This window comes from Vigna unguiculata, chromosome 4, assembly GCF_037176805.1.
Source record: "Vigna unguiculata cultivar grain cowpea cultivar isolate G323 ecotype 2 chromosome 4, ASM3717680v1, whole genome shotgun sequence".
NCBI lineage: Eukaryota > Viridiplantae > Streptophyta > Magnoliopsida > Fabales > Fabaceae > Vigna > Vigna unguiculata.
The window spans coordinates 40,150,272-40,222,360 of NC_140795.1; the positions used below are offsets into that span (position 1 = coordinate 40,150,272).

A 72,089-nucleotide genomic window follows, 5' to 3' on the forward strand; every position below is an offset into this window, starting at 1 on the left:
CGAATGATCATCATTTTCACATAATGTTTAAAATGGTCTTCATTTTTACCTAATGTTTAAAATGGTTCTCATTTTTACCTAATGTTTAAAATGGTTCTCATTTACGCAATTCATGTTTTATTTGGTCCTTTTAACGTCGTTTAAATCATTAACGGAGCATTGTACAGGTGGAAGACCTAAGCTTGGGAAAAATTAAATTGATCTAAGTCTGGAAGAAGTTAAATCCATAACATTAATTCATCCTCATCAGAATGCACTACATTAATGTTTGACAAAAGTGAAATTGAACGAAGTTTAAGGTAAATCAAAATCCAGTACATCAATAATGAATTCTACAACAGAAATTCCAATAAATAACTAAGACGTTTGTAGCTGCTATCATGGTCTCCTCTTAATCTATAATTTCATCCCAAAGTGCTGAGATGGTTCTTCTGGTGTTGGTAGTGGTGTTGCTTGACTCTCCACTTCATTCTGAGCTCAAGAAAGACGAAGATGAAGAATTAACGTTAATTAACCACTTGTACATTATACGTAACACACCTTATTACAAACTGTACCAACTGTACAATGCTTCGTTAATGATTTAAACGGCGTTATAGAAAAGGACCAAATAAAACACGAATTGCGAAAATGATGACCATTTTAAACATTCCGTCAAAATGAGGACCATTTTAAACATTCTGTCAAAATGAGGATCATCCACAACAAACACTACGAAAATGAGGACCAAAAAGGTATTTAAGCCTTTTAATAATTATTATATACCTCCTAAAAATAATTAAGATTAATATGCAATTAATTTTGAAAAAACTATTTTTTTTCTTGATAAATTTTAAAATCCTTAGTGATTTTTTCAAGATTTTTTTACATACTAAAATTAATTTTTTTCTTTAATAAACATATATAACAAATACTTAAGACGAAACATATATTTAAATATTTAACTATTAACGAATTCAAACAAAATTAATGAAATAATTTTTTTTTGTAATATTATAATTTTTTTATTATACCAATGAAATATTTCAATACTTAGTATATGAGTTGATTATTTAGTTTATGTAAGACCTACTAATTCCCTTTCTTAATTTTCTGCCCTAAATGCAAGAGGTTGTCCCATATTTGGTGGGCCTGAGGCACACCCATAAGGAGTCTAAGTCCCTAAACCAGCTTAACACTCTCAATCCCGTCTCATTTTTCAGAAAACATCCGTTCTCACGCTCTCCTTGCTTCCCAACAGAAAGCTCTGTTAGGGTTTGGTCCCCTCTTGGTCAAACTTGGAGTTACTGTGTTCGTGGGCTTAAGGGTCGAAATCTGATATTAGTCCCTTTCCAGGTAAGGGAAGTTAGGGTTTTGTCTGTTCATTGATTTTATGCTTGTTTTGGTATGGTTTTATGCTATGATGGTTTATTGGATGTGGTCAGTGCTTGAAAAAATGCTAAAACTCTGTGTGGTTGTAAATCCTTGGTAATGCGCGCAAGAACAGTGGAGAACTCTGGTATTTTCGTCTAAGCGAGTTGCGAGATCCTTAAGAGTTTCTCCCTGGAGCTTGCGCGAGCTATCGCTCAGGCGACGAGCTCCTGTTTTGAGCGAGAGAACGCGAATGCTCCTTGTTCCTCTTTTCGAGCTCTCGCCTAGGCGAAGGGAGCTCGTCTGGACGAGGGAAACTTCTCGCCTGAACGAGACCCTTCCACTTAAGCGAGGAGTTGGGCGAGAAGTGCGTTAGTTCTGGAATTTCTTGGTTTTTGGATGTTGGTGATATGTTTGGACTGATTATATATTTTTAAAGCATGAGTTGTGGTGAAAAAGCAAATAAAACGCCATTAGTGTAAGGAGGTTGTGGTTGGAGAAGGTTGATTAGGGTTGGTAAAAATTGTCGGTGATATGTCTTGGCATTATTTATGTAAGAAAAATCATCCTATCCAGAATTTTCAACCACCATAACTATTTATTAAAAATTTATATTAAAGTTCATTCATACTAATCGTGTAATTAAGGATCTTTCACACAATTCTCATAGTTTAAGAGATCTTTCACACAATATTTCTCAAATCAGACTTGCACATATGTTCTTATCACATAGAAAGTATGAACTCTCTTTAAAAATCACATTTTCATACTTAAAAATATTAACTCCTATAATTTAAAGCAAAATATATATTAAGCAACACAATTTAATATGTATTATGCATACCAATTTAATATATATTAAGCATAAAAATTTAATATATTTTAAGCATAACAATAGTTTGCATTAAAAGTAGAAATAGTTCACATTAACAAGGACAAGAAAAAGTCACACCAACAACAAGAAATTCACATTAACAATAATGATAAAATACAAACGAATTATTCAAATAAAATAAAAATAAAATTTTATACACTTTTATTTTCTTTCGAAAAATTACTAACAAAATAAAAAATATCATAAAATTAATCTAAAAGCAACAAAATTAATTTCCTTATTCAAAATTCAAAACAACAAAATTTTCATAACAGAGCATACTATTATAACTTCTTTATGGCAATAAAGAACATTTATAATAAAACGAACTACCGTTTGTAAAGCCATGAATAGGTGAAAACGATATAATCAATGTTTAATTAAATTGATGAAAACGAATATGTGATTGAAGAAGAGCATGTAAGTGAAATATAATTAATGCAAAGACTTTTACCCTTTGTTCATTTCCCAATATTTACTAGCAGATGGATAAACCCAGTGATGTGGTTGTAATCATTTCAACCGACTTGAAGGAAAACCAACTCAAGAAGGATTTTACACAAACGCATTTTTACATCTTCTGAATTTGTGAAGAGGAAATCGGTTCTGGAACCATGGAACCAATTCTAACAGCTAGATAATCTAATATGTTCGGGAAGCAAAATGGAACAAGACACATAGGTAAAGTAGAGTTACGTGAAAGGGTTAGTTGACTAAGGGTCGAGAATAGTTTAAGTGTGCGTTAAAATTTTACATTGAATAGAAAAGACAAAGTTTAACACTATATAAAAATAAAAATCCATAACACTATTGTCTTCAAGTTTTGGTATAAAACGATTGCCAAATGCTTTATAAATATAAAACTAATGTTATATATATATATATATATATATATATATATATATATATATATATATATATATGGCAAATAAACTCGTTTCTGTGGGTATTGTCCGAACCCGTCTCCATTTTGACGGAGAATCCCCGCATTGACTGGGTATGGGTATGGGGAATCCCCAACTTTTTCAATTGGGGATGGGTATGGGGATGTACATATTCCCGTCATATTACTCGTCCCCGTTTAAATTATTAAAATATTCCTAATTAATTAAATAACCATATATATATATATATTATTTTTTATTTATTCTAATTATTTGGTTTGTCATGAAACTCATTCACATTTCAATTATATTTTTCATCTTATCATAATTTTTATGTAATTTTGTTAAAAATATGTATGTTAATTAAAATTTTTTATGTCTCACATTTGAATATTTCTATTATTTTTTAATATTTTTATTTAATGTATATTTTTCTTTCACATGAAAATGTTTAATACTCTCAATTTAAGTATTTAATAGCACAAACATTTTGTTTACTAGGTAATATAAAAAAAATCATTTACTTATTATTCTTATTATTAGTTTTTGTTTCATTTGAATAACTTTTTTATTTCACTAAAACATTTTTTGTTATTTCTCAACTACTGACAATGAAAACAAATGTAGATATATGATTTTAACAATCTATGACTGCATTGTATGGTAACATACCTGTGTGCCTATATTTTGTGAAAAAATCTTGTCAGAGACTACTTATGAAGATATCAATCGTTCATTGTGCTGCATTCATATGCTGCCTTGGTGTCCTGTTTTGAGCTTTTGTTTGAATGCATTGTAGGAAAAGATGGAGATCCAAGTAAATTGGTTCCTTCTGTCATCATATACGTTGGTTTATCATATGTTGAATTTACCATTTTTATTGCTTGAAGACATGCTTATTTTGTCATATGCATTAAAATTCTAATCTACCATACACAAAAAGACATAACAACATTTAATAAATGCATAGATTTAACAAACTAATGTTATTACTTATTATTCACACCAACATAATTATTTGGCACACCTACCACAATCAGGTCAAAATGGTGCCCATGTACGTTTGTATAATAATTAGTTATAAAAATAAGTATTTCTCAAACCTATATTCAGCCTAATTGATACTGAATATAGTTACTAAACACACCACCATAATTATGCCATGGACCTTTCACAACTATGACGTTATTAATTTTTTCAGGTAAACCAAGACTCTAAAACCTATAACTAGCCCAATTAATAATGAGAATTTACTAACCAAACCACCATCATTCTCTACCGCACCTCTCACATAGTTGACATTATTATTGTTATAAGCTCTACAAATCATGATCCATTTTCATATATCAAATAGGTATTGTAATTATGACTATCCTAACCTATATTAACTACATCAAATCATGACCTTTCGAATTACTTTTTCAATTCAGTTTTGTATAATAATTGTAACAAATATTATTATCTTTAACTTATTATAGTTTTTATAAATAATTAACATTATACTCAATCTTAATCGTAGACATTCAATTATTAATATTCAATGAACTTGGATGGATTTTGACGTAATAATAGTTATATAAATTTCCAATTTTATTTAGCAATTGCTATTAAGAATAGTTGATTAACTTTTAATTTTTCTTGCTCTATGTTTCATATAATGCAAAATATAGTAATATATTATTTTAATTTATTCAAAGTTATTTGATATTCAAATAATCTACTCGTTCACAATTTTAATTTGACAATATATATTTTTTATTTATTCAAATCTTTCTTTACTCTAATAATCTACTTAAAAATAATATAAAGTACTAAAATGAAATTATTTAACATAGACCAATAAGAAATACAACATATAATTACAACACATACTCCATTTAATATTATATATTATGGTCTTCATAAACAAAGATGCCAACATACCAAAAAAGATTAGTATTCAGATACAAAATATTAGACAAACATTAATGCCAACATACCAAAAATATTAATGTTGACATACAAAATATTAGACATGTTGAAATAAAGAAAACTAAATAGAAAGACATTGTTCATAGGTCCCATACATTCGTTTTACACACCAAAATAACAACAAACACTTATACTTGCTAAATCTTTAGAATTTGGATGATGTTGCTTTGGTCAGTCTGCACCATAAATTGAACACGATCTCCAACAACCAACCCATTCTCCTTACAGTATTTCTTCCAACCACATGTCAGATAACACTTAAATGAACTCCTGCCTGTCCATCGAATCTTGCAGTTCCAGTATTGTGAATGGCCATTTGTTAGAACATAGTTTTTTCTTCCTTTCACCAAGCCTTCTTTCACAAACTTCGCATCCAAATACTACATTGAAAGAAACTGTGTTAACAACATAAATATAAACCAAAGTTATAAAATAATAACTACAACTATCAGTCATACCAAAGAAGATGATCGAACATCATAAGGACTTAATATTTTCTCACAATCAACAGAAGCAACTTCAACTTTGTTGCTACCACCATTGTCGAAATCTCTCTTATAATCAATTTCAACTCCTTCCACCGAGAAGATCCTGTGAACAAAGACATTGTTTCCTACATAATTTAAATGTAGGAAACAAGGAGAAACGAACCCATAGTATGCAACATACTGACAAAAACCAAATAATACCATCCTTCCACCCTCATCTGTGTCCACAAATATTTCAATTTTTTTTGGTCAAAAGATCGTACAACTTGACCGGATGGTTAAATGAAATTTTTTCCTAACAGAACATTTGGAAGTACTCGGGCAAGATTATCAACAACTACCAAAACAATCAACAGAAACCCTATATTAGTAAAAATAACACCAAATGTACACTAAAAATTAAAAAATAAATGACTAAAGTTCCATACCGTGTTTGGAATGAACTACACTCTAAATGCTTGGAAAAATCTGACTGAGGACAAAAGGTCACATGCTAGACCATTGTTTCTTCTACCAGGATACACGACTTCATTCCAGTCCAGATCGAACAACCTTATGCGAAAGTATCGATCTCCACAATAAAGGCTACAGACGTAATACACATCGTTTAGCTCATAAAAACACATCAACTGCTCTACCGCACGGAACTGTCTCTGAGGAAGAAGAGTTTGTTCAAACTCTATGTTGATCACCTTTCCTTTCATATCACTGAAAAAATTTGTCCCCAGTAGTAGAGATTTCCCTATTGTTCATAAAATCCTTCTTCAAACTCCAAAAACTCCTGTAATACATAAAACCACAACGATCCTTAAAAATAAGAAGTGTATAAAACATAATGGACATGGTTGAAGCAAAGGATGACAAAAAAATTAAAACTTTCGTCCAAAAACTAACTGTATACATCAAACACACAAAAACATAAACAAAATCAAACATGCAAACTGACTAACCTCTAACGGTTCCATCACCATGACAAAGTTCTGGTAGAAATTGGTGAAGCTGTAATCCTTGGAGGTAGACATTGATCGTCGAATGGTTCTATAACTCATGAGGAAGACTGTTTTTCTTCTTTGTTTGTGAACAAAAGAATCTACAGTCTTCAAATCTCCTTTTAACTAAACTAAAGGAAATGTTTTGTTGCAACTCCAAACGTTCTGACCTTTAGAATAATAAGTTGCAGAATACCAGTTTGAACATGTTGATAAGACAAACCATAATTCCTTTTGCCGCCATCTCTTCGTATTCCCATCAATATCTTATTTGCAATTTAATGATATTATTAATTTAAACAAAAAAAATAACGTTTCTGATACAATTTCAAATATCTACTAATAGGTTCAATTATCAATTAAAATCCTAATGACCTTATATTTCAAATTTAATAGTAATGACTTCAAATTTAAATTTAGCAACAATTAATAAACTTTTAAATTAATAACATTACAAATATAACCAAAATTAAAAAATTTAAATATAGTACATCAAATTAATTAATTCTTCGTAGTTATAGTATATTATACTTACTTAATAATTGTAATAATTTCATATACTCAAATTAACACATCAATCATTTAAAATCATTTAAATAGAAATAAATCATTTATATACAATAACATTAAATAACAATATATATTACAACAAATCAAATTAAATATTACATATATACTTAAATCTACCTTACAACTAATTCATCATCAAATATATTAAAAAACATAACATAAAATTATAGTTCATTTTAGCTAACTATATGAATAATATATCCTTAAATCAATCTAATCGGTGCATATAATTAAATGAAGTATTGAACTATTCAAAATATTTTTTTTCTTAACCATTTATTATACATAAAAATATAAAAATCATTTTTTCAACATAACCAAATTTTAAAAGGAAAAAAACACGACCCGGGTCTCCTACTAGTTTGACATTATTTTCTCAAACTTTAAAGAAATTTAAGGAAACAAAATGTACAAATTTATCTGATTCAACCTAATGAGGTGAGAACATATAAATTGATTTGTTTTTAAAAAATATTTCTTTAGAATTGTTTTAATTTTGATTCTCAAAGTATTTAAGTTCTAAGCTGGGAATGATCTCTACTCAGTTTCAAAGGTATCTCAAAATATATATACACGGTATTTTCTTTTACCGGAGCGTTCTGATAGCACTTTAGGATATGAAATTGAAGCAGTGGTTGAATTATTTAAATAAGAAGTTAGAAAATGTTTTCTGATATCCATCCAATTTCAAATTCATGAAAGCATTCCTCTTATTGTATTATACTCTTTCAATCAAATTTATTCGACAAATATTCGTCTTTCACTTTTATTAAGTGAGTTCATTCATTATGACATTATATGACATTTTACTTTATTTTCGTATCATAATATAAATATTTGAAATGAAATTAGATGAACAAAAACTACATAATTAGAATCATGAAACTCGAAGGGTAAAATTGAAAAACTAAAGTGGCCGATCTAAATATTGACAATACTAATTAAGATACAAAAAATTGCCATTATAATGGGCAAAACAAAAATCTCTGTCCCATATTTAAGAATTCTAAATGGTGGAGTTATGGGAATAATGATTGGAGTAGAAAAATGGTAATTAGTTTTACATATTGATTGAAGAATCAAGGCATTCAAGTATTTATGTCATCTTTGTAGTGAGTGGCTTCCAAGTCAATGTAAATAATCCCATTGGCACTTTAAATCAAATAAAACTCTTTCCTAAGAAATTTTCTTTACCCACAATGAGATTAATTGTCATATACTACCAAATAAATAATATTATATATATATATATATATATATATATATATATATATATTATATGTATAAGTTTAAAGATAAATCCATTCTTATTGTGTGAAAGTGTTATAGACTAGTCGGAAAGGAAAGTTTCAAAAGACAATGAAACTCCGCGTTAGCCACACTAATCAAACATAAAAAGGAAAAAGTAAAGATAGAGGAGCAAAATTCTTCACCGTTATGACCAAAAAAGTTTTCCTAAATTGACCTCCAACACAAATTTATCCACTAAATCAGTAACCCCACTATGGTCACTAATTTACTTTAAACTCCTTTTTAATCTTATATTAATTTAATTAAAGTATATTGTATTTAAAGATTTGTTACTTTAAAAGTAACAAATCTCTATACTTGATAAGGATTAAACAAAATAAGAAAATATTAATGGTTCAATTATAATACAGAATCTAACATTACTGTTTTAACATCTAGAAATGATGATATTATGTATATTTAAGAGTTAATCCACTGAATGAGTTTCAAGTCAAAAGTTGTATGTAAGGACTTAAAATATTCATGTAGTGGGTTGTTGAAGTCTTGAAGGTGAAAGCTAGAGATGACAAATAAATCTGTTTTCGTGGGTATTAATCGAACCCATCTCTGTTTTGACGGGGAATCCCCGCATTGACTGGGTATGTGTATGGGTATGGGGAATCCCCGACTTTTTCAATTGGGTATGGGGATGGGTATGGGGATGTACATATCCCCGCCATAATACCCGTCCTGTTTTAAATTATTAAAATATTCTCAATTAATTAAATAACCATATATATATATATACATAATTTTTTATTTCTTCTAATTATTTGGTTTGTCATGAAACTCATTCGCATTTCAATTATATTTTTCATTTTATTATAACCTTTATGTAATTATATTAAAAAGATGTATGTCAATTAAAAAAATTTATGTCTCACATTTGAATATTTCTATTATTTGTTAATATTTTAATTTATAGTATATTTTTCTTTCACATGAGAATGTTTAATACTCTCAATTTAAGTATTTAATAGCACACAAATCTTTTGTTTACTAGGTAATATAAAAAAAAATCATTTACTTATTATTCTTATTATTAGTTTTTGTTTCATTTGAAGAACTCTTTTGTTTCACTAAAACAATTTTTGTTTTTTCTCAACCACCGAGTATATATGTTGATATTTGAAAAGTTTTCTTAGATCTCTAAGATATTTTTCAACTTATCATACCCTTAATTATACATTTGTTTTCCTTTGTGCGATTTCTTTCAATAGTTTCTTAAATTGTTTGTAAACATTTGTTAATTTTTTAATATTTTTATTTCTTGTTTATTTTCATTATGTAGAATACTATTTCGATATATTTTATCTAATTATTTTTTATTTTCTAACTCATCAATCATACTATAATTGTTTTCACTATAATTGTATAAATAAATTTTATTTACTACAATATAAAAATTTAATGTAATTGTCATGAATATTTTTTTATCACCATCCAACATAATTAAAGTTCAAAAGATACAAGATCTATGTTAAAATTTTATTATTATGATTATTATTTGTTCTTTGTATCATTTTGATCAAGTAATGCATTATAACTTTTATTAGTGTATAAAGAAGAGATTCATTAGAATTTAAAAGATTGAAGTAAACAAACATTTAAAATATATTTTAATTTGAATATTTGTTTTGCTTTTATATTTTTAAAAAAATACTTTTAAATTTTATCAACTATGTTTCATTAATGTATACAAATTTAATAAATGTGTTGGTTCTCATGAAATTTTATTTGGTATTATAATCTAAAATATAAACAATTATAATTTATTTCAAAATTTTATTATGATTATTATTTGTTCTTTGTATCATTTTGATCAAATGATGTATTATAACTTGTATTAGTGTATAAAAAAGAGATTCATTAGAATTTAAAAAATTGAAGTAAACAAATATTTAAAATATATTTTAATTTGAATATTTGTTTTCCTTTTATATTTTTAAAAAAATATTTTTAAATCTTATCAACTAGGTTTCATTAATGTTTGTAAATTTAATAAATGTGTTGGTTCTCATGAAATTTTATTTGGTATTATAATCTAAAATGTAAACAATTATAATTTATTTTAAACTTTTATTATGATTATTATTTGTTCTTTGTATCATTTTGATCAAATGATGTATTATAACTTTTATTAGTGTATAAAAAAGAGATTTATTAGAATTTAAAAGATTGAAGTAAACAAATATTTAAAATATCAATTATGTTCTTTGTATCATTTTTATCAAATGATGTATTATAACTTTTATTAGTGTATAAAAAAAATATTTATTAGAATTTAAAAGATTGAAGTAAACAAACATTTAAAATATATTTTAATTTGAATATTTGTTTTTCTTTTATATTTTTAAAAAAATATTTTTAAATATTATCAATTATGTTTCATTAATGTTTGCAAATTTAATAATTGTTTTAGTTCTCATTAAATTTTATTTGGTATTATAATATAAAATGTAAACAATTATAATTTATTTTAAAGTATTTGATATCGAAGAAACTATCATCATTGTAATATTGAATATTTGATAATATTATGTTTCCTTTATCATAATTTTTTTATTATTTTAGAAAAATTAATTAAAATTAATATTGAAGTAGTAAGAAAATGGGTATGTGTACGAGATTATATCCATTATCCGATGGAGATGAAGATGAGTCAAAAGTTTAATACCCGTTGAGTTTGGGTATGAGTATGTGGATGAATTATTTTTACAGGATAGGTATGGAATAACAAAACCCATGCCCGCCCCGTTACCATCCCTATATATACATACATACATATATATATATATATATATATATATATATATATATATAATATCTCAATAACTATGATCATATGAAACATAATCCAATGGAAAAGGAAAGATGGGTGGGTATGTGTACACAAATAAATAGGTAGAATCATATAGGTACGAGGAAGACCGGATTAATGAGTTTTAATAATAATAATCTATAATGTAACAATGTATAAAGAAATACATTATTTTTATATTCACATTTTTTTATTTTATTATATATATATATATATATATATATATATATATATATATATATATATATAAATATATAAAATATCTCAATAACTATGATCATATGAAACATAATCCAATGGAAAAGGAAAGATGGGTGGGTATGTGTACACAAATAAATAGGTAGAATCATATAGGTACGAGGAAGACCGGATTAATGAGTTTTAATAATAATAATCTATAATGTAACAATGCATAAAGAAATACATTATTTTTATATTCACATTTTTTTATTTTATTATTTTAGTTTAATCTTTAATTATTATTTTAAAAATTAATTATTTTATAAATAATTTATTTTTGAATGTTATTTTAATTTTTTTATTTTGTTTTTAACAGTTATTCTTTTGTCTATATATTTTATTTTTTTACTTTTATATTTAACAATTATTTTAAAAATTAATTATATTTTTTTATTTATTTTAATTTAAATTTTTATGAAAATTAAAAAATACAAAAACGTAATCGTAACGACGCTTATATTTAATAGTAATAATAATAATCATAAAATTGTATCTATAAAGATAAAATAGTAAGTTTATATTTTATCTATTAAAACATTTTTGTTATTCTATTACATTTATTAAATCTTTCTTAATTTTTTATAAATTTTATTTTCAAACCTTTCATTTGATCTCCAAATTCTTTAAAACAAGCGATACAAACTTTATCTTCCAATATCTTCGAATTCACTTAATCACTTCTTCTCAAATTCATTTTTGAACTTGAACAGGGCATAATGCTATAATTACTAAGGATAAAACGTTAAATAAGTCATTATTAGATTATATTCATGCCAAGTCAATATATACAAGTTTTTACAAAGACATCCTACATTTCAATATAGAAACCTAATTACAGATTTAATTAACTGAAATAAAAAAATAAATTCTATGAAATCAAAGAAAAAAGTTATTAGAATTATGTACCTGCTAATCTTTGAGCCACCTTTGGCACTTTGCTCTCTTTACTTCAACCATTAGAAGTAGATAGTCTATTAGTCTGTTCAAGAATCTCAGGTAAGCAATTCTCCATGGTTGCCAAAGTAGCAATGGAAATAATAAGCCCCAAAAGCCTGTGAAGAATCCTAGTCCCAAGCTCATGTATAATGCTCCATACAAAACTGAGTTATCATCTTCATCACCGACTTCAAGTCCTTTACTCTTTATCACCTTCTCATCTCCTGGACAACGTTCTTCAAGCGGTTTCCCACAAAGTTCAATATTTCCTTCGAAACAAGAGGCATCAAATGTATCCATGTGTCTTCCCAATGGGATTCTTCCCGAAAGAGAGTTGTCTGACAAGTCTAATTTTTGGAGAAAATCCATTTCAGAAAGAGAAGAAGGAATTCTCCCATGGAATTGATTTCTTGATAAGTCAAGGGATTCAAGTGAACTTAAATTTCTAATATTGGAAGGAATTTCTCCACTCAATTTGTTTCTTGATAAATTCAAAGATACTAGCCCGAACATATATGTAATCTCTTTGGGCATTTCACCTGTTAAATTGTTACATGACAGATCAATGCTCTGAAGAATCAATTCAGGACTTATGAAGCTTCGTTCCACACCTTTCCACATCCATGTTATATGAAGTATATAATAACTACCGGTGAAAAAGCTATAAATTTGAAAGTAAGTAGTGTTATACCAATGCACACGGCTTTCAACTTCAGTTTTGTTAATGCTCTTTTCAGACAATGCAGTGCAATTGTTTAAGCAAGTTGGGATTCCTTCTGATAACTTATTACTGGAAAGATCCAACAATTGAATACGCTTCAAATAACATATATGAAGGGGAATATTTCCAGAGAAGTCATTCCCTCGCATGATCAAGATTATCAATTGCTGCATGCTTTCTCCTACCCATGATGGTATTGCACCCGATAACATATTCTCACTCACATCCAACATAATTAAATTGTTGCAATTCTTCAAAGAGGAAGGCAATTCGCCCATTAAACTATTGTTTCGTAAAACCAAAGCTTACAATTTCACAAGGGTTCTCATGGACATAGGAATCTTCCCTGACAATTTATTGTTGCTTAAATCAAGAAACAATAATTGGTCTACAGATTTCCAACAATCTGGAAGTTGCCCGTTTATTAGATTATCTGATAAATCTAGAGTGGCCAAGTTTGAAGCTGTGACGTTTCCACATAAGAATGAAAATAAATCAGAAAACTTATTTGTAGAGAGTAGCAGCTCGAAAGCTTGTAGTAAAAATAATGGAACTTTTCCCCCAAATTTATGGATGGTCTCAAAGGAAGCTTCAAGTGCATGTTAGGAATTGAACCAATGAGATTATTGTGAGACGTATTCAGAAAGTACAAAATTTGCACCTTGTTCCAAAACCATTTTGGTACAAAATCATTTAACCCATTATCAGATATATCTAGGTCGGATAAGGAATTTTGAGTTTGTAGCCAACTAGGAAAATTCGGCCCTAGCTTGCAATTTTTCTTTTAATTTTTTAACTTTTAAGAACAAAACTGTAAAAAAATCTGAAGTTCCAAATAATCAATATCTGAAATGCAATCATTAATCCAAACTATATTATATCAACGAACTTGAAGTTTGAACAACAGTGTCTCAAATTATTATATGTTATTTTGTTTGTTCAATACTAACTATATGACTCTTCCTGTTTGCTACAATATCTAAATCACCGAATCTTGATTTTGTGAGAGTCACAAAAGTTTGCAGTGGGAATTATGAGGAAGCAGTTTGAGAGACTAACGTGTTGGTGGATTGTGTTCTATCCACACACTTTACATACACAATCAATCATGTTTCGTAATCCCTTCACAAAATATGCTTTTTTATGTATCCACCACCTTTAACTCCTCCTTGCAATTAAGAGACAATCATGTATATGTGTGCATTTTTTAGGTCACAAAGGCAAGAAAACGTGGACCAAAAAAAAAGTAGTGAAAAGTTTTAGAGAAATTTAAACCTGAGCGTACAACACATGGAAAAGTTTTGGTATGAAGAAGGAAACACATGGAAATGTGGACCAGAAAAAAGCAGTTATAATGTTATACTGAAATTTAAAGCTCAGCATACAACACATGAAGAAAGGTTGGTATGTGTTAGTATTTCAAGGTTGTGAAAGGGATAATTGAAGGGATAGAGAAAATGTGTAGATAGTAGAGTATGAAAGTAGTAGTTGGAGAAGTGTATTTTGTAGTTGAGAGTAGTTGTATTGGACGTTGTATTAATTGTTCTTCATTGTTACAAATGGTAGGATACATGAGTATTTATAGACCCATAGATTATTCTAGAAACTTCTAGCTAGAACTTGTCTAAATACTTCTAGAGTTTTCTACATAGTACAATGTTCTTGAATTTTCTTTCTATCCTAAGCTTTTCTCCAATACTCTAGAAGTTTCATTACATTTCAATAACTCTATCTTAGATTTTTCTAGATTGTTCTAGAATTTGCATTATACTTTAATACTCCTCCTTGATGCAAATTCGGTAACTCCAAGCATAGTGCGTAGTAGTTCAAATCTTGGTCTTGGTAAGACCTTTGTGAAGGTATCTGCAATTTGATCTTCTGTCGGGCAGTACTCAAGTCGTATCTCCATATTTGTTTCCGCTTCTCTGATGAAGTGGTATTTAATTGCTATATGTTTTGTTCTGCTGTGATGCACATGATTCTTTGTCATTGTAATGGTTGATTTATTGTCACAATTAATTGTAGTAGGGCCACTTTGTTTTTCTCCCATATCTTTGAGTATTCTTCGAAGCCATATAGCCTGACTTGTTGCTTCAGTGGCTGCCACATATTCTGCTTCAGCGGTTGATTGGGCAACTGTGGCTTGCTTCTTTGATGCCAAAGAGAATATTCCCGATCCAAGTGAGAAAGCATAGCCTAAGGTACTCTTCATGTCGTCCACTGACCCTGCCCAATCACTATTAGTATAACCAAGCAATGTTGGATTGCTTGTGGATTTGTACCATATACTGTACTCTTTGGTTCCTTGTAGATATCTTAAAATTCTTTTGCGTATGCCAAGATGTATTTGGCTTGGGTTTTGCATGAATCTTGATAAGAGACTTGTAGCGAACATGATATCTGGTCGTGTAGCTGTAAGATGAAGTAGACTTCCAACTAGACTCTTGTATCGAGATGCATTGGCTTCTGGTGCTCCATCCACCTTTTGTAGTTTCTCATTCGTCACTAGTGGTGTGCTTACAGGTTTACACCCGTACATCTTAAATTTCTTCAGCAAATCTTCTGTATCTTTTTTTTGTGAGATGAATATTCCATCATCTCTTTGACTTACCTCTATGCTGAGGAAATAAGTCATCAAGCCAAGATTAGTCATCTCAAAGGTCTTCATCATATCTTCTTTAAACTCCATCAACATCTTTGTGTTGGTTCCAGTATAAATAAGATCATCTACATATAGAAAGAGTAAAAGAGTATGCTAACCTTGTGTCTTGATGTATAGTGTAGGCTCACTCTTGCTCCTCCTGAATCCGTGATTAGTGAAATATTGATCGATTCTGCTGTACCATGCACGAGGAGCTTGTTTCAGGCCATATAAAGCTTTCTTCAATCTCAACACTTTGGCTTCTTGGCCTTTAACCACAAATCCTGGTGGTTGCTCTATATAGATCTCTTCTTCAAGAACACCATTGAGGAATGCAAACTTGACGTCTAATTGGTAGATGCTCCATCCTTTTTGTGCTGCAAAGGCTATTAGAGTCCTTATTGTGTTTAGTCGAGCAATTGGAGCAAATGTCTCATTATAGTCTACTCCAGGTTGTTGCGAATAACCCTTAGCTACCAACCTTGCCTTTTGTTTGTGTATGGTACCATCAGGGTTTAACTTTGTCTTGAAGACCCACTTAACTCCGATGATATCTTTATCTTTTGGACAGTCTGCTAGCTCCCAAATGTTGTTTTTCTCTATTGTCTTTATCTCTTCTTTCATTGCCTTGACCCATTCTTCTTGTTTTGCGGCCTCTTCAAAGGTTCCAGGCTCTAGTATGGCCAAGTTGCAAGATTCATAGATGTTTGTTAGAGATCTGATTTGTCTCGGAGTGGATTCAGGCGATGTTTCTTCTTGATCTTGAATTGATGTTGGAGTTGCAGGAAATTCTGGAGTTATAATGGTATCTTGATCGTTATCTTCTTGGCTTGTAGTTGGTTGATTGTTGGGCATGTATATTGTCTTCCTTTCAATTTGTTCCTCTTCCCAGTTCCAAGTATCGCTTTCATCTACTTTAATGTCTCTACTAATAGTTAGCTTCTTTGTTTGAAGATTATAGACTCTGTAGCCTTTGGATTGTGTACTATAACCCAAGAAGATGCCTCGTACGATCTTGTCTTCTAGTTTGTGTCTCTTTTGGTCTGGAACATGAATATAGCAAACAAATCCAAATACTCTTAGATGTTTAGCTGATGGTTTCTTACCGCTTCAGGCTTCAATTGGAGTTTTGTCTTGAACTGCTTTAGTAGAACATCTATTGAGTAGGTAGACCGTAGTGTAGACTGCTTCTGCCCAGAATGTATTTGGTAGTCCTTTCTCCTTTAGCATTGATCTCACCATCTCCATGACTGTGAGATTCTTTCTCTCTGAAACACCATTTTGTTGTGGAGTATATGCGACTATAAGTTGTCGTTCTATGCCTTCATCTTCGCAGAATTTGTCAAACTCATGTGATGTGTACTCCTTTCCACGATCACTTCTAAGTACTTTTATTTGTTTTCCACTTTGTTTCTTGACAAGAGCCTTGAATTTCTTGAATATTCAAAGACTTCTGACTTTGCCTTTAAGAAATAGACCCATGTCATTCCAGAAAAGTCATCAATGAAAAGGATGAAGTACCTATTGTTGTGATGTGAAGGCGTCCTCATCGGTCCACAAACATCGGTGTGGATTAATTCTAGTAAGTCTTTTGCTCTCCATGCTTTGTCTGTTGAGAATGACAATCGGTGTTGCTTGCCGAGAAGACATCCTTCGCATGATTCATTATTCTCCTTCAAGTAAGGAAGATCCCTCATCATGTTTTTCTGATATAGAAGCTTTAAGGCATGTGTGTTGAAGTGACTAAATCTCCTATGCCAAAGCCATGAGTCATCAACTTCTGCCTTCATGGCAATATTAGTTCCAGGTTTGAAGCTTATGGGAAAACTTTTATTTCTCTTCTCCATTTTTACTTCACCAATTTCTATCCTTCTATTGTCATAAATTTTGCATGTATCTTTCTTAAAGTGAAGAGAATACCCGTTCTCCATCATTTGGCCAATACTTAAAAGATTTTCTTTAAGATTGGGAACTAGTAAAACATCCTTGATGAATTTCGTACCTTTCTTTGTCTCCACCATGACAGTTTCTTTGCCTTGAGACTCCACTGTGGTGCCATTTCCAAGTCGAACTTTGACATTGATAGATTTATCAATGTCTTTGAAGATGCTTTGATCTTTGGCCATGTGATTGCTGCATCCACTATCCAAGTACCAATTTCCTTCTCCACTATGAGATTCTTGATTAGCATAGAACAAACGTTGCTCCTGATTATGTTCTTCAGCAAAGTTTGCTTGATGCTTATTTTTATTACGACAATACTTCTCCACGTTTCCAAGCTTCTTGCAATAATGACATATTGGCTTCCCACGATGCCAACAGTCTTTTTCTTCATGACTTGACTTATTGCAAATGCCACACGGAGGATATTTATCTTTCTTGCTTCCAGAAAAATTTCTAGAATCTTTGCTTCTAGAATATTCTTCAATATTTTTCTTTTCTCCTTCTCCTCTCCTTTTGGGTTGTAATTTGAGCTTTGATTGGAAGGCATTTTCGACTGAATTTGTATCAGCACGATTATTTAATCTTGCTTCATGTGCTCCGAGGAGACCAATTAATTTACTTATCGATAGAGAAGATGGATCCGACGAAGTTTCTATGGAAGCTACTATGGAATCATATTTCTCTGTGAGAGTGATAAGAATTTTTTCTACCACTCTTTTTTCCTTAATTTCTTTTCCATATAACTTTATTTTATTCACTATTTCCTTTATTCTTCCATAGTATTCTTCAATGGTCTCAGATTCCTTCACTCTGATGGTCTCAAATTCTCTTCTTAGATAGTGTAGTTTAACGGAGCGTACCTGTTCATTGCCTTCAAATTCTTCTTCCAAAATATCCCATGCCCTTTTTGCAGTTTTTGCATCCATGATCCTCCTGGCGATAGTTTCTCCCACAGCTTGTTGAAGAACAAACAATGCTTGGGCATCCTTTTGTTCAGAATCTTCTAGCTTTTTTTGTTCCTCCTCAGACAGAGTCTCAATATTATCTAGTTTTGTATAACCAGATTGAACAATATCCCACAATTTTTGTGAGATAAAATATGTCTTTAGTTTGAGTTTCCAGAGGTCAAAATTTTCACCGGTAAAAACTGGTAGGGGGACTGAAGAAAAGTGAACAATTTTAGAAGCCATATATTAAGAGAAAAAACTCTCTTCTTTTGGAAGTATAGAAAGAAGGTTTTGGAAGTAATAGAATATTTTTTCTACGCCCAATAAATGATCGAACGTAGCTCTGGTACCACTGTTAGTATTTCAAGGTTGTGAAAGGGATAGTTGAAGGGATAGAGAAAATGTGTAGATAGTAGAGTGTGAAAGTAGTAGTTGGAGAAGTGTATTTTGTAGTTGAGAGTAGTTGTATTGGATGTTGTGTTAATTGTTCTTCATTGTTACAAATGGTAGGATACATGAGTATTTATAGACCCATAGATTATTCTAGAAACTTCTAGCTAGAACTTGTCTAAATACTTCTAGAGTTTTCTACATAGTACAATGTTCTTGAATTTTCTTTCTATCTTAAGCTTTTCTCCAATACTCTAAAAGTTTCATTACATTTCAATAACTCTATCTTAGATTTTTCTAGATTGTTCTAGAATTTGCATTATACTTTAATAGTATGAAAACAAAGAAGAAGAAAACAAAGGCTTTATGAATATCTAAGTCCACTTTTAAAGTTAAGCACAACCATTTTCAAAAGTAATTATTACACAAGCTTGTCATACTTTCATAAAAAAAAAAATTACAGAATTGATACCCATTTTTCAATCGCTATATGATTGAATAATCATCTTAGTTGAAAATAATCGCTACTAGCAAATGAGTCATCCATTAATTAGTTTTAAATTAATTGTAATTATTTAAGTTAGATTTCATAAGATAAATGGTTTGTATAAAATATATGAACTAAATTATTTTAAAATATATGTATGTTTAATACATGCTTTGTGTTGTTATAATCAAAATCATACTAAGCATTGAAACATAATGAAACCATCTTATTCACGCTAAGTCACAAATGTTTATGCTCACACAAAGCCCCACTCACGCATAACCATACTCACACAAAGTTTTGTTGAATATAACTACACATTCACGCACACGACGAGAATGAAAGGAACGAGACGCGCACCACACAATAACGAGTGGCAAATTCACCGTGTATTTTAGTATTGAACGAATAGGCTTTATAGTCGTGCAGAGTAACAAAATAATAACGTTGCGCAACGAATATCTTCAACCAAACTAAATGAATCTGTTGCCGTTTTACTAATGCAACTAACACCAAATAAAAATTGCCCAATTATTAAATAAAAACCTGCTTAAAACTTTTTCTTCTTTTATACCGAGAAATTTTCTAAACTCCTGAAATGATTATGTAGGCAATGGTTTTGGAATATATAAGCTATTTGTTCTTTGTTCTTTGCTTAATATTTGTTATTTGTTCTTTGCTTCCTACGTGCTCGAGCTCTACACTTCTCGTTTTTTTTCGTGATAATCAATTTAGATACCAATTTATAAGATAAAAAATTATTATTTATTAAAATAGTTATTATTATAAATAAAAAATTATAATTAATCATTAAATTGGTTAGTAATTAATTAGAGTCTAATTTAGAAAATAATTTTTTTGATAGTAAGAAGCTTGGTACACCAAATTTCTTTCCTAGCTAAACCTGATAACTAAATTTTAAAAACCAATTTAGAGGTTAAATTTTAGAAACCAAGTTAGAGACCTAAAATTGGTTATTAATGAGATATTTTCTTGTAGTAATACTATCATAGTTTCTTTATGACAATTAAGAACATTTCTATCATAGTTTCTTTATGACAATTAAGAACATTTCTAGCAAAAGGAACTACCGTTAGTAAAGCCATGAATAGGTGAATAAGAAATAATCAATGTTTATTAAATTGATGAAAACGAATAAATGGCTGAGGGAGACCATGTGGGTCATATATAATTAATTAATGCAAATATTTTTAGTGCTAGTATTACGAATGATAAAAAAATTAAATAAGTAAATTCGAATGATTACAATCATTATAACATTCCAATTTCAGCAGCTTAAAACTAATAAAAATAGGGAATTTCATCATAGTTCCAAAACAGATAATTCAGTGTACACCATATATTAATACAATCTTATAAAAGATATGACTATAAAAATATATCACTTATACACTTAAACTAAACTAATAAACTCTATACTTAAACTGACCACTGCTAAAGCTCTCACTGGAAACTTCCTCCTCAATAAGAAAAACGATGGCTCTTCATCCTCCAGAAATGCCTTTGACATTGCAACCACATCTGCTCCCACCGAATAGGTGATCATCGCAAAAGGAAACATACAACACAAGATAGGAACACAAAAAGTAAGGGTAAGCTAATCTGATTAAAGGAATCATACAGTTCAATTATAAACAGAAATCATGCAATCTTTCTCATTTTCACCAGAATCACATAGACCACCACAAACACAATGCATATATATTACTCTAGACTCGATATCCGGATTATGTAAGCGACATTGGATCTCTTGGTGGTGTGCACCTGTGACGGTTTCCAAACTTTGCAGAGTTGGACACAAGGAGTTATCACCCGACCACTCACAAGGTAAGTCCCCTTCACGTCTAAGACTTGATCAAGTCCAAAGACTAGGACCTCCTGCTACTCCTCACGACATAATCCATTCTGCTCTACCTGAGCGTGAATGATTATTGGAGTTTCAGGATACCAACCAAATTAGGAGTCCTCATGTTCTTACACATACACTAACTTATTCTCTAGAATTCCCCTCGAAATTCTAGTGCAACCACGCCTTCTAATGATCTGATTTTATACAATTTCTACCACATGTACTACCAGTCACAATAATCCAAGCATAATATAAATAAACATCACATTAAATCATTTATTATAGCTTCCAATAATTAAAATAGAGGAATAATCAACAATTCTGCATAGGAACTCGAAATTCTAGTGCAACCACGCTTGGGCGAGAGGGTCATTCTCGCTTAGGCGGGTCACTCTCGCCTGGGCGAGACTCAAACAGTGGGCAACTCTGAAACTGAGCGAATTCTCGCTCAGGCTAAGGTGTTTCGCTTAGACGAGAGTGTCTCTCGCCCAGACGAATCCAGCTCACCTAGGCGAGACCTCGCGCAGTTGCAGGGGTGAATTTCTGATATTTTCGCTCAAGTGAGAGCTGCTCGCCTGGGCGAAATCAACAGAATTCCAATCTATTTTCACATGCAGAGCCACGCAATTCATACCAGAAACCTAATTTTCATACAACAATTAATCCAAGCATCAGTCAAACATAGGATCATGCAAATCTAAGTTCTCATAGAAGATTTCTACTGAATTTGAGCAAAAGGATAGCTTCCCTTACCTGTTATCCTGTTTAGACAGCTTTATAAACATCAACGCCATAAAAACGTCAACACCTCTAACTCCACAGGATGCTCTATCTACACATAGAAACATCACAAGAACGATCATGACATACCGTTATGATCACTGGTCAGTATGTCATACTAATGATTAAAACGTCACATGCAAGCGGAAGAGGGCTTGCATGCAACAGAAAAAGACTAAAAAGAGAGCGGAAACTCAACTTACGCGAACGGAGAAACTGATCGGTCCAATTTGAAGACCTCGCTGAGAGGATCAATTCTACGGTCTCGGTTCTTCAATCAGACGACCAGAGAAGTTAGAGAACTCTAGAAAAGTGGTTTCTAGAGAGATAGTGTGTTTTAAAATAATGAAACTCGTTTATAATAATTCTATTTATACTAAAACCTTTTAATATTAAAATAATTGAGTCTCACTATTTTTAAACTACTATCAGTTTTAAAACGTCATTTTCTAGGGTCTTACAATTATGCCAAGCCAATATATACATTTGTTTTTGCAAAGAAATTCTCCATTTAAATATGAAAAATAGTTACATATTCGCCCAACTGAAGCAAACGAATAATACTATTAGACGTAAGAAAGAAGTTATTAGAATTATGTACCTGCTAATCTTTGAGCCACCATCGGCACTTTGCTATATTAGCTTCAACCATTACAAATAGATAGTCTATTAGTCTATTCAAGAGCATCAGGTAAGCAATCCTCCATGGTTGCCAAAGTAGCAATGTACATAATAAGCCCCAAAAGCCTGTGAAGGATCCTAGTCCCAAGCTCATGTATAATGCTCCATAAAAAACTGAATTATCATCTTCTTCATCATCGACTTCAAGTCCTTTACTCTTTATCATTGTCTCATCTCCAGGACAACGTTCTTCGAGCGGTTTCCCACAAAGTAAAATATTTCCTTCAAAACAAGAGGCATCAAATGTATCCATGTGTCTTCCCAATGGAATTCTTCCATAAAGAGAGTTGTGTGACAAGTCTAATTTTTGGAGAAAATCCATTTCAGAAAGAGATGAAGGAATTCTCCCATACAAATGATTTCTTGACAAGTCAAGAGATTCAAGTGAACTTATATTTCCAATCTCAGAAGGAATTTCTCCACTCAAATTGTTTCTTGATAAATTCAAAGAAACTAACCCGAGCAAGTATGTAATCTCTTTCGGAATTTCACCTGTTAAATTGTTACATGACAGATCAATGCTTTGAAGAATCAATTCGGGACGTGTGAAGCTGCGTTCCACACCTTTCCACATCCATGTTATATGAAGCGTATAAGAATTATCTGACAAAAAAAAAAATTCATAGTAATACGTAGTAGTATTATATCAATGCACACGACTTTCAACTTCAGTTCTGTTGATGCTCTTTTCAGACAATGCAGATAAATTGTTTAAGCAAGTTGGAATTCCTTCTGATAACTTATTCCTGGAAAGGTCCAACAATTGAATACGCTTCAAATAACATATATGAAGGGGAATATTTCCAGAGAAGTGATTCCCTCGCATGATCAAGATTATCAATTGTTGCATGCTTTCTCCAATCCATGATGGTATTGGTCCAGATAACATATTTTCACTCACATCCAACATAATTAAATTGTTGCAATTCTTCAAAGACGATGGCAATTCGCCCATTAAACTATTGTTTCGTAAAACCAAAGCTTCCAATTTGACAAGGGTGCCCATGGAGATTGGAATCTTCCCGGACAAGTCATTGTTGCTTAAATCAAGAAACAGTAATCGGTCTGTAGATTTCCAACAATCTGGAAGTTGCCCTTTTATTTCATTATATGATAAATCTAAATGGCCAAATTTCCAGCTCCCACGTTTCCACATAAGAATGAAAAAACATCTGAAAATTTGTTTGCTGAGAGTAAAAGCTCGACACCTTGTAGCAAAAATAATGGAACCTTCCCAAGTTCCCATCAAATTTATTTGAACTTAAATCTATAGTTGGCTTGTATTGCAGATTCAATTGCATATTAGGAATCGAACCAATGAGATTGTTGTGAGACATATTCATCTCATACATGATTTGCAACTTGTTCCAAAACCATTTTGGTACAAAATCATTCAGCGCATTATCAGATATATCTAGTTGGAATAAGGAATTTTGAGTTTGTAGCCAACTAGGAAAATTCGGGCCTAGCTTGCAAGATGCAAAATTCAAAAAAGATAATTGAAAAGGAGGAACCCAGCATTGGACAAATTTTAGAGACAATAAATTGTGTGACAAGCCTAAGAAACGCAATTTGGAAAGATTAGAAAGATGAGATTCAGTGACATTGCCCTCTAAAAAATTCCCCTCCAATGATAAAACCTCCAGCTCAGATAACAGTCTGATGCTCTCTGGTATATCGCCAGTAATTTGGTTATAAGATAAGTCCAACTCCCAAAATATGTGTCTGCTGCACCATGAAGAATTTTGAATGAAACTTGAAAATTCACCCTTCAAACTGTTTTTTGAGAGGTCTATGCTATGTAATCTACACATGCTCCCAAAGAAAGACGAAACCTTGCCTTGGAGTTTGTTATTGCTGAGAGAAAGATATTCAAGAGAGTTCACCGCTTTCCCAAATTCATCTGGAATTGGACCTTCTAAGAAGTTACTAACAATTTCAATGGTATGCAACTTGGTGGTGAAGTTGGAGAGCCAGTAAAACAATGTAGATGATTTTAACAAGTTATAGGAGAGATCAAGGTAGAGAAGAGAAGACAGAATTCATTGTGGAAGTAGACGAAACAAGGAAACTTTTATCTATAAGGCTGCAGTTTTGAAGATGAAGCTCTTGTAGTTGGGAGCTGATATTAAAATTACTTAGAGAGGTTGATGTTAGATTACTGTAAGAGAGGTCAAGGATCTTAAGAGATGGAAAATTTAGACACATGGAAGGAGATGAGAAAGCAATATTATAAGAAAGATAAAGCTCTTGAAGATGAAGGCAGAAGTTGGATAAGAATTGAAGTGTAGATGATGTCAACATATTAGAAGAGAGATGAAGGATGGTAAGAGAAATGGAATTGTTGGAAGAACGAGGATGAAACATAGATTGAATATGATTATCTAAAAGATCACAATCAACTAGCCTTAGCTCTGTTAAGTTTGGAAGGATCTTACTAATAGTTTGTAGCAACCATTGGGAAGAGCTAAGATTGTGCCATGAACTCAGCTCAAGAACTGTTAAGTGATGGAGATTTGATAACCACTTTGCATCCTCAACTTCTAAATCAAAATCACCAGCTAGCCGAAGACTATGTAAGTTAGGATAAAATCAAGACTTTGTTTGAAGTTTAGGAGTGCTTCTCTCTCCTTCTCTCTGCACTTGTTTTCACCACTTTTACGCGATCCCATGAATCCAACTGAAAACCCTAAGGAATACAATAACAGCAGATGAAATAGTGTGACAAAATAAGGACTCGTCATAATTTTGCTCATAATCTTAACTAAGAGAAGACTGAAGCAAGAGAATTTTGATTCAAATTATCTCTTTCAGTTCTGAAGTTTAGAAAGCTGGACTGAATCGCATTATTTATAGTGACGATTGGCTCAGTTGATTCTAATTCAGTTCTTAGTAACAATTGTAAACGAGTAATAATAGTATATATGTCTATCTTTTTTATAACTTTTTTTTTTCCACTGTATTTTCGATCCATAAAATATATAAAATGTAGATTAGACTAATAGAATAGATTTTCGATTCATAAAATATATAAAATGTAGATCAGACTAAAAATTAAATCCATTAAAATGGCAGTAACAATCATTATTTTTTACATTGGCGGTTTCTTGAAGTAAATTTAAGTACAAAATTTTTTGTAGTGTTCATGGTAAGCTAAATGAGAACTAAATTATTTGAACCCATTACATAAGGCATATAACATGTAAGCACTTTGAAAATGGTTTATTTGAAAAAAGGAAAACTTCTCAAAATATATTACACTATCAATAATTCCCCCATAGAATTTGTTTCTTGACAGGTCAAGGGATTCAAGTGAACTTAAATTTCCAATCTCGGAAGGAATTTCTCCACTCAAATTGTTTCTTGATAAATTCAAAGAAACTAACCCGAGCAAGTATGTAATCTCCTTCGGCATTTCACCTGTCAAATTGTTACATGAGAGATCAATGCTCTGAAGAATCAACTCAGGGCGTGTGAAGCTGCGTTCCACACCTTTCCACGTCCACGTTATATGAAAGGTATAATCACTACCACCAAAAGAATTATAAATTTCGTAGTAAGTACCATTATACCAATGAACACGACGTTCTGTATCAGTTCTGTTGATACTCTTTTCAGAAAATATAGAAAAATTATTTAAGCAAGTTGAAATTCCTTTTGACAACTTATTCCTAGAAAGATCCAATAATTGAATACGCTTCAAATAACATAGATGAAGGGGAAGATTCCCAGAGAACTGATTCTCTCGCATGATCAAGATTATCAATTGCTGCATGCTTTCTCCAATCCATGATGGTATTGGTCTGGATAACATATTCTCACTCACATCCAACATAACTAAATTGTTGCAATTCTTCGACGACTAAGGCAATCTGCCCATTAAACTATTATTTCGTAAAACTAAAGATTCCAATTTGACAAGGGAGCCCATGGAGATAGGAATCCTTCGTAAGATTTCATTGTTGCTTAAATCAAGAAACAATAATTGGTCTAAAGATTTCCAACAATCTGGAAGTTGCCCCTTTATTTGATTATCTGATAAATCTAAAGTGGCCAAGTTTGAAGCTTTGATGTTTCCACATGAGAAATCTGAAAACTTATTCGCAGAGAGTAACAGCTCGGAAGGTTGTAGCAAAAACAATGACACTTTTCCCTCAAAATTATTTGAATTTAAATTTATAGATGGTCTTAAAGGAAGCTGCAATTTCATGTCAGGACTTGGACCATTGAGATTATTGTGAGACATATTCAACTCGTACATAATTTGCAACGTGTTCCAAAACCATCCTGGCACAAAATCATTTAGTCCATTATCAGATATATCTAGTTCGATTAAGGAATTTTGAGTCTGAAGCCAGCTACGAAAACTCGGACCTAGATTGCAAGATGCTATACCCAAATAACTTAATTGAAACGGAGGAACCCAATTAGAGACAAATTTCAGAGACAATGAGTTGTGTGACAAGAATAAGTAATATAATTTGGAAAAAGAAGAAAGATGAGATTCAGTGACATCACCCTCTAACGAATTTCCTTCCAACGATAAAATCTCCAATTCAGATAGCAGTTTGATGCTCTCGGGTATCTTGCCAGTAATTTGATTATAAGATAAGCTCAATTGCCGAAATATGTGATTGCTGCACCATGAAGAATTTCGAATGAAGCTCGGAAATTTGCCATTGTAATCTGCACATGCTCCCAAAGAAAGAAGGAATCTTCCCTTGTAGTTTGTTACTCGAGAGAAAAAGATATTCAAGAGAATTCATCGCTTTCCCAAATTCATTTGGAACGGGACCTTCCAACAAATTATAACTAAGGTAAAGGGTGCGAAGATTGGTAGTGAAGTTAGAAAGCCAGTAAAATACAGAGCATGCTTTTACTAAGTTATCGGAGAGATCAAGGTAGGAAAGAGAAGAGAAGGCATTCGATGTAGAAGAAGCGAGGAAATTTCTATCTATAATGCTGCAGTTTACAAGATGAAGCTTTTGTAGTTTGGAGCTAATATTCAAATTAGCCAGAAACATTGATGACTCAAGATTATTGTAAGAGAGGTCGAGGATCTTAAGAGATGGAAAATTTAGACGAAGAGAAGGAGATAAGGCTATATTTGTTGACAAACAAGTCTCTCTAGATAAACACTCTTTGTATTCAGATTTTGTTGTATCTTGAAATGAAGCACTACATGGTCCTTTTATTGGCCTTTGGACATTACCCTTCAACTACATTCATTAAATATAACTACTACCTAACTCACAATTAATACAACAATTTCTAACTACCCACCTTCCAACTACCAACTACACACCTTCCAACTACCAACTACACACATTTAAGTTTACCTAACAAAATCCCCCCATAAACTTAAATGCTCTTCTTGTCCTTCATTCCAAGTATCATCTTGTTGTTCTCAAACAGAGAGGATGGCAGCGGCTTTGTAAACATATATGCAGCTTGTGCTCGACTTTCAACGTGCTCCAACTCTACATTTCCTTCTTTCACTTGTTCTCGGATGAAGTGAAATCGAACGTCAATGTGCTTGCTTCTCTCATGATTGACCGGGTTCTTTGTCAATTCAATGGCCGACTTGTTATCAACTCGGATCACAGTCCCCTTTTCTTGCTTCAATTCCAGTTTACTTAGAAGGTTTCTAAGCCAAACTGCATGGCAGACACTCCAGGATGCTGCAACGTACTCTGCTTCACATGTTGACAGTGTTACAATGGGCTGTTTCTTTGAAAGCCAGGTGAACGTCGTGCTCCCCATGAAGAATACATATCCAGACGTGCTTTTCCGGTCATCAACATCTCCACACCAATCACTGTCTGAGTAGCCGACTAGTCGGTAATCATCTGTCCTGGTATACATCAGACCAAGTGATACAATTCCTCTCACATACCTTAGAATTCTCTTTAAGGCCTTCCAATGAGTATACCTTGGTTCCTCCATATACCGACTTGCTATTCCAACACTCAGCATTAAATCTGGTCTAGTATTTGTAAGATACCTGAGACTTCCAATCAGACTTCGGTATTTGCTCGCATCAACTCGGTCTCCATCTGCATACTTAGAAAGTTTTGTGCCAGGTTCCATAGGGGTGGAAACCGGGTTGCAACTTGTCATCTTGAACTTCTTTAAGACCTCCTCAGCATACCTTTCCTGCGACACAAAGATACCGTCCTTCCCTTGAATGACTTCCAAACCAAGGAAATACTTCATAAGACCTAAGTCGGTCATCTCGAACTCCTTCTTCATCACTTCTTTAAATGCTTCAATTAGCTCAGCATTATTCCCTGTGAAGATAAGATCATCAACATAGAGGGCAATGAACATCACATCTTCTCCTTTCTTCTTTATGTAAAGAGCATGTTCATAAGGGCACTGCTCATACCCATTCTTCTTGAAGTAAGTGTCGATTCTTTCATTCCATGCTCGTGGAGCTTGCTTCAGGCCATAAAGTGCCTTTTTCAATCTCAACACTTTCTTCTCTTCGCCTCTTCGCATGTATCCAAGTGGTTGTTCAATATATACTTCTTCCTCCAAGACTCCATTCAGAAATGCTGACTTCACATCCATCTGCAAGATTGTCCATCTGTGTTGAGCTGCTAAGGAAATCAACAACCTGATTGTTTCCATCCTCGTCACCGGAGCGAATACTTCATCATAGTGTATTCCTTCCTTCTGCTTGTACCCCTTCACTACGAGTCGAGCTTTATATCGCTCAACTTCTCCTTCAGCATTTGTTTTCTTCTTAAACACCCACTTTACGCCAATAGGCCGAGCTCCTTTGGGCAGATCGGTTAGCTCCCACGTGTTGTTGCGTTCGATTGCTCCGATCTCTTCATTCATTGCCATTTGCCACTTTTCCTCCTGCACGGCCTCTTCAAAGCTCAAGTCTTCCGAATCTGCCAAGAAACATACAACATGTACTTCGTCAGTCGAGTTGTATATGTCTTGCAAGCTTCGCGCTCTAGGCTGTAGAGGTTCATCTTCTTCATCAGAAGTCTCATGATCTCTCACAGCTGGTGGTGTATCTACTTCCAAGCTTCTAGACTCCTTCTCCGAGTTGTTCCACTTCCACTCGCTCTCTTCATCAACTTGAACATCTCGGCTCATAATCACCTTCTTTGTTATTGGGTTGAACAACCTATACACTTTGGTTTTTTCATCGTACCCAATAAACACGTACTTCTTGCTCCGATCTTCAAGTTTGGTCCTTTGTTGAGCTGGAACATGACCATAAGCAATGCTGCCAAACACTTTGAGGTGAGACACACTCGGCTTTCTTCCACTCCAGACTTCTTGCGGTGTCTTTTCGTTCAACTTAGCATGTGGACATCTATTTTGCACATAGATGGCACATTGCACTGCTTCCGCCCAGAACTCCTTAGGCAAGTTCTTGCTTTTCAACATTGTACGAACCATGTCAAGTATGGTTCAATTTTTCCTCTCAGCTACTCCATTCTGTTGGGGTGAGTATGGTGTTGTCAGAAATCTCCTTATTCCTTGCTCCTCACAATACTTCATGAGCTCGGATGAGATGAACTCGCCTCCTCGGTCAGACCTAACTGATTTGATAGGCATGTCTGTCTCCTTTTCAACCATTGTTTTAAACCTTTTAAACACTTGGAACACCTCGAATTTCTCCTTTAAAAAATACACCCATGTTTTTCTTGAAAAATCATCTATGAAAGAAATGAAATACCTTTTCCCACTGAAAGATTCAGGGGTAATTGGTCCACAAATGTCTGTGTGAATTAATCTGAGTTGTTCCTTTGCCCGGTACTCGGCAGTCCTCGGAAATGAGGTCCTTGGATGCTTCCCGAGCACGCAACTCTTCACAGAATTTCTTTTCAAACTCCACAGTCGGGAGTCCTCACACCATCTCCTTTTTCACCAACTCAGCTAGCCCACCAAAATGTAAGTGGTCAAACCGGAAGTGCCACATCATAGCTTCATCCTTCACGTCAAGTTTCAAGCAGCTCTCCTGGACTATTTTCAAGTCCAGCTTGTACATCCTGTTCTTCTTCATCTCTACACGGGCAATCAATCGATTTGACTTATCTTTCAAGTATAGTACTCGATCTTTCATCAGAACCGAGTAGCCTTTCTCCATCAGCTGGCCCATGCTCAATATATTGCTCTTCAGATCGGGTACATAGTACACATCTCTGATTTCTCCAACTCGGTTGTTCTTCTGCAGGTACCAGATTGTACCCCGACCTTTTACTGCCACCTTTGATGCATCTCCAAATGATACGTGTCCAGCATCAACTTTGGTGAGCTCCTTAAAAAGATTCTCGTCCCCACACATATGGTTGTTTGCTCCTGTATCAAGGTACCAAACTGAGTTGTCAGAACAACTCGGACTTAGCTCGGCACCTGATCTCCTGGATATCATCAATATTCCTTCTTCCTCAGCGTCCTCAGAAAGGAAGTTCGTTTCTTTCTTGCTTTCAGATCGGCAATCCTTCGCGAAATGTCCAACCTTCCCACAATTGTAACATTTGACTCCTGAGTAGCAGTCTTTAGCAAAATGACCGTACTTACCACATTTGAAGCACTCAATTCCTGAGTTGTTCGACTGACCGCCTCGGCCTCTACCACCACGACCTCCACCTTGTCCTCGGCCACGCCAGTTTTGTTGGCCGACCTGTTCTTGACTTCTTTCATATCCTCCTCTGCCTCTACCACCTCGGCCTCGAGTGTTCTGAGTATAAGGCACCTTCTTCTCCCTAATGGTTGCCTTTGCTTGGAGTGCTTGATCAAGGGACTCCTCCTTCTTTTTCCTTCTCCGCTGCTCATGCGCTTCAAGCGACCCAGCAAGCTCTTCCACCGAGAGCGTTGTCAAGTCCTTTGATTCCTCTATTGCGCAAACTATATTCTCGAAGTCGTCGGTTAACGACCTCAAGATTTTCTCCACCACTTGACAAGCGGACAACGTTTCTCCATTTCTACCGAGCTGATTTGCTATGGTCTCAACTCGGGAGACGTACTCAGCAACCCCTTCATCTTCCTTCATCCTCATCCTTTCAAGCTCGCCTCTGAGAGTTTGAAGCCGAACTTGCTTCACACGGTTATCACCTTTGTATGCCTTCTCCAGAATATCCCACGCTTCTTTTGAAGACATAGCATTTGCTATCTTCTCAAAGCCGGACTCATCAACAGCTCGGTACAACACGTACAAAGCCGTTTTGTCTTTTGCTCGTGTTGTTTTTAACGTAGCAATCTGGGCTATCGTCATTTCTCCAACATCCTCTGGTTCTTGGTGCCCATTTTCGACCACCTCCCATACTTCTTGGGAACCAAGGAGAGCCTTCATTTGCAGACTCCAGTTATCATAGCTGACGCCTTTTGATAACTTCGGCAGGGGCATGCTGTTAGCTAAGCTGGCCATCTCGATCAAACTCTCTAACTTATTCAAACACTCAGGCTCTCAAGCTCTGATGCCAATTTGTTGACAAACAAGTCTCTCTAGATAAACACTCTTTGTATTCAGATTTTGTTGTATCTTGAAATGAAGCACTACATGGTCCTTTTATAGGCCTTTGGACATTACCCTTCAACTACATTCATTAAATATAACTACTACCTAACTCACAATTAATACAACAATTTCTAACTACCCACCTTCCAACTACCAACTACACACATTTAAGTTTACCTAACAATATTATTGTGAGAAAGATGTAGTTCTTGAAGATGATGGCCAAAGTTAAACAAGAGTTGAAGTGTTGATGATGTCAAGATGTTAGAAGAGAGATCTAAAATGGTAAGAGAAGCGGAAATGTTAAAGGAACGAGAAAAGAACAAAGATTGAATATCATTATCCAAAAGATTACAGTCAACTAGCCTCAGCTCTGTTAAGTTTGGAATGCGCTTACTAAGACTTTGTAGCCAGTGGTGAGAGGAACTAAGACTATGCATTGAACTTAGCTCAAGAATGCTTAAGGAATGGAGAGTTGACAACCATTTTGCATCCTTAGCTTTCATGTCAAAATTGCCACCTAGTCGAAGAGTATGCAATGCGAAAAGGGATTGCTCCAGAAAGGGAATTTGAAATATAGTTTTCCATATGCTTTCTGTATATAAAAGTGTTACCTCCAATACTGAGATATTGTAGCTTTCTGAGATTCCCAATTTGAATAGGAATTTGTCCAGAAAGATAAAACCCTCCAAGATCAAGATAGTGTAAGTGTTTGAGATTCCCAATCTGAATAGGAATTTGTAGACATTCACAAAAAATATTATTTATCAATTTTAAGTATATAAAAAATATAAAAATTTTATATCATCATGTTGTTTTTTGAGATGTTATATGCTTCTTTATTTATCGTTAATGATTAATACAAAATGCAAAATCTTCTTCTATTAATGTGCTTGAAAATCGATTGATCTAATATTACTTATTATGGTTGTATTCTTAACTTTATATCAATTATGGTTTTAAAATATTACATTGGAAACCAAAATCTTCTTCTATTAACGTGTTTGAAAACTGATTGATCTAATAATACTGATTATGGTTGTATTCTTAACTTTATATCAATTTATGATTAAATTTAAATATTAATTTAAGAATAAATTTATATTTTTGTAGGATTAATGTAATATTATCATTTTATATTTTTATATAATATTACATTACATTGAATTTACATTGGAAACTATTTTTTTTCATTTAATGTCCTTTGAAAATGAACTTTTCTTATAGTTGATTTTTGTAAACATCAAGCAGTAGATAATATTAGGTAATATATTCCTTCCGTGTGTTTTTAGAATAAATTTCAAAATCAATTCATTGAAAATAATATCGTTTTTAAGTTGTGAAAAATTAATCATAATACATATAATAATATTAATAAATTTTGGATTCAAATTTGAAATCGTAACAGACAGTAAAAGAAATAGAATGTAATAAAAAAAATTTAATTTAACATTTAAAATGAAAAATATATACAAAAAGTTAATTTTTGTAATAAATACTTTAATATTTCTGATAAAAACATATAAATTCAAATATTAAAAAATTTGATGACCCATAATGATATAATAATATATTATAAAATATAATAATATGTAACGATGTAAATATAAAATATAATAATATTAATATAATTAAAATATAAGGTAAAAATTATAAATTATAAATTTTTTAAACTTTTAAAGATATGGAAATAATTAACTATTTCAATTTCAATATTATTGCAAGATTAAAATTCATATATTGTGAAAATTGGAATTCGAAGTATATACAGTAACATTTTCTCTAAAAGCAATTATCAAAATGAACTTTAGAATGAAAGTGGTACTATTTGACTAATTAAACAAAAATATACTAATAAAATTTAAATTTTAACATTAAAAAAATTGTAAAATAGTGTAGGTTTTCCAATAGATTCTTATAATGTCTCTAAACAACTTTCAAATATTTTTAATTTATAAGAATTCGTATTTTATATATTATCAAAATCTGAAAAATGATAAATTAAAAAAATTTAATGGAAATACATTAATATTCACAATTAAAAACAATAAAAGTTAAAAATATGATATAGAAAATAAACAAGTAATATAATATTTAGAAACAAAAGATCTATGGTTCTTAATAATATAATAATATATTAACATATTAGTCCTAATATAATAATAATAGTAAAAATAATTAAAATATAGTGTAAAATAATAAATAAATAATTGTAAAATTTAAATATGAATTTTTAAATATTTTTAAATATTTTTCACATATTTTTTGACATTTTACACAAACTTAAACAATAATTTAAAAAATAATTTTTATAACATAGACATTGGTATATCATTACAAGTTAAAATTATACATTCTTAAAATTTTTAAAGATATAAAAATCACTAATAATGTCGATTTCAATATTTTTTTTTCTAAATTAGGATATGTATTGTCAAATTTGAAATTCAAAATATATAGTAATAAAGTTTGAATTTAAATTCTAAATTTTAAAAGCTATGAAATATGGGAACAAAGTTAAAATTTGAAATTCAAAATCCAACAAAATTGTAAAAAAAGGACTCCAATAGAAGAGTCTATCAACGTCTAACCTTTGTATTTTTGCATAGTGTACTATTTATATTTGTCTACATAGTCTACATTTTGTAAGTTTTGATTATTTACTATTTATATTTTGTTTGCAGTATCTTTAAAGAATCTACTATTTATATTTAGGTTTAATTAGTCGGATAATACTCACTTTTGTTTGGATATGTCAGTTTCATACCCACTTTTACAAATGTGTCAATTGGGTCTTAACTTTGGAAAATATGTCTCAATCAGGTCCCTTCGAGAAAAAAATATTAAAGCCATTAATGGTATCGATATTTAAAATGACTTACAAGAGTGAAAGGAACCTAATTGAGACATTTTTTCAAAAGTTGGGATTCAATCGACACATTTTTAAAAGTGAGTACCAAACTGACACATCTGAAGAGAGTGAGTACTATCTGACTAATTAAACATTACATTTATATGCACGATCTATCATTTGTAGCTTTATATCGCTTACTCTTCACATTTTTTGTATCGTCTAATGTTTGTATCTTTATTAAGTCTACTCAATAATTTCTATATCGTCTATCATTTTTATTATTAGAGAAACAACTATTATATTTTTCTACATTTTTTACTCAATATTTCATTCAAAATTAAATTTGATTTCTTAATTTTAATTATCTAAATCTTAATATATTATTTAAAATAATTATATATAATACATTTTATTAAAAATATATATAAATAACTTAAATACATTTTTATTATAAAATCAATTAAAATATTATTATTGAATTTTATAAAATAAAATTTATATTAAATTTAATTATATTTTTATAATTTCAAATTAATTTAATAAATATACTGTAATTTTTAATTTTAAAATTCGATATCCCGTGTGTTGCACGGATAAAAATACTAGTTGTATTACGGATGCCGACACCAACAATGTATTTTGTAATTACCTTTTTTTTAAATTTTTTTAATGAAAATATACTCAAATAAATGAAAAAAATGGGAGTGCAATAATTGTTTTTAATTTTGTTCAACCACCAAGGTAAGTAAAAGTAGGTAAAGACAAAAGAATAATTTTGGGAGTACTGTAGAAAAGTTGGGAGGTGCTGGGAAAAGCCCCCTAAGTAAATAGCAACCTAGCACAAAAACAATCAGTACATGTGTGTGCAGCGAAAGTGGGGTGCAGCAGGTAAATACATGGTCCGGTCCAAGCAATAAACAGTGGGGTTGCAGGATTAGTAAACACGGGGAATGCATGAAGAAGAAACAAAACAGACCCAATCATATAGTAAAAAGACCACGGGTGCTGAAATGAGAATTAGGTGCTACGAGCAGTGCAAGGATGAGCCAGGCCTTCACCAAAGCTTCTTCTTCTATCTCTCCCTTTCTCTACTTCCCTCATACCACAGCAGCTACAGTTTTTGTGATGACAGCAATATCAATATCTATAATTTGAAATTTTTTGAGATTTTATCATATGACTGAACGAGGAGATGCTGAGGTTAGTTTGTATCGACAAAGATAGTTATTATCTCCTAATTTTCTAATCCATTGCTAAAACAATTAACCGCAAAAATAATCACAAAATTAGGAACAATAAAACTTTTTTTTATGATCTTGTATTAGTTCATCATAATACAAAAGGAAAAAATGAAACTAGTTCTACGAAAAATATAGCTGTTGATTTTTTTGGGTTAAAAGTTAATCACATCATCACACCTATGAAAAATAAAAGTAGTCCAAAAACTTTTAGTTATTATTGGCGTAATCGAATTCATTTTGGGCGTCTTGACAAATTAAGTAATCATCGAAAATGATATCTGAACTTCATTTTTAGACTCAATTTTGATATTGCGAACGTGACACTGTATTTAAGTTTTAAAATTTGATTTTCATTAAATGATAATAATCCTTACACGTGTGGGCAATTTTGGAGGCAAAGGGGAAAATTGTTTTGGAGAGAAGACAAAAGCATTTTCTTTGATTGAGAGAATACAAAGGCGACTGAGAGAAGACATCAACGGGAATACATCGGGGAGAAGACCTATTTTCGTTGCTGTCATCGACACCCATACCAACGGTGGTTTGTAATTTTCCTTTTATTGTATCTCACACCTTTCCCAAACCTTCATCTTCATCATTTTTGTAACCCAACCGTGATTTGTTAATTTTTTTTTTGCACAAAGAACCGGCAACCCAAATATCTAAATGTTTGGTTTTTGTGAGATTCATCAGAAAAGTTGAAACATTGGGTTTATTTAAGCAAAAGATCAAATCTTTAGGCAATATGAGTCATTGCAAACAAGGGATGTAGTAGGAGTGATTGCAAGGCTGGGAGAATCAAGTTTTTTGGGTGTTGTTGTTGGAATCCTTCCTTCGTCAACGTTCATTTCATTGTGGGTTCTGTATGTGGGGAATAATGCTGGAATAAGTGGAGAGTTTTTCTTCATATTTTGAACATTAGTTGCAATAATTTTATGCAAAATATCAAACTTAAATATTAACACAATATGTTCAATGTAATGAAACCATAACTATTTACTTCAGTACTAAATTGAAAAACAACTTATTTGGATTCGGGTGATGAAAATATGTCCTATAAACTATGTATGAGATATGTGGGGAGTACTGATGGATTAAGTGGCGACAACATTTCGACATTATTGTGCTATCATATTATGACAATGAACATTTTAACAACACACCTCCGTTATTTTTGGTTTCATTCAAACTTTAACTTCAACATAAAAACATCATTTACTTTGCCTTGACCAGTCTATACTAAAAATGAATTGGTTTCTACAATCATAAATAAGTGGGAAGCGACATACAATTAAGTGGGGAGCTGTTGTACAGTTTTTGAACAAACAGTTCAATTGTCGGTTGGCATACCTTTACTACAATAGAGTTAAATTATTTGTAACTCCCATCACAATTCAACTGTAAAATAAAACATTCATTTACTTGGATTGGACCACACATTAAAAAAAATGAGGTACCTGCTGTTGTCATGCATGAGTGGGGACTTAGGTCAAATTAAGTGGGGACCTGAATACATTTTTTGAACAAGTTTTTCAAGTTTTGCTAGACATAGATTTTTGATAACACACCTCGAATGTTTTTGGTTTCATTCAAACTTCAACTTCAACATAAAAACATAATTTACATTGCCTTGATTGGTCTCTACAAAAGATGAATTGGTTTCTACTATCATTAATAAGTTGTGACCAAGGTGTAATTAATTGGGACCTGCGCTACACTTTTTGAATAAGGTTTTCAAGTTTTGCTACACAGATTTTTTACAACACACCTCCATTATTTTTGGTTTCATTCAAACTTCAGCTTCAACATAAAAACATCATTTACTTTGCCTTGATCAATCTATACTAAAAATGAATTGGTTTCTACAGTCATATATAAGTGGGAAGCAATGTGTAATTAAGTGGGGAGCTGCACTACACTTTTTGAGCAAACATTTCAATTGTAGGTTGTCATACCTTTTCCACAACAGAGTTATATTATTTGTAACTCTCACCATAATTCAACTGTAAAATAAAACAACCATTTACTAGTATTGAATCACTCATTAAAAAAAATGAGGTATCTATTGCTGTCATGCATAAGTGGGGACCTGCGGTACATTTTTTGAACAAGTTTTTCAAATTTTGCTAGACATAGATTTTTGATAACACACCTCCACTATTTTTGGTTTCATTCAAACTTCAGCTTCAGCATAAAAGCACAATTTACTTTTCCTTGATTGGTCTCTACAAAAGATGAACTGGTTTCTACTGTCATTAATAAGTGGTGACCAAGGTGTAATTAATTGGGACCTGCGCTACACTTTTTGAATAAGTTTTTCAAGTTTTGCTACACAAAGATTTTTGACAACAAACCTCCATTATTTTTTGTTTCATTCAAACTTTCGCTTCAACATAAAAACATCATTTACTTTGCCTTGATCAGTCTATACTAAAAATGAATTGGTTTCTGCAGTCATATATAAGTTGGAAGCAACCTGTAATTAAGTGGGGAGTTGCGCTACACTTTGGAGCAAACATTTCAATTGTAGGTTGTCATACCTTTTCCACAACAGAGTTATATTATTTGTAATTCTCACCATAATTCAACTGTAAAATAAAACAACCATTTACTAGTATTGAATCACTCATTAAAAAAAATGAGGTACTTGCTGGTGTCATATATAAGTGGGGACTTACGTAAAATTAAGTGGGGACCCGCGGTACATTTTTTGCACAAGTTTTTCAAATTTTGCTAGACATAGATTTTTTGTAACACACCTCCACTATTTTGGGTTTCATTCAAACTTCAGCTTCAGGATAAAAGCACAATTTACTTTGCCTTGATTGGTCTCTATAAAAGATGAACTTGTTTCTACTGTCATTAATAAGTGGTGACCAAGGTGTAATTAATTGGGATCTGCGATATACTTTTTGAACAAGTCTTTCAATTTTGGGTTGACAAAATTTTTTCACAACATAGGTCCACTGTTTCACAACATAGGTCCATTGTCTGTGGTTGCTATCACATGTCCAAGTGTAACATAATATAACCATTTACTTGGATTCGATCATTCATCACAAAAAATCAATTAGTTGCTTTTGTCATGCATAAGTGGAAACTTATGTCAAATTAATTAGAAAGTTGCAGTATTTTTTTTCAAGTTTTTCTAGAGAAAGATTTTTGACAACACACCTCCATTATTTTTTGTTTCATTCAAACTTCAACTACATAAAATCACCATTCAAACTTCATCTTCATTGTTTGTCATTTCTATCAAAGTTGAATTATAACATAAATCACCATTAACTTTGCCTTCAATAGTCCTTACCATAAATGAACTGGTTTTTGCTGTCATAATTAAGTGGGGAACACAATGTAATTGAATGGGGAGTTGCATTGGACTTTTCCAACAAGTTTTGAACCTTGCAAATCCAAAGTTTTTCACAATACTTCTACACATTAAAAAACATACAACTAATTTTTTAGTTGCACATTAACAATTTCCTACATAAACAAGAGTTTGACATATATAATCACAACTAAATCAAGTAAAATATACATGCATTACTATTTTATGCAAAAATAGGGTTAATACATAAGTTTTTTAAGTCATAATACAACTCTAACAATTATTACTAATTTGAACATGTTCTAAAGTTTACAACAATTATAAACCTATCAAACTATTTTAGATTCCTTTCCTTTCTATATTCAACAAACAAATTTCTTATTGCAAGACTCTTTAACCGCATTCGAGGTTCTGCCTTCATATAGTCATACATATTGATATGTTGTCATGTTCTCATCACGACCAAGACCTGCAAATAAAAAGATAATTGTGTATTATAATTATTGGAAATTGAAAAGGTTTGTTAATATACTTAATAATAAAAATGACCATGGAAGTGTTTACATAACTAAGGATTAAATTTAAAATGGATCATACTAATTACATATGAAGAAAATAATGGATTGAATACAATCCTTTGACAAAAAAGTTTCACACCAACTCTGAAACACACGTGGGGAGCCATGTACAAATAAATGGGAAGTTGCGTTGGGATTTCGGTTCATGTTTACAATAGTTTTAAATTTGTATACACAATTTTCTCTGTACTTAAAATTGACCATAATGGACGCACCCACAACATACTTCTCACCCAACCCGCAAACAACAAAATATTCTACCCCACAACACACACACACACACACACACACACACACCAGTAACAAAGAAATAGAAAACACCCATAATAGATGCACCCACACTACATTGCTAACCCAACCTGCAAACATGAAACATTCCACCACACAACACACACGGACAACAATGAAATGGAAAATACCAAATTGTCGTCCATCAATCAAAATATACAGTCAACACGAGAATGCCCTACCAATTTGTGAACGAAGACAATGACGAAAGACGAGACGAATTACTGATGCTTGTAGGAAGTGAACGAACACCCAAGTCCCCTTAAAATATCCGAACAACGAAATGGAATGGAATGCCCTACTACCCACCCAAAAATAAACGAACCAGAAAGATGGCAATGCCCTACAAAATTTCAAGGAAGCCGAAGGATTGAAAATAGGAATGGAAACTGAGTTCTTTGAGTTCGTGAAAATAAGTCATCTGATCCAAAGATTTAAACTTTGAATGATTTTCTCTACCAAAACCTCTTGCCTCTTTTTCCCTTTTTTTTTTCCTACATGTGTGACCGTTTTTAAAAAAAACAATTTTTTAAAAAAAGAAATAAGTGAAACGTCATTAATGTCAAAAGTAAGTCAAAAAATCATGTCCATATATTATTTTCGTTAAGTAATAAATTAGCTTGTAAGTTAATTTACTTGATTATAAGTGATTAAAAGACATTCTATGGAGGACTAAGGAAAAGAAGAATTCATTTTTGGAGTACTCTTTCATTCCTTCTAATTGAATTCTTAGAGAAATGATGACCGATGTATCTACAGGTCTCCTAAATATAAAAATATATATTTAATATCATAATAATGTAAAATCTTAATAAATCGGACTGACTTGCATGACTCATTCATTCATTCATATATATATATATATATATATATATATATATATATATATATATATATATATATATATATATATATATATCATAACTGGTCGTAATCAAATTTATATTAAGATTTTAGAAAATTAAGCATATTAGACGCTTGAAAAAAGGAAAAAAAAAGTAGGTAAAAAACCTTGCAGGTAAAAAGTAGGCAAAAGTAGGTAAAAAGTAGGTAAAATTTTACTCAAAAGACCTAGCCCTATCCATTGAATTAAGTACACTCGAAAGAAAAGAAAATGAAAGTAAACTAAAAGTCATAAGTTGTAATTATCCCATTGAAGTCCATTTTATGGGTTAGAAAAATGAAACACGACAAATACATGGAAAGAAGAAAATGAAATTGGTCCAAAGACCTTAAGCTATTGGATGTCCTAATCAATCCATTTTATGGGATGGAAAAGTAAGCAGTATAGACATTAAGAATGACAAATTATCTTAGTTTTAAAACCCTTGGGTGATCAATTTTACAATCTGGTATTAGCCTCCAAATTTTTTATTTATATTTCTTATTTGGGATTTTGTTTCCAATGTCTATTTGATAAATCTAAAACACAAATGCCCCCCTTGAAGTATTAAGCTCAGAAATCATCATCGCATCAAGAGTAAATTATATAGGGAGAGGTTGACTAGGTTTTTTTTTTTTTTTTTTCACTATTAACTGAGAAATTTTAGGTTTATTCTGAAATAAGGAATATATTTTCATTTTAATTTACTTTTTTAAAACATAGCATATTCAATCCTACCCCTTTCTAAGTTATTATTTTCCATGGACAATGACAACCCACTAGTACAAAGAGATGATTTAACTTAGTCTAATAAACTTTAGTATCTAAAAAAAAATTAAGTTTTAAAAATGTGGTTGTACAAATAATTTTAAAAATGTAACCTCATTTTGAAAGGCTTTATTTGGTTAATTGAAAGAGTCTAGGCCTATACTCAATGCAGCTAAGATATAAACTTCAGTTTTACCATAACCAAACCCTATACCTATTTACATTGGGCTAATTTGTGAATTTCTACAACTCGTAAAAGGTCATGTTGCATAGCACCTAGGGATGGCAAAAATATATGTACCCACGGATATTCGGAGATAAAATCTGTGACGGATAGTTAGTACCTGCGGGTATTTTAATACCCGCTTATAAACGGATCGGGTGCGGGTATCATACTATCCGTACCCGCGAGTACTCGTTATCCGCAAAAAAATTAAAATTAAAATTTAATTTATATTTTATTAAGTTAAATTTAATTAAAATTAAAATTAGCAGTATATTTTATTATGTCAAATTTATTTGTAATTAAAATTTAATTTAATTTAATTTAATTTAATATTTTATTTTTATAATTTTATATTAAACAATTTATAAAATATATTTTTTAAATATTTGCAGGTATCAGGTATCTACCGATACTCGCGGGTTTTAAAAATATCCGTGGGTATTTTTTAAGCGGATACCTGGCGGGTAATCGGGCGGGTAGCAGGCGAATTTTTTTTTTTGCGGATCAGGTTGCAGGTAGGCACTATCCGTGCCTGACCCGACCCGTTGCCATCCCTAATAGCACCATTGAATTCTTCTCCTTCGCCACTGCAAACTCACATTTTTCTCGATTATAGCATTTGTTGAGGTTCGTTTTTGTCATCAATATCATTTATATTTTTTCGTGTTTATTGTTTATCTTTTCCTTTTGTTTTTGTTTTTGTTTTTGTTTTCCTTTTCCTAACAGTTTTTTTCTTCTCATTTTCGTGTCGTCGTTGCATTTTGGTGCAACATTGCATGTTCTTATTGGTCTTGGTATGTTGTGTTTGGGGCGCTACAACATTATTGTTGTCTTGTTGGTTGGTTTGCATTAAGCAGTTAATCTTGGTCTCTCTCACTCTCACTCTTGGTGTTGTTTGTGTTGTCTATCATGACATGATTAAACTGTTGAGGGTTAGTCACATATAAAGTTAATATATGAATATGTGCACCAACAAACATATCTCAAAATATTTTCCAACTACCTTAGGTCAGTAAAGATGAATGAGTGTTATTGAACCACATTACTTATAATATTTATTGCGTCGAGTAGCGAAGCAAGTTGCGGGTGATTTTTTTTGTTGCAAGTAGGCACTCTTCATATCTAACTCGACCCGTTGTCATCCTTATACACTTAACAAACAATAGAATTAAGGAACTCATTGGCGTGGTATAAACGTCAAAGATTGCTTTTTTTTTTCAACCGTAGTTGAAAATGTTTTAAAACATATTTAATGTTAAAAATATAATGTCTTTCTTTTTTGACTCGACTTTCGGGCTATAATCACGGAGAAACCTACTACATCAACATGTCAAACCTAATTCTATAAAAAAATGCAAAAACATACAAAAAAATATAGAAAAGTACAAAGTTATATATAAGGAATATTCTAAAAAGATTAAAGTGTAAGAGATAATGTAAAATATTACCACTCAATGCTTTTAAGTTGAAACTCTCTTCAAATATATCTAAAGAAAAAATTATTTCTTGTCTTGAAGATATTTTGAAAGCTCAGATAATTTTGTAAGAGATTTTAGTTGAATTCTATTCGAAGTTATGAACGAAATATTCTATAAAATTGATTTAGAAACATACAAAATTTCTCGCATTGTCGCATGTGGCAAATGTCCAGTGGACGATTAAGCTTATCGCATTCTAGTGTCAATTGAGCTATAGGCATCTCTTTTTCCATCAAGAGTAAATTATATCCAAAGAGAAATGTCTGGATTATTTTCACGATATTGATAGAGAAAATTTTAGTTTGTTTAGAATCTTAAATAAGGAAATTATATTTTCATTTTAGTTTACATTTTAAAACATAAATAGTGTAGGATGTTAATTTTGAATGTAAAATATCATCAACAGTATTTAAAAATTGTCGTATGATAAAGGGTTAGATGTAAACGTTAGTGCGAATTGTATGGTTTGGGATATGAATGTATGAAAGAGTGATTACGATGAGACTCAATGGATGCTGACATACTAGGATCAACAAAACACTATTGGGATATCTCACATTCTTTAAATTACAAATAGATTATACATTAACACACTATCAAATCATTAAAGCTTCGTTGAACAGTGATTTTGCAAGTTATTACTTTAAAACAGAACTTGTCATGTTTTACATTGCAAACTTCGATCCTTCAAATCTCACTCTCCCAGCAATCCCTGATGCTTTCATCTCATTGCAGAGTCTCCAAACAAATCGATATACTGCAAATTTGTGTTAAAATTCATATGACAGGCATTGGTAATGATGCAAAAAAATTAGAGACTAAATTTTAGTGTTAAACTAAGGAAAAACTAAAATATAGCCAGTCATGGAAGTATATAAAAGGACTATAACATGTAAGCAGTTTTGAAACGATCTGAGTAGAATTCATTCATGATGGGAATTCAAGTAAGTCTAAGTCTCATATTGAGTAAAAATGAGAAAGTTGAGCACCATATTAGGATGAAGACCCATAACACCAATTAGGGATGACAACGGGGCGGAGCGGGGACGGATTTCACTATCCCATACCCATCCCCAAACCCAACGGGTATCAAACTTTTGTCCCATCCCATCCCCACCGAGTAACGGGTGTAATCTCGATCCATACCCATACCCGTTTTCTTACTACTTTAATATTAATTTTAATTAATTTTTATAAAAAAATTACGGTAAAGGAAACATAATATTATTAAATATTCAATATTAGAAGTATGGTTGTTTCTTCGATATCAAATACTTTGAAATAAATTATAATTGTTTACATTTTAGATTATAATACTAAATAAAATTTGATGAGAACCAAAACATTTATTAAATTTGCAAACATTAATGAAACCTAGTTGATAAATTTTAAGAATATTTTTTAAAAAATATAAAAGGAAAAAAATGTTTTTAAAAAAATATAAAAGGAAAAAAATATTTAAATTAAAATATATTTTAAATGTTTGTTTACTTCAATTTTTTAAATTATAATGAATCTATTTTTTATACATTAATAAAAGTTATAATACATCACTTGATCAAAATGACGCAAAGAACAAATAATAAACATAATAATAAAATTTTAACATAGATCTTGTATCTTTTGAACCACAATATATGTTGGATGGTGGTAAAAAATATTCATGGCAATTACATTAAATTTTTATATTGTAATAAATAAAAATTATTTATACAACTATAGTGAAAAAAATTAAAGTATGATTGTAATGAGTTAGAAAATAAAAAATAATTAGATAAAATTTATCGAAATAGTATTCTACATGATGAAAATAAACAAAAAATAAAAATATTAAAAAATTAACAAATGTGTGTCTTATAAACAATTTGGAGACTATTGGAAGGAATCACACAAAGGAAAATAAATATATAATTAATGGTACGATAAGATGAAAAATATCTTAGAGATCTAAGAAAACTTTTCAAATATCAACATATATACTCAATAGTTGATAAAAAAATGATGCAAAAAATAAATAATAAACATAATAAAAATTTATCATAGATCTTGTATCTTTTAAACTCCAATATATGTTGGATGGTGATAAAAAAATATTCATGGCAATTACATTAAATTTTTATATTGTAGTAAATAAAAATTATTTATACAATTATAGTGAAAAGAATTAAAGTATGATTGTAATGAGTTAGAAAATAAAAAATAATTAGATAAAATTTATCGAAATAATATTCTACATGATGAAAATACACAAAAATAAAAATATTAAAAAATTAATAAATGTGTGTCTTATAAATAATTTGAGGACTATTGGAAGGAATTGCACAAAGAAAAACAAATGTATAATTAGGGGTATGATAAGACGAAAAATATCTTAGAGATCTAAGAAAACTTTTCAAATATCAACATATATACTCAATGGTTGAGAAATAACAAAAATTATTTTAGCGAAATAAAAGAGTTCAAATGAAACAAAAATTAATAATAATAAGTAAAGAATTTTTTTTTATATTACCTAGTAAATGAAATATTTATCCTATTAAATACTTAAATTGAGAGTATTAAACATTCTCATGTGAAAGAAAAATATACAATAAATAAAAATATTAAAAAATAATAGAAATATTCAAATGTTAGACATAATTTTTTTTTTAATTGACATACATCATTTTAACATAATTACATAAAGGTTATGATAAGATAAAAAATATATTGGAGATGCGAATGAGTTTCATGACAAACCAAATATTTAGAAGAAATAAAAAATAGAAAGAATATATATATATATATATATATATATATATATATATATATAGGGTTACTTAATTAATTGTGAATATTTTAATAATTTAAAAGAGGATGGAGATATGGCGGGGACGGGTATTATGGCGGGGATATATTCATCCCCATCCCCATCCCCATCCCCAATTGAAAAAATCGGGGATTTCCTATAACCATACCCATACCCAGTCAATGCGAGGATTCCCCGTTAAAACGGGGACGGATTCGGGCAATACCCACCGGGACGGGTTTATTTGCCATCTCTAACACCAATGCAATAAGGGCTTTTGGCTCCGACTATTTTCGTCATTTTGCCTCGGTTTTAAACCCGAGGCATATTGGGACGAGCCTTTTGGTCTCGGTTGCAAAGGAACCGGAGCCATAGAGGGACTTTTTTGCTTCAGGTATATGAGAACCGAAGCCATCTTCTCGCATCCAACCATCATCTTCACACATCCAACTATCATCTTCACGCACCAACTGCAGTGCTGCTTTCAGCCACGCCACCAACCTGCAACAGACGCATAGAACAACAGTGTTGCCGACGTGCAGTTCACCATGGAATCACCGTTCACGCACCTAAAAACGCAGTAGCAACACCTTCATTGCGACACACTTGCGGTAGCACACCACCGTGTCGCTCGTCACCACGCCACCATGCTTCACTGCACCTGTCACGACACACCTCACCATGACAGCCACCGCATCAGAACCAACAACCACCACTACCTTCACCATCCACGAAACATCAACGTTCAACACACCTTGACAGTCACCACGACCCTCCACGCAAGAGCTAGAAACAGATCTGCAGCAACGAAACACCATTGACCTCGCCTAAACCATGGCAGCGGAGAATGCAACTTCAGTCACGGCTGAAGCAACCAGTCATGGCAGTGGAAGCACATGCACATGCAAACCTGCATCTGCACCACGCTCACGAAGAGGGGAAAAATTTGGGTTGGCGCAGAGAAGATGAACAGGTGCAGGGTTCGCGAATTTGGAACCCTAAATAAGGTCTATGACCTCGGTTCCATTAATAACTGAGGCATAAAGTCGTATAGGCCTTGGTCCTATTCCACCCGAGGCCAAAGCCTCTGCTTTCAGTGGCAATTTTGAAATTTTGGGGAACACTGACGAGTTATAGGCCTCGGTTGAGTGATAACCGAAGCATAAAAGCTCTTATAGGCTTCGGTTGGATAGGGACCCAAGGCAAAAAAGTTCAAAAATTTTCAAAAATGCCATTGCGTCCTTATAGGCTTCGGTTCCGCAGTAACCGAAGCCTATAAGGCGAGTTAAAAACGCGATTCTGCACTAGTGTAAACCTATCATCTTAAGGTTTTTGGATGAGAGTGGTGTCAATCCCTTGTGTGTGGGTTGAGCTCATGCTCATTGGTGTTAAATCTTCCCAGTAATCCTCTCTCGAAAGTCCCAACAATTCAAAACAAAGCAGACTATCTATAATTTCTTTACATCAACAAAACAAATCATTTCTTGTAAAAGGAACCACCATTAGTAAATCATGAATATGAGCATTAAGATTAGGGGTGGTCATGGATAGGATTTTTAATGATCCAATCCACATCCATTTTAGATCCAAATAATTGGATCAGATTTTCGATCCAAATCCATTTTTTCAGCAAAATTAGTTTGTATTTTCTTAAAATCCAGATCCAAATATTTGGAGAAGATTTAAATCCACTCCAAATATTTGGATCAAGTTCAAAATCCAGAATCAATTTTTTACAAAAGAAATTTAAATAGAATATTCTAAAACTTGTGTCCTCAAGGTCGACACAATAAAATTTGACTAGAGTTGTCAATTTGGCCCAGCCCACAAGGTTAGGCCCTGGTCCATGCAGGCCTTGACCCACAGGACAATAAATCCCCCCATTAAAGAAGCCCACAAGGGACAAAACCACAAAAAAACCCTGTGAGTCAAGGCCCGCCTATGGACTTTTTTCTTAAACATGAAAAATATATTATTAAACATTTCGTCGTCCAGGTCGTCAAGCCGGGCCAAGCCAACCCGTCTAGGTCGTCGGGCTGGTCCGATTTGTCTGACTCTTCGTGTTGGCCCGGCCTGGCACGATCGCGTCATTGGGCTCGTTAGGGTCATCGGGCCTACACGGGTTATCAAGCCCGCCTGGCCAATCAGGGTCGTCGGGTCTGTCCGGGTTGTCGAGCCTGCCTGGCCCATCAGGGTCATTTGGCCTGCCTACTCCGTACAGGTCCTCGGACACGACCCTTCCAAGTCATTAAGCCAGCCTAGCTCATCCGGGTCTTTGGATTGGATTTTTTGGATTATCCATATTTGAGAATCTTGATTTAGAGAATGAATATCCAATACATAAAATATGTAAAATATACATTAGATTGAAACCCAGATCTATTAAAATGGATTTTAATTGGATTGGATTTTTAATAAAATGAATTTTAAATGGATTGGATTTTTAATAAAATGAATTTTAAATAGATTGGATCGGAGAAAAATGGATTGGATCAAGAAAATTAGATTTTGTGCGCACTCCATATAGTCAACGTTAATTACCATTTAGGACTAACGGAGAGAAATACAAAAACAAGTTGCACATTTACTTAGCTGAAGTAGAGAAATAAATATAACGAAATTCAAAGAAAGAAGTTATTGGAATTATGTACCTGCTAATCTTTGAGCCACCTTTGACACTTTCTTGTGTTCACTTCAGCCATTACGATTATATAATCTATGAGTCTATTCAAAAAACTCAGGTAAGCAATTCTCCATGGCTGCCAAAGTAGTAATGGCCCTAACAAGCCCCAAAATCCTGTGAAGAATCCTACCCCCAAGCTCATGTATAATGCTCCATAGAAACCCGAATTATCATCTTCATCATGCTCTTCTGGGCCTTCAGACTTTATCGTTGTCTCATCTGCAGGACAATTTTTCTGAAGGGGTTTCCCACAAAGATCAAGATTTCCTTCAAAACTAGAGGCATCAAAGGTTTGCAACTGTCTTCCCCATGGAATTTTTCCGATGAGATGGTTGTTTGATAAGTCTAACACGGAAAGACGATCAATATTGGAAAGAGTTGGAGGAATTTTTCCAGACAAATGATTTCTTGATAGGTCAAGGGAGTCTAGCAAACTTAAATTCCCAATATCCGAAGGAATTTCCCCACTCAAATTGTTTCTTGACAAATTCAAAGAAACTAACCCGAGCATATACATAATCTCTTTTGGCATTTCACCTGTCAAATTGTTACATGAGAGATCAATGCTTTGAAGAATCAATTCGGGATGTCTGAAGCTGCGTTCCACGCCTTTCCACGTCCATGTTATGTGAAGCGTATAATAACTAGCACTGAAAAAATTATAAATTTCTGAGTAAGTACTATTGTACCAATGCACACGACTTTCAGTTTCAACTCTGTTGATGCTCTTTCCAGACAATGCAGTCAAATTATTTAAGCAAGCCGGAATTGCTTCTGACAACTTGTTCCTTGAAAGATCCAACAATTGAATTCGCTTCAAATAACATATATGAAAGGGAAGATTTCCAGAGAAGTGATTCCCTCGCATGATCAAGATTATCAATTGTGGCATGCTTTCTCCAACCCATGATGGTATTGGACCAGACAACATATTCTCACTCACATCCAACATAATTAAATTCTTGCAATTCTTCAAAGAGGAAGGCAATTCACCCATCAAACTATTGTTTCGTAAAACCAAAGCTTCCAATTTAACAAGGGTGCCCATGGAATTAGGAATCTTCCCTGACAATTCATTGCTGCTTAAATCAAGAAACAACAATCGATCTACAAATTTCCAACAATCGGGAAGTTTCCCCTTAATTTGATTGTATGATAAATCCAAAGTGGCCAAATTTGCAGCAGCATTGTTTCCACAAAAGAAATCTGAAAATTTATTTTCAGAGAGTAATAACTCGGAAGCATCTAACAAAAATAATGGAACTTTTCCCTCAAATTTATTTGAATTTAAAATTATAGATGGTCTGAAAGGAAGCTTCAATTTCATATTAGGGATTGAACCAATGAGATTATTGTGAGACATATTCAAAGTGTACATAATTTGCAACTTGTTCCAAATCCATTTTGGTACTAAATCATTCAGCTCATTATCAGATATATCTAGATGGATTAAGGAATTTTGAGTCTGGATCCAACTAGGAAAATTCGGACCTAGCTTGCAAGATGCAAGACGCAAGTAATTTAATTGAAAAGCAGGAACCCATTTGGAATCAAATTTTAGAGACAATGAGTTATATGACAAGTCTAAGTAAAATAATTTTGAAAGATTAGAAAGATGAGATTCAGTGACATCACCCTCTAAAGAATTCTCTGCCAACGATAAAATCTCCAACTCTGACAGCAGTCGGATGCTCTCGGGTATCTTGCCTGTAATTTGGTTATAAGATATGTTCAATCTGCTTAATGTGTGTCTGGTGCACCATGAAGAATTTTGAATAAAGCTTGGAAATTCGCCCTCGAACTTGTTATTTGAGAGGTCTAAGCGTTGTAATCTGCACATGATCCTAAAGAAAGACGGAACCTTGCCCTTGAGTTTGTTATTGGGGAGAGAGAGATATTCAAGAGAGTTCATCACTTTCCCAAATTCATCTGGAATGGGACCTTCCAAGAAATTATAACCAAGGCGAAGGGTACGAAGATTTGTGGTAAAATTAGAAAGCCAATGAAATATAGGACATGATTTTAATAGGTTATCAGAGAGATCAAGGTAGAGAAGAGAGGATAAAGAACTCCTTGTAGAAGTAGAAGTAGAAGTAGAAGAAACCAGGAAACTTCTATCTGTAATACTGCAGTTTACAAGATGAAGTTCTTTCATTTTGGAGCTGATATTAAAATTCCCCCGAAACATCGATGATGTTAGAGTATTATAAGAGAGATCAAGGATCTTAAGGGATTGAAAATTTGGACATAGAGAAGGTGACAAAGATATATTATTGTGAGACAGATAAAGCTCTTGAAGATGAAGGCTAAAGTTAAACAATAGTTGAAGTGTTGATGATGTCAACATATTAGAAGAGAGATCTAGCACAGTAAGAGCGGTGGACTTGTTGAAAGAATGGGATTGGAACAACAATTGAATATCAATATCCAAAAGATTAGAATCAACTAGCCTCATCTCTCTTAAGTTTGGAATGATTTTACTGATAGTTGGTAGCCACTGATGAGAGGAACCAAGACTGTTTAATGAACTCAACTCAAGAATTGTTAAGGAACGAAGAGTAGACAGCCATTGTGCATCCTTAGCTTTTATATCAAAATTGCCAACTATTCGGAGAGTATGCAACAATGGAAGATTCCCTTTGCGAAAAGGGATTTCTCCAGAAAGGGAATTTGAAATGTAGTTTGATGATGTGGATTTATATACAGGAGTGTTACATCCAACACTGAGATATTGTAGGTTGCTGAGATTCCCAATTTGAGATGGGATTTTTCCGGAAAGATAAAATAATCCAAGATCAAGATACTGTAAGTGTTCCAGATTCCCAATCTGAGTAGGAATTTCTCCCCAAAGATAATTATCCCCAAGATCTAGATAACGTAGTTGTGAGAGATTTCCAAGTGTAGAAGGAATCCTACCGGCAAAATCAGAATGGGAGAGATCGAGATATCTTAAGTTGGAGAAGGAGATGGTGAACTCTGGGATGTAACTCAGTTCAAAAAGATTATTGCTGAGATCCAGATGTTGAATATATGGCAAGTGAATCAATGAAGTCACGTTGATGATTGCGCCTCTGAAATACGGTCTAGTGTAGAAGTTTCCATGAAGATCAAGTAGTTGTACATGACCAGTTTGATGATTGCAGAGAATGCGTTTCCATTTGCAGCAATCAGTATTATTGGTCCAAGTGGACAACATGCCAAAGTCATCTATGAGGCCTTCTTTGAAGCTCAGGAGTGCTTGTCTCTCACTCTCTATGCACTTTGCTTCACCACTTTCACTTGAGTTGTTGAATGTCGCAGTAATTCCTGAGGCAAGCAAAGAAAACAGAAGAAGAAAATAGCATGTTTTCAGAAAATAAGCACTCATTATAGTTTTTTTCTGATATCAGATAATCCTAACAGATAGGAGAGTAAAAAGAGTAGTAAGTTGCGACAGAGAGAAACTATTATTCAGTTCTTTCTCTTTCGCCTCTGATGTTTAGAAAGCTCCATGGCGTCATTTATATTCTTAATTGTAAGGACAGGTGGCTTTCCAAAAATCTACTAGTCCAAAAAGACCTTAAACTATTAATTCTTGTATTTGAATCCATTTTGAGGGTTATAAAAATTAAGCATGTTAGACACTAGAAAGTGAACTTGGTCCGAAGACCTTATACTATTGACTGTCCTAATCAATGCAATCTATGGGATGGAAAAATTAAGCATGTTAGACATTTCCAAACAGGAAATTGAGAGTAGTCCAAAGTCCTTAAACAATTATCCGTTATATTTAAATCCATTTTATAGGTTAAAAAAGTTAAGCACCGTAAACACTTGAAAGAAGATGAAATTGGTGTAAAGAACTTGTGCTATTGAAATCTATTTTACTGTTAACAAATTAAGCACTCACTACAAGAAATGAAAACAATTATTTGTTGTATTTTCTTAATCCATTTCACGGTAAAAAACAAATCAAAAAATGAAATGAAATTGGTCCAAAGAACTTGAGAGTTTGTTTGTTTTTTAAGATGGGTTAGATGGAATTTAGGGAAAGAGAGATAACGTGAGATTGTTTGAATTAATTAAGAAATAGATGATAAAAAAATGAAGAGATTTGATATGAAAATTTATCAAAGTTAACGAATGATTTGATAGATTTTAAAAAAAATGGTTTAATTAATAATGTTTATATTATTTATTTTAAATATAATTATTGATTTGGTAGTTCAACTTTTTGAAAAAGTCCAATTTAGTACTCGAATTTTAAGAATATTCAATTTGGTACATAAATTTTTTAAACGAGTTTATTTTAGTACTTTCCGTTAAACATTATTCAACCTCGTTTGGCTTCTAATGTATGATAATTTTGCTGTCAAGGAATTTATGATACCCATTTATGGGTTTCGAAACATGCAAATTGCGTCACAATGGAGTTGGATCTGGTTCCTGTACTGGGTCAGCGACCAAGGAATTATCTTAGGGACCCCATGGGATTTTGTTTCCTGATTTTGAGTCGCAACACTTCGTCTTTAGTTGACCAAGCAAGGTTTAGATGATGATTGACATGCTAAAGAGTTAGAAAACAATGAAAAAATAAAAATTGGAGTCATGATGTGTTGCAAAAAATGATATTCTCTTAGAAGATGACATTTCTAGAGACCTGAATCCAGCTAAGGTTAGGATCATAACATAGAAAGCCCCTTTGCTAAGGAGAATACCCATGAAACGCAGTCAACTGTTAGGTTTATAGAGAGGGGGTATCACTAGGGAGATACAACACCAATGAGATCTGAGCCAAATCATATAAGGCACTGACACCACTCTCAACCCAAAACCTTAAGGCAATGAGTTTATGGGTCTTTATTCTTATATAGTGCTCCACTTTCTCATTTCTAGCCAATGTGGGACTTAGAATCACACTTGGATTCCTAACAATCTCCCCCTCAAGGGTGAGTCCCTTCAACCACATTGGTACACCCCCCTCCAGCGAAAGCATCCCCAACCACGAGTACTCCTTTTCTGTACCGCCGTTCTTCTTAACGGGACATGCTTACCTGAAACCCTTGTCAGGAAGACTTTCGATACAAGGACCATACTGCACTCGTCTGAGCCGGTTTTAACCATCGGCTCTGATACCACTTGTTAGGTTTATTAACGAGGGGGTATCACTGGAGAGATACAACACCAATGAGACCTGAGCCCAACCACATAAGGCATTAACTGACGATGGAGAACCTGAGTGTTTTGAAGAGGCTTTGGATAGTGAAGAGAAGAAACAGTGGCTGGATGCAATGCAAGATGAGATGAAATCTTTGCATGATAATCACACTTACGACTTGGTGAAATTGCCGAAGGGCAAAAAGGCATTGGAAATTAGGTGGATTTTCAGGGTGAAACAAGATTCAAATTCTACACTTCCAAGGTACAAGGCCAGATTAGTGGTGAAAGGTTTCAGACAGAAAAAGGGTGTTGATTTCAATGAGATTTTCTCACCTTTGGTGAAAATGTCATCCATCAGAACTGTGCTAAGTTTAGCTGCTACTCTTGATTTGGAGGTTGAGCAGATGGATGTGAAGACAACTTTCCTTCATGGTAATTTGGAAGAAGAGATATACATGAAGCAACCTGATGGGTTTCTTGTTAAAGGCAAGGAAGATTATATGTGTAGACTAAGGAAGAGTCTATACATTTTGAAGCAGGCCCCAAGGCAGTGGTATAAGAAGTTTGAGTCTTTTATGTGTGAGCAAGGTTACAAGAAGACTACTTCTGATCATTGTGTCTTTGTTAAAAAATTTTCTAATGATGACTTTATTATCCTGTTATTATATGTTGATGACATGCTTATTGTTGGGAAAGATATTTCCAAAATTGACAGGTTAAAGAAGACACTTGGCGAGTATTTTGCCATGAAAGACTTGGGAGCTGCTAAAAGGATTCTTGGCATACATATCTCACGTGATAGGAGAGAAAAGAAGATTTATCTATCACAAGAGCAATACATTAGGAAGGTGTTGCAGAGATTCCAGATGGAAAATGCTAAAGCTGTGAGTACTCCTCTTGCTACTCATTTTAAACTGAGTGTTAAATAGAGTCCTTCAAATGAAGTTGAGAAGACCAATATAAGTCGAGTTCCTTATGCATCTGCGGTGGGCAGTTTGATGTATGCGATGATGTGTACACTAGTGCAGATTTGACATTTTACTTCGCCTTATAGGCCTCGATTATAGCAGAACCGAAGCCTATAAGGAGGCGGTGGCATTTTTGCAATTTCGTTCAACTATATTACCTCGGGTGAATGCAAAACCGGTGCAGTAAGAGGTTTTAGGCCTCGGTTGCAAAAGAACCGAAGCCTATAAGGCAGTCCAGTAACCAAAATTTCAAAAATGTCATCAGCGTCAGCACTTTTGGCCTCGGTTATTAATTGAACCGAGGCAATATGAAGAGGTTTTTGGCCTCGGTTAAAAAAGAACCGAGGCCTATAAGTCAGCGAGTAACCCTAATTTCAAAATGTCACCTGCGCCGCCACATTTGGCTTCGGGTCTTTATTGACCGAGGCCATAAAGGGACTTTTGGCCTCGGTTATTAATTGAACTGAGGCAATATGAAGAGGTTTTTGGCCTCGGTTAAAAAAGAACTAAGGCCTATAAGTTAGCCAGTAACCCTAATTTCAAAAATGTCACCTGCGCTGCCACATTTGGCTTCGGGTCTTTATTGACCGAGGCCATAAAGGGACTTTAGGCCTCAGTTATTAATTGAACCGAGGCCATATGCCCTATTTAGGTTCCCAAATTCGCGACTTCGCATTGTTCACCTTCGTCCCTGAGCGAAAACTTTGCGCGCGGTGGATGCATTCTCGTCTTCGTTTTCTCGTGCGGTGGTGTTTGGTTCGTCATTGGTGAAGGAGGCGTGCTCGCGGCTCACGGCAAAGGCGTGATTTGGTGGTCATTGTCTTCCTTTGTCTGCGGTGGTGATGGCGGCACAGTGGTAAGGTTTCCTGCAACAGTGGATTGAAGTTATGCTTCGAACGGCGGTGGAGGTGCTGGATCTCTAGATCTCTTGGCTCTACTGGTTCATGGTGGTTTGTCGTTGTCGCATTCAGACCAGTGAGCGTCGTGGTGAGTTGCTCGTTCAGTGCTGGTGAAGGTTTGGCTACGACAGCGTTTGCCGACGATCTCAGTGGCGAGGACGAGCGCAACAGTGCTAATGGTGGTGCGAGCGAAGTACCCCTATGGCTTCGGGTCCCAGGGAACCGAGGCAGAAAAGTACCCCCTATGGCTTCGGTTGACACCCGAGGCCAAAAACCACCCTTTTTTGCCTCACCCCAATATGCCTCGGTTCTGGAACCGGGGCAGAATATCAAAAACAACCGGGGCCAAAAGCCCTTACTACACTAGTGGTACAAGACCAGATATTGCACATGTTGTTGGTACAGTTAGTCGATTTTTGTCAAATCCAGGTAGAGAGCATTGGAATGCTGTGAAATGGATTTTGAGGTATCTTCATGGTACAGTTAATATGAAGCTTTGTTTTGGAGGTGATAAACCTACTTTGATGGGTTACTCAGACTCAGATATGGCTGGGGACATTGATTCCAGAAAGTTCACTTCGGGCTATTTGATAAAGTTTGTAGGGGGAGCTGTGGCTTGGCAACCAAAACTACAGAGGTGTGTAGCGTTGTCTACTACAGAGGCAGAGTTCATTGCTATTACTGAAGCATGCAAGGAGTTGTTATGGTTGAAGAAATTCTTGCAGGAGCTTGGTTTTAGGCAAGATAACTATTCATTGTTCGTTGATAGCCAAAGTGCTATCCATCTTGGTAAGAATCCAACTTTTCATTCTAGATCCAAACATATTGATGTGAGGTATCATTGGATACGTGATGCTTTGGATGCTAAGTTGTTGAAGTTGGAAAAAGTTCATACAGATGATAATGGTGCTGATATGATGACTAAAGCATTGACAATAGGGAAGTTTGAAGTTTGTTGTGAGATCGCCGGTTTGGCGGTTATCTCCACATAGTTGTGAGGGAGAGATTTGTTGGGTATTGGGCTCCCTTCCTATGTGGAGAAAAGGCCCAAAACTTGAGAAGCTCATGTCTCATTTAACCTAGTGGAGAGGGGGCTATAAAATAAAGAGAGAGCCAGAACAATAGAGTCAGAACACATTGAAATCCCTAACACATAGAGGGAGAGGTAGAGGGAAATTCTGTTCACGTTTTTCACAGAGCTGTCACAGTAGAATCGGCGCTGCGGATTCGTTCACCGTTGGATCGGGCTGAAATCTTTACAGCAGGTCCGGAACTCATTGCTCTTCATTCTGACTGCTCGGATCTTTGATACGAGGTCTGAGTTAGGAGATATTAATCTCGCACTGCAGCAGTGATTTGTAGAGGTTTTCCTCTCTTGTTCTTCTCTATTTTGAAAGCTTTGTTGCTTTGTTATTTGGTTGGGTGTTGGCACTAATTTGTGCTATTGATTGAGACTCTTTTGTACTTTTGTTGATCATAGTGAAGCTATTTCTTTGGTCTGGACTACTCGTGGTTTTTACCCTTGATTTGAGGGGTTTTCAACGTTAAAAATCTTGGTGCCTTTATTTGTGCTTTTGGTGATTTATTATTGCTGTTCTTTGATTATTGCTCCTCATAGATTCTTGCAAGTTAGGGAAAATTATATCTGCTGCATTCTCTGATATATTGTTTGTTGTTGTTTTCCCATCATCAACAGATTGTGTTGTCATTTTGGTGCATGATGTCAAAACTTCTTGCAGCAAAAAACATTGAACAACCCTCACTTCAGGACTTCTTGACTTCCCTTCTGCCATGCATGCTGCTGGGACAACAAATGATTTATGTCCTTGAAGGATGGACTGTGTAAGAAGATGTTGTTCTTCACGACACAAATCATTTAGACATGCATCCAATGATGACTGATCAGATACCTTTAAGGTCAGATCACAATTTCAAAAGGAAATTGATGTCGTTTAGTAGTATAGTGAATTGATTAGACTGAACTTAAGACTATGAGTTATCAAGTTTTCATAACTTATATCAGTTTATCCAGCCCAAAGATTCATGAATTGAGAGTAAAAGTCATACATGAAGAGACTGTATTGATTAAAGAGGTGTGCTACAATCAACATGCCCCAACAGATATTTTCCTCTGACAAATATTTGGGATTGGAACTCCCATACTGAGTAATTTTTGGCGTTAAGGCAAACTGATAAAACATCATATATTTTTCATAGACATGGATGTAGTTCAAAGGAAACAAAATGCAACTAGAGGGTAATCAGGACAGGGAAACGGGTAGCCTAGAACAACTTGACCGGAAAACAAAAAGGATCTAGAAACTTGGACTAGGGTGAAAAAACAAGAACAAAGAACATATGCAAAGTCTGGGATAGTAACCTAGGTTGATACCGTGTTAAAACATTGAGAGCAGGAGGCCAAAGTTGTGTATTTTCCTGCAAGAGACACCTTATATAAATTCAATCTAATTAGCTGTGAATCAGATTTTCAGCCCACTAAATCTGCTAAATCATATATGCGTATAAACATATTATCCCAGTAGTTTCAAATACAAATAAATAATTTGCTTTTGTTCATTAATTCCACTAACAACTTGTTGGTCAAGTTAACATTTATCAGGATTGGAGAAATTCGAGATAGGTTAATTATTGTGTGTTCCCTCGCATGCCATGCCACTGAAAAGGATAGAAATGATTCTCCAAAATCTTGGCTTCCATTAGATGTATTCTTAAGTATGTTAACTTTCCATCTATGATGATTGATCTCTATATGAGTGGATTATGACTCTCGGATCAGCGTTACACTTGTGGAAAATACTAAAGATCCCCTAAACCAAAAGAAAATATAAACTTCTAATCCACATTTTGGTAATTTTGGCTTTTGATATATTCAAATATTTCATTGGTTCTATTGAATTTGTTGTTTTTATTTTTCGGTTTGACTGATGTTAGGGTTTATCCACCATATATGTGTTATTTGTCTTCACAGTTAGAAGAAATCAAAAGCTCACATGTCTTGGCAACGGTATCTACCAAAGAAACAATTGACAATGAATCTCCGAAAGATGGGCTCTAAAGCTTCCACGTTGAAACCTGCAATTCTTGTGGGTAACCTGGTTTTAAATTTTCGCTAGTGTTCTCTTTTCAGTGGAGGTGACTCCTGAGTGTGAATAAGATTTTTGGGAATTTGGTTTTTAACCGCACCTCCATGGTATCATATTATTCATGTATCTCAACTCACTTACTGGGATAAGACCATTGTTGTTGGTGGAGGTGGCGAGTGACAAATTGGTAGATTTTGGTTACAGGGGATTCCTTTGTAATCACCTCTTCAGTCTACTTAAGCCGTACAGTGCCACCTCAACCAACGGCGGAGCTTCTAAAGGGCATGGGGTGGCCATGGCCCCCCCTTTTTTTTAATTTTTTATTATATTATATGTAATTTATAAATTTTTATTTTATTTTTTCAAAATTTTTAAATTATATGTAATTTATATTCATAATTGATGGTTATTAAATTAGGTGTCTTTTTTTTATAATGCATAACATTTAATAATAATGAATAATAAAATATACAATCAAATATAATAAAGAATAAAAATATTTATTAAGATATATTTTATTTTCTTTTTTTATTGTCTTTTTGAATTTTCTCTTCCTCTCACATGTTTTCTTTTTATTTTTTAAAAGAAAAAATACTTAGACACAAATTCATTATTTTTTCTTTCGTTTGTTTCATTTGTTCTCTTCCATTATTGAAAAAAAAAAGGTAATTCTCCTGTCTCACTTGATTCTGAAATATTTGTTTAATAGTTAACATATTTTTTAATAGTTAATGTACTATATGTTGTTTTATAACGGTTTTTAATTGTTGCTTGATTATCATACATTCTTTGTTAGGAACTCTCAATTTTTGATTAGATTGTGATGAAAACTAAAATAATAGATTCATTTTTGAAAGTCATAAAAGGGAAACTATTTGTGTAGATAAAAATAAGACAAATTCAACTTCTTTACAAATTCTGAAACATAATACTAATGATCATATCGTTCAACTAAATGATTCTTTTCTTAATGTTCAACAAATTAAAGGTGAAAATTTTCGTATTAATTCTTTGGAAAGATTTTCATATTTAAGTTGAAAAAAAAATAGCTGAAAATTTTAGTTTTGATTTAATTATTGATAGTTCAAGAATTTGAAATAACAATACTCTAGATATGTGTGATTTATTTTCTAAGTACAGTTATACTAAATTATGTATTAATTTTTATTTTATTAGTGGAAATAATTAAAAATATAAATTTTGAGTATATTATTTTGGCTCCCCCAAACTTATTAGCCAAGATCCGCCACTGACCTCAACAGAAGTTCAGAAGTCGAATGACATCATTCATTAAGTAATGCTTAACGGAGGATACTAAAATAAATCCGTTAAAAAAATTTGGATATTAAATTGAACAATCCTAAAGTTCGAGTACCAAATTAAATTTTTCTAAAAAGCTGGGTACCAAACCAGTAATTATACCTTTATTTTATTATTATTATTTTCATATTATTATTATAATTATTTATATTATTATCATGTTTATTTTATTTATTATTGTTATTTTAATAATAATAATACTTTATATTTTATTATTTTTATTATGTTATATTATTTTATTATAAAAATACAATGTATATATTTTATTCGTGGTCAAAGGTATAGAGAGCCTTACATCTTCATAACCCCACTTTACACACAAATTCCTAAAACAGAAAGATCCCATTCGTGTTTTAGTTGTTGATTGTCATAATTTTGTTGTGGGTTAAATATTAATAACAACTTGGGAAAAGTAAAATTAGTTCAAAGATCTTAATAAGTTGTTGATTTTCGTAACAATTGCTTATAAAATTAAGCAATAAGAGATTTTAGAAAAGGAAAAATACAACTAGTTTAAATTAAGATATTGATTGTTCTGATCGAATCATTTTAAGGATTAGAATATTAAGCACATTGGATACTTGCAAAGAGGGAAAGTGATACTAGTTCAAAGACCTTTCTTTGTTGTCCTAATCAAATTGATTTTATGTGGGTTAGAAAATGAAACACATTGAAAAGAGAACATGAAACTTAGTCCAAAAAGACCTTCAAATATTAATTCTTACATTTGAATCCATTTTATGGGTTAGAAAAATTAAGCATGTTAGACAATTGAAAATGAAATTGGCCAAAGAACTTACGAATGAATGGGACGAGCCAGTTTGAAAATCGAGTGGAATCTATCCAAAAAGAAAGTTGAAACGAATCGATTAGCGCTGAAGAGTCAAGTCAAAGTCATTGAGTTTATTTGCAATTCTTATTAATGCAAAAAACTTGATGGAAATAAAGTTTTTGTTTGGAATTCTTATTAATGTGGTGACGGAGTATCACTATTAACTTCAAATTTGACAATTGTGGGCACTTTAGAATTTTTGGGTTGAGAGTTCAATAAACTTTCTGCTAAATTTACTTTTTTAACATCACTGGAAAGTGGATTATGAAATAGGCTTCCAAAAAACATTATCCAGAATTGGGGAGGTGGTAAATTGTTTTTCAAATTCCAGTTTCCGTAGTGGTAGAATATAGTTCAGGAAAATTGATTCCATAATAGTTGAGTTCAGTGTATTCCAGAAAAATAGTTCCGAAATATATGTTGAGGTCCGGAAAAGGAAATCTGGAGGTAGAAATGAGCTATCCTCAATAACCACTCCAAAACTGAAAAAAATATTTGTATTCCGTAATTTTTTGTCCGGAGTTTTCTGTCCAAAAATATGTACAGGAAAAATTATTCTAAGAACTTTTAGAAACTTTACTCCCATAATGTGTTCCGCGTTTTCAGTTCCAGTATACATTTTGAAGTACCTCCTATACCAGATTTTCCATTCTAGTGCCTATTACGGATAACTCATTTCACATATACACAACAAAGCTTTACCCATGCACTCCCAACCTTCTTCTGCAATGCTGCAAATGCGTCCAGGGAAGTGAAGATGAACGTGAACCTCTAACGAAAATGCACACCTCCAAACTAAAAGAAGAAATTGCACCTCCAAGCCAGAACAAGAATGCGTGATATGAACCATAAATAAAGAGAGTGCAATAACAAGCAAGATTATGAGAAGCCCTATAGAAAGAAGAAAAGACTCATTTGGATGGAGGATTTTGTTACAAAATAGAACTTGTCTTTTTCTTATTGTTTGTTATGCTTAACAAACTATATCTATTGTAGCTTTTCCATTCCAGAGAATAAGACAGAAAAAACTCATACTACCTTCTCTCTATGTTTGGCTTCTATGCCCTCTCTTTTTGTTTCCTGCCCCTCTATTCTCTTTTTTTGCAGGTTTTTTTTTCTGATGTCTTATCAACTGGTGCTTTCATTGAGAGAGTATGGCCAGATCTTTTAGTGCCGTTGACTTAGCCACCCTTAAAACCTTGATCTCCACCAAGTTAGAAAACCTCGAGAGTTCCTTAGCTGAATCCAAAGTAAAACTTATAAGTGGACCCATCAGTCCAACCCATACCTACTCACATTAGGTTGGAGGTTTCGAGATTTGACGGTAACGATCCTTTAGGTTGGATATTTAAAGTGAACCAATTTTTCGATTATCACTAGACTGCAGATGAGCAACGGTTGCGTATCGGCTCTTTCTATATGGAATGCGAAGCTCTCAGCTGGTATCAATGGATACATTCAAGCGAACAACTCTCATCGTGGTCAGTGTTTCTAAGGGCCTTAGAACTTCGATTTGCTCCATCTGAATTTGAAGACCCACAAGGTGTCTTGTTCAAGTTGACTCAGACAGCCTCTTTCGAGAATACCAGACACAATTTGAAAATCTAGCCAACCGAGTGAATGGTCTCTCTAGTTCTTTTTATCTTAGTTGTTTTATCTCTGGACTCAAACCGGAAATACGTTGAGAGGTAATTCTATTACGCCCCAACTCACTCTCTGAAGCAATCAGTCTTGCTAAATTACAAAAAGAGAAAATCACAGCCAATACGCTGAAATTGGGATTCAACACTACTAAGTCCAATCCAGGGTACAAAACATCACCAACTGCAAATCATAATACAACTGGGTTGTTACCCACACCAATCCACGTGAAGCCTTTATCGGCCTCACCATCGTTGAGTAATTCTTCCTCTAGAGCTATGACTCCAGTTCGCAAGTTAATAACAACAAATTTGCAAGCAATACGAGAAAAAGGACTTTGCTATTATTATGATGAAAAATATGCTTGTGGCCATCATTGTAGAAAGCAATTTAATTTTTTGATAATAGCTCTAGAGATTCCTTCAGTGGATGATGAGCTTAACCATTTGTTGGAATATTTGGATCTACAAGTTGAACCGAGTCCAGACCCACATAGTACACTTGAATCCCTCAACGCATACATTAGCAGTCATATCCTAATGGGTCAAACCGCTCCACAAACCCTACAAGTACAAGGTATTATTAGTAGATCAACTGCTACCATTCTAGTGGATAGTTGGAGTACCCATAATTTATTCCAAGAAAGGGTTGCAAAATTTTTTGGCTTACAACTATGCCAGGCCCAACCCTTTTCGGTGTTAGTAGTAGGGATGTCAACGGGGTGGATAGGGTACGGGTAGTAGCTCCTCCATACCCTACCCGTTGAATAAATACTTGCCCCGTACCCGTACTCATATCCATCGAGTATCCGTTATGCGAGTATCCGCATAATTTCTGAATATCCACGGGGTATCCATTGGTATTTACAAAAAAATAAAAATAAATATTTAACAACATATTTTAAACGTAAATTCAAATAAAATACAATACATAGCATTAATAAATTTTAAACAAAGTCCAAATAACCCATTTAAATAGTGTTGAATGACAGTTTACAAAGAAATGCATTTTTTTAAAACTAATTGATAAAAAAATAACTCATTCAAAATCAATATGTTAATATTTTAATAAATCTTTTTTAATTTAAATTAGAGTATAGCGAGTACGGGTATCCACGGGTACGGATACTATGATACTCGTACCCGCCCCATTAACATGTGGGTATTAAAAATATTCGTACCCGTTACTCGTGGATATCCATTTACAATATTAATTTCCTACTCGTTGTGGGTTTTATCTGCGGATACCCGCAGGTATGGATTTTTTTGACATCCCTAGTTGGTAGGCAGCGGAGAAGAGCTTCCATGTGATGCTTATTGCCCCAATGTAAATCTAAAAATTGATTTCCAACAATTCAATGTGGAATTGTTCGTTCTACCGCTTAGTGGGGCTGATTTTCTTGGGGATTCAATGACTTAAGTCTCTTGGGCCTATGCTGACTGATTTTGAGACATTGACGATGAAGTTTATAAAGAATGGGAAGGTAATCCAGCTGCAAGGCCAACCTAAACCATAACCCATTGAGGCTACGATGGCCCAATTCCAACGCCTAGCCTCCATAGATGCCATCATTAAAATATTCCATCTTCAAGTCATTCCCTCTTCACCTTCAGTATTGAATCCCCAACTCTACCAGAAACTATTGGCTTCTTTGATAGACGAGTTTGCACATATGTTCGAGAAACCTAATGGCCTTCCCCCTCCTTGCCGCACTAACCACAAAATTCTCATTCTACAGGGATCCAACCCCGTGAATGTGAGACCGTATAGATATTCCCATTTTCAAAAGCAAGAGATCAAAAGGTTGATTGGATATATGATGGAAACAAGGCTTATTCAAATAAGCTGCAACCCTCACTCTTCCCTAGTCTTGTTAGTTCGGAAAAAAGACAGAAGTTGGCAGTTTTGTGTCGATTATTGAGCTTTAAATGACATAACCAACAAGGATCGTTTCCAATTCCATCCATTGACGAGTTGTTAGATGAGCTCCATGGCACCCGTTGGTTTAGCAAACTTGATTTGTGTTTTGGATATCACTAAATAAGAATGCATGAGGCAGATATTCAAAAGACGACTTTGCGGACTCATGAAGGCCACTACGAGTTTCTTGTAATGTCGTTTGGGTTATGCAATATGTCTGCAACATTTCAAGCTACAATAAATAAAATCTTTCAACTTTATCTTCGACAATTTTTCATAGTTTTCTTTGACAACATTTTAATTTATAGCAAGACGCTTGACAACATTTTTCTTTGATATCCTATCAATGCGCAACTCCAAGAAAAAACCACTGTAAGGTGAAGAAGATGGTGAAAAAAATAGGTTAAATTGAATAACCTATTAGGTTATTATTAGAATTTTACCTCAATGATGGCGCAAGAATAAATTTGACGTGCAGGATGAAATTCCCCTACTTGACTATGGTTTTCTTCTCTATATAATATAATGTTGTTGGGCCATGTAGTTCCAAAAGGGTTATTTATATCGGGGTGCTTCTTCCTGCACCTCTTTATTTTTCTTTTTGCACTCATATAAAATTGGTACTTCTAAAAATATCCCTCATTGAAAATAGGGATAAATATATCTTTTGTTCTTGAAGTTTAAAAAAAAAATGGAAATGGTTCATGTGATAATGTTAATTTTTACCATTATCTAAAAGTTACATTTTATTAGCAAAATCAACTCTTCCATAGTTTTTAACCTATTTAATCCTCAATTTTACTTTGTTGTTGTAAATAAATACATTTTTTGTTACATTGATATAATTTTACCATTAATTCCCATTTTTTGAGTCTCTTTGTAGATGGGAAGTTTTGTTCCAAAAACCCAGCCAAATGAGTGACCCGTAATAGAAAGGAGAAGATAAAAAATTGTTATAAAGAGGAAGCAACAGACACCACCTGGCGGTCCAACAGTAGCGATAGGCGCCAGCCTGATTCCAGGGAGTCCGTGCTTGGCGGGAAAGGCTCAATGCTAGGTGCTAGAGTGTTCCAGTAACCACCGCTTGGCGGCATCTAGATACCGTCGGGCGGCTCTTGCAAGACTTCATCCTTTGTTCTTCTTTGCTTGCGCCTAGCAATGGGAGGATTCCGCTAGGCGCCACTTTCGCTGATGTGACAAGTTGACCCTTTTTCTTCTATTTTTGCGAGGGGAAAAGGATCTTGGACGTTTTGGAGCTCGAGCAACATGTTTTGGAGCGCTGGAGGTTTGCTAGGGCTAGTGGGAACTATCCATTCTTCCTCTTTGTATCTCCTCCCTCTTCCACCTTCATTTTGTAAGCTTGTGTTCTCCATAACAATGGAGAGCTAAACCCATTTTGTTGGGGTTAGATGTAGCCACTGAATTTTCATGTATTTGTGAATGATTTGTATATATATATATATATATATATATATATATATATATATATATATATATATATATATATATTCCTTCCATTAATTGCTAGTATCTTTGTTTCTTACTTAATGCTTGCTTTGTTTTAACCATTCATTGCATGATATTTGGGTTATTAGGTATTGGAAAATATCTCTTGAAACCTAGAATTGGAACAAGATACATAATGGAACTTGTATCTAGGAATGGAGCTTGACCCATTAGTTTTCTTAAACCCTAGTTTGTAAAGTGGGTTTGCTTATTTAGGGATTCATGGAATTGAATCTTAATAAGGAAACCTAGGCTCATTCAACTAAGGGATTAGGGTTTGATTAGACTTGTGGGTTGACATTAGTAATTTAATGGAGAAGAGTTTTAGTGTTTTATATGCATGATAGTGAAGTCGGTGAAATCTGACCCCAGCAGTATCAATCCATTGCATTTCTAGTCTTTTCCATTCTCTAGAGTTTCAAATATCCAAGTTCACAATTTACTTTTTTATCCAATATCTACTTTCATGCACAAAAACTCAAATTATGGATTCATTCTTTAGTTTAAATTAGTCATTAATTACACGATTATTTAGTATACACGAGTTTCTTGAAAAACGATATCCCGATCTTACCGGTTACTACTTGTGCGATTTGGTACACTTGCTAAAATCTTAACATCATGCTCAAAACTTTAGCACTGTTTGGTCCATATACTTTCAAAAGAAATAGTTTTAGTCCCTCATTTTTAACAACATTAAAATTTTGCTCATGTGACAAACGACACTCTATTTAAGCACTTACTTTGGTGACAGGTAGATATACACGTGGTTGCCACGTGTTTAATATCATTTTATTAAATGAAATTATTTTTTTAAAAACATCCACATTCTTTCTTGCGCGAGCCATACTTAGACCAACCTCATTTTCTTCCTAGCACGCTTCATTCACCCAACATAGTTACTCCATCTCAACACAACCCATGGTCATTCCATCCATACCCCTTATTCCTATAACATATACATAACACCATTCTCCTCTATCACCAATTTCACATTCCAGAACCCAATACCAACTACTAACAACCTCGAGCAAGACTTCATTCACGTCGATTTCATCTTCATCCTCCTGAATCATCCCTCATTCACTTGCACATATTTGGCAAAAACATAGACTATCAAACCAACACCACTCCATCTTATAACTTTACCATCTTCACACCATACCTGATACCTCACTTAATGTTGAGAATATTACTTAATATCTTTTTTATTTAAATTAGTTTTTAGGAAATATTTCAGTTTTAAATATATGTTTCAGCTTTAGGAAATTAGTTATTATTTTAGATTAGGAGTGAGATATTCTAAATATTTTATACTTGATATTTGTTATATTTTGCTCTATATATAGAGTATATCAATAAAATACAAAAACATGTTCCTCCGTACAACATATCACATATATATCTCATATCTCTCATATTTCCAAAAGCCCAAAAATCCCAACAACTGGTATCAAGAGCCATTGTTCTTACTGCCGATAGAATGGAAGGAAATATGTCACACGTCGCTATTCCACTCTTTGATGGTGAAAGCTATGATCTATGGGCGGTAAGGATGCAAACATATCTAGAAGGGCTAGATCTATGGGAAGTTGTGGAGGAAGATGATGTTCCCTTGTCTGAAAATCCCACCGCGGCTCAAATGAAAGCGCATAAAGAAAAGAAAACGAGAAAGGCAAAGGCAAAATCATGCTTGTTCGCAGGTGTTTCACAAATGATTATGACCAGGATCATGACTCTAAAGTCTCCCAAAGAAATCTGGGAATACTTGAAAGCAGAATATGAAGGGAACGAGAAGATTCAAGGCATGAAAGTTTTGAACTTGATAAGGGAGTTCGAGATGCAAAGAATGAAAGAGTCAGAGATGATTAAAGAATACTCAAACAAATTGTTGGGTATTGCCAACAAGATAAAATTGTTGGAAAAAGAGTTTCCAGATTCCAGACTCGTTGAGAAAATTCTGGTGACGGTGCCGGAAAGATATGAGGCATCTATTGCTTCCTTAGAAAATACAAAAGATTTGTCTACAATCACCTTTACAGAGGTGATACATGCCTTGCAAGCACAAGAACAACGAAGATTGATGAGAGAAGATCATGAGGCGGTTGAAGGTAATTTAAATTACACGGAAGATAATGCTCTCATAGTCAAGAAAAATAGAAGGAGCAGATACAACAACACACAGGTTTTTTCATCTTGTCCTCATTGCAAGAGAAAAGGTCATCAACCCAACTGGTGTTGGTGGAGGCCAGATGTCAAATGTCACAAATGCGGTCAATTGGGACATGTGGAAAAGGTATGCAAATCTAAAGATTCTCAAGAAGATGTTCAGATTGTGGAGAATAAATCAGATGAGGATAAATCAGAGGAAGATCTACTTTTTACAACATCATGTGTCACAACCAACGAATCTTCAAAAGATTGGATTATAGATAGTGGTTGCACAAACCATATGACTCATGATAGAGAAATTTTCAAGGAGCTGAATAATATTTCCAAGGTAAGAATTGGGAATGGAGAACAACTTGCTGTGAAAGGTACAGGAACAGTTTCAATTAAAACTCATTCAGGTATCAAATTAATTTTTGATGTCTTATATGTTCCTGAGATTACCCAGAATTTGTTAAGTGTTGCTCAATTGTTAGAGAAAGGTTATAAGGTCTCCTTTGTAAATAAAGTATGTGTGATAAAAAATGCAAACAACATAGAGGTATTCAGAGTCCACATGAAAGACAAAAGATTTGCGCTGGATTTTATGAAGGAGGAATTTGATACAAAGAAAGTGAGTATGAAAGAAGGATCAAAATTAGAAGATAAATATCTTTGGAAGAAAGTAGATGTCCAAGTGAAGAAAGTAGATGGAGGTTCACATTTTAATATTCATAAAAGGTCCAATGCCACTCCAATGAAATCCACACCGAACAAAGAAAAAGAAGATGATGCTGATATAAGAAGAAATATGAAGGATGATGCCGAATTGAAGAAAGATGTGATGCCATGGAAGAAGGAGAAAAACAAATATTGCAAGCACAAAAAGAGGAGAAAATCAAGCATCAAAAGATGGAGAATCAAATCTGAAGATATAAAATAAACAGATATTAAGCAAGGAGGAATGTTGAGAGTATTACTTAATATCTTTTTTATTTAAATTACTTTTTAGGAAATATTTCAGTTTTAAATATATGTTTCAGTTTTAGGAAATTAGTTATTATTTTAGATTAGGAGTGAGATATTCTAAATATTTTATACTTGATATTTGTTTTATTTTGCTCTATATATAGAGTATATCAATAAAATACAAAAACATGTTCCTCCGTATAACATATCACATATATCTCTCATATTTCCAAAAGCCCAAAAAATCCCAACAACTATAACTCATATCATATATGAAAGAATATAACCTATCAGTGGTATCAGAGCCGATGGTTCGGAGTGACTGACCGCATAACCATAACCATAACAAAAAGGGGTCACCGAAGTGACTGATCGCATAACCACAACCAAAGGGGTCACTCATACACCTGAAGGGAAATATACCATATGAAAAAGAAAAAAAAAAACAAGGGACTCACTCTTGAGGGGAGATGTTGGGAATAGTCCAAGTGTGAGTCAAAAAGTCCCACATTGGATAGAATAGACAAAGTTAAACACTATATAAGAATAAAGGCCCATAACAACATTGCCTTAAGGTTTTGGTGTCAAAGTGGTGTCTAAGGTCTTATATGTGTAAGACTAATGTCATATAACCATATAGAACCACAATCTCTTAATAACCATGACTATAACCGTATATGTGAAAAATATAAAATATATATAACCTATCACTTAACCACACTCATTTAACCACACTCATTTCGAACTTCCAAAACAAATTCTCAACACACAGTATATAACACCAAAAATAGAACAAATAGAATAGAGAAATAGGTTCTGGACTGAGAGTAAACAGCGGTGTTGATGACACGTTTTAGTCACGCCGGTCAGGGCAATGAGCGAAGGTGACTCCAATGATGAACAACGTGATGTTATTCACTCGTGTGATGTTCCAGGCACGATTGCGATGGTCCTAGTGTGAAACACTCATGTAGGAAAGAAAAAAGGGTGGTGTTGGTGGTTGTGGCCTACTTCGGCGACGTCTAAGGTCGCTGGCGTTCTTGTTTGTGAGTGACAAGATCGAAGGTATCTCGCACAAACGAGTAATTATACCTACATAATTCTAATAACTTCTTTCTTTTTATTTCGTTATATTTATTTCTCTACTTCAGCTAAGTAAATGTGCAACTTGTTTTTGTATGGCAATAGAGAATGTCTTTCTAAAATCAAATATGAATCTAACACTTAGAATTTAATTATTCAATACTTTATCCTTGCTAATAGTAGTACCATTACTTTCATTAATTATATATCTCGTACTCGTATTTCTCTCCGTCAGTCATAAATGGTAATTAACGTTGATTATATCTTAATGCTCCTATTCATGGCTTTACTAATGATGGTTTCTTTTACAAGAAATGATTTTTTTTTTTGTTGCTGTAAAGAAATTATAGATATAGTCTGCTTTCTTTTGAATAAATTCTACTTAGACCGTTTCAAAACTGCTTACATGTTATAGTCCTTTTATATACTCCAATGACTGGCTATATTTTAGTTTTCCCTTAGTTTAACACTAAAATTTAGTCTCTAATTTTTTTTCATCATTACCAATGTCTGTCATATGAATTTTAACACAAATTTGCAGTATATCGATTTGTTTGGAGACTCTGCAATGAGATGAAAGCATCAGGGATTGCTGGGAGAGTGAGATTTGAAGGATCGAAGTTTGTAATGTAAAACATGACAAGTTCTGTTTTAATGTAATAACTTGCAAAATCACTGTTCAACGAAGCTTAATGATTTGATATTGTGTTATTGTATAATCTATTTGTAATTTAAAGAATGTGAGATATCCCAATAGTGTCAGCATACATGATACATCTAACCCTTTATCATACGACAATTTTTAAATACTGTTGATGATATTTTACATTCAAAATTAACATCCTACACTATTTATGTTTTAAAATGTAAACTAAAATGAAAATATAATTTCCTTATTTAAGATTCTAAACAAACTAAAATTTTCTCTATCAATATCGTGAAAATAATCCAGACATTTCTCTTTGGATATAATTTACTCTTGATGGTAAAAGAGATGTCTATAGCTCAATTGACACTGGAATGCGATAAGCTTAATCGTCCACTGGACATTTGCCACATACTATAATGCGCGAAATTTTGTATG

General features: G+C 33.2%; 2 protein-coding genes and 3 pseudogenes across 2 annotated transcripts; all 5 read right to left on the bottom strand.

Annotated features, from left to right (window-relative positions):
- Positions 1–22,797: 22,797 nt before the first annotated feature.
- LOC114182248 (receptor-like protein EIX2) lies at positions 22,798–24,105 on the bottom strand. Its single transcript, XM_085672050.1, has one exon. The coding sequence runs from the start codon at positions 23,446–23,448 to the stop codon at positions 22,798–22,800; it is 651 nt and encodes a 216-aa protein (XP_085528176.1). The 5' UTR covers positions 23,449–24,105.
- Positions 23,521–25,209, bottom strand: LOC146887159 (receptor-like protein EIX1; annotated as a pseudogene).
- Positions 25,210–25,485: 276 nt separating this feature from the next.
- On the bottom strand, positions 25,486–28,203 carry LOC146887160 (receptor-like protein EIX2; annotated as a pseudogene).
- A 4,328-nt stretch (positions 28,204–32,531) lies between these two features.
- On the bottom strand, positions 32,532–33,102 carry LOC146887161 (receptor-like protein EIX1; annotated as a pseudogene).
- A 16,326-nt stretch (positions 33,103–49,428) lies between these two features.
- On the bottom strand, positions 49,429–52,931 carry LOC114182586 (receptor-like protein EIX2). The gene has a single exon (XM_028069483.2). It carries the CDS (start codon positions 52,841–52,843, stop codon positions 49,448–49,450), a length of 3,396 nt encoding a protein of 1,131 aa, XP_027925284.2. The 5' UTR covers positions 52,844–52,931; the 3' UTR covers positions 49,429–49,447.
- Positions 52,932–72,089: the final 19,158 nt, after the last annotated feature.

What these genes read in the sequence shown, in the direction of transcription:
- LOC114182248 (XM_085672050.1), bottom strand. Translation starts at nt 23,448, where the DNA reads ATGTGGAAAGGTGTGGAACGCAGCTTCACACGTCCCGAATTGATTCTT.
- LOC114182586 (XM_028069483.2), bottom strand. Translation starts at nt 52,843, where the DNA reads ATGAGTGCTTATTTTCTGAAAACATGCTATTTTCTTCTTCTGTTTTCT.